The sequence below is a fragment of the Molothrus aeneus genome, chromosome 3 (genome assembly GCF_037042795.1).
Source record: "Molothrus aeneus isolate 106 chromosome 3, BPBGC_Maene_1.0, whole genome shotgun sequence".
NCBI lineage: Eukaryota > Metazoa > Chordata > Aves > Passeriformes > Icteridae > Molothrus > Molothrus aeneus.
The window spans coordinates 64,452,306-64,518,106 of NC_089648.1; the positions used below are offsets into that span (position 1 = coordinate 64,452,306).

The window sequence follows — 65,801 nt, forward strand, 5'->3', positions numbered from 1 at the left end:
GGACATCTGATCCTACAGGACTGCTTTGAGAAGACAGACTCCCTTCTTAGAACTCTCTTCATTTTTGCACTTTTTGTTTTAATGATATCTACCAAACAGGTAACTACAGTTATATATCTTCTCCTGTAATGGGACCTATGGCCTGATATTCCCATCATGTGTAGGGCATATTTTGTGCTTCAGACAGGGTTCCATTAAAATCTGCCCATGGAGTGAAGGACTGCCAGTTCTCTGGCAGTCAGTGGAAAAATCTGAAGGAAGTCTGTATTAAAAACTTAATCTTCCCAGGTTTTAGCCATACCAATGATGCAGACCAGCCATGGGATTCACAAGCTGCTTCTAATGATTAGAATCCAGCCTCCTGTGTTTCATTTGGAATTTTTTTTGTGTTTTAAATATAAGGCACCAGCTGGAAATGCATATTGTCATTTTTTGGTTTGAGTTGTAGGTAGCTGACACCAATTTTTACACTTTCTTACCTCAAGAGCCACCTCCTTTGGTTCCCTCAGTCAGATGTGCAGTTACAGGGCTGCCCCTGTTCCCAGCAAAGTCAGAGATTTGCTGTCATTAGCAATGGCACAGGCAGGTCCTAAGTGCCAGGAGCAGTTAATATTTAACCTTCTTGTGGACTCTGGCTTGGCTTTTCTGTTCCAGCCCACTGGGAGTGTCTGCTCAGGGAAGAAGTTTGGTATCAAATCACCACTGAAAGTCTCCCCTCACCAGAGGATCAGACTCTGCTCTCACAGAATCTCTGAGATGCTGGAGAGAGGTCCAGAGCTAACAGGCCTTCTGAGTGTTGAAATATCCCAGAATGGTCCATACTCTAACCTTCACTGTGGAACAATAGGTTTTTAAACCTGTGATGTTTTATAAGGCTGCCTGTGCTATACCTGCATCTGGCTTTGGCAGTGAGGACAGGCTGATGCAGACAAGCTGGAGTTTGATGTATCAGTGTGTAAAAAGACATTCAGAGGATGCACATGAGGATGGGCACTGGCACTGGTAAGATTCAGGCATGCCTCTTTCATGCCTACACCAGGATTTTGTATCTCTACCACCATTAGGATAGAGAGATGTAGGGCAGGAAGTTTCCTTGCTTATCTGCTGCTAGGGTTGCTAAAAATTTCCTAGGCCAAGGTAGAGAGGCCCAAGGCTTTTAGTGTTAACCATGCTCAGCATTCACTCAGATGTGAACCATGAAGCACCATGGCAGTGACCAGATGTGCTGCCTCTGTCCCTGTCAGCACTAAGCCGCTGTGAAAGGAGGCTGAAGATGTCTGGGGATCTATTTTAACCCAGCTTTGCAGGTTTGTTGGGTTTCTTTTGACAGGGGTGGGGATGAAGGCAAGGTGCAAATTGAGACCAAACTTTCCATTAGGCTAAATCAGCTGTATTAAGATGGGTTTGAATGCCCCCAGAAATGGGCAGATGCTGCCAAGAAGCTTTTGACACTTGTACCATGCTGCAGATGTGCCAAACATGTGGCAGAAATATGCAAAAAGTTCATTATAATACAAGTAGTGTCATCTGCTGCCTAGTCCCCTTGCATTGCTGTGTTCCTTAGCTGCCTCATTAGGTGGGGAGTAGGCCTGATTACTGACTTGTTTGTCAAGTGACAAGCCAGGCTAATTAGTTGTGTGGGCAGAGGATTGGTTTCAAGCTCATCAGGAGGGCATCCTCATCCTTTCCTCAATCATACGCTTCCTGCAGCAGGGTTTGCTGCAGGAGTTTGTTTGTGGGTTCTTCTTCTCTAGAGCTTATGGACAGAAAATCTGGGCTAAATGGGGCACCGAGAGAATCTTTTTTTAGCCTGTCACACTGGAGCCGTGAATTGCAGCAGCGCAACTGGCACTTTTGCAGGGCGTGAGGAACACTTCCTTGTCACCCTGCAGGGTGTGTGGCGGGAGTGGGCGTGCAGCGATAATCGAATCACCGAGTGAAGTGGCAGGCCTGTGTGGCTGATTTACAAATACCAGTGTTCTTTATTTACACAGACATGTAAACAACAGAAGGTAAACAACACCGCCCAGCTCGGTCTAACAAACAGGCTGCTGCTGTTTCACTTCAGGACCTGAGGTGTTTTAGACATTTCACAGAAACTGTATTGACAGCAAACACAGGAAGGCTACGAGGTTACCTTGACTCTTTCTCTCTGCACGGGAATCGCATGCATGGTGCGGCAGCGCGGAGGAATGGCACCGCCTGAGGCTGCAAAACAGGGGTATGCAAGCAACCCACCCAGAGCTGGCCTTAAGTTCGGGTCTGGCCGGAGTCAGCAGTATTTGTGAGCAGTACCACTGCAACCAGTCTGTCCTCTGACAGCACTTTCCACCCAGAGGTCTGAAAGCACTCTGCGAACAGACTGATCAATCTTCGTTGCATCCTTTGCAAATCATCCCATTTATGTACAAGGAAATAAAGAGAGGGCCTTCAAAGAGTGGCTTTCCCAGAGCTCAGGTTTTACTGGTCTCGTTTCCCAACCTTGTGCTTTAAGCATAGCACCATTCTTTCTTCACAGAAGTATATTGCTTCTTGGCATTTTAGGACAAGCTTTTGAATACAAAGAAATGCCCCAAGCACTGGAGGTAGAGGGGCAGTGGACGGTCCCAGTCATGACCAGAAGCTGCTCTGCTCCAAAGCTGCCCCTGCTGAAAGAGGAGCCAGCTACTGTGCGATACATTGCACCCAATCCCAAGCTTTTTCAAGTTTGTCTGAAAACGGAACTAAGGGAAACATTAGCTGCAAAAGAAAAACTGTTCAAAAACAACAGTGCTGATGTGCTGTCTTGCAAATTTAACTGCAACAGTAACCCAAACACACACTGTGTTTCAGTTAGTTGAAATACTTTTAACAGAAATGTTACACTAAATTTGTAAGACAGAAAAATATCTAGTGGAGAAATTAAGAGTTCAGGAAGTTTGCTGCTTTGTGCCAAGGAACAAATTTCCTTAAAGTTTTAGCAGCAGAAAATTGGCTAGGGCTTGAACAGCACTGAGTTCTCAGCTGTAAATTCACATTTTGGTTACACACACACTTCCTAAATAAAAAAATTAAAATAATTTCTCCAGATTAACTGGTATTGGATATATTGTTTGGTTCTGTTTTTTTGGTTTGGTTTCTTTTTTATTTTTTTTTTCCTGTTGTGGAGTGATAACCATGGCTTGAACCCAAAACCAGTTTCAGCCTTTCTACCTGTTTTCTAACATGAATTGCAAGTTCGATGGGCTCAGCTTGTATGCTAGATCAAATTCAAGCATGTGAGAATTGCTGCTAAAAAAGCAGCTGGGAAGTTGTGTTTGAGCACAGTATTTAAATACTCAGCTGACTTCTCTCATGCACATTATGCAGCAAGAAGTTTAACTTCTATCCTCCTAATTAGAACTACAGCCCTATCTTTAGTTATCATAGGAAAGGAGATGAATCAACACAACCATAACATACACCATTTACAGCTGCCAGTACAGCAGCAGGTAAGATAAAGACAGAAAAAGAGGACTGTTTTTCTTAAATAGTCATTCCTGCAATCCTTTCAAACCCCCAGGTGAAAAGGAAACCTAAGAAATTCTCCTTAAATAAAAGCTATGTACAAATTGCACACATTGCAAACGGAGCACTGAGATCAGTTACAGAAAATAAGATGTACAGTCTTCACTGATAACATCTCTCTTGCTATAAACAGTGATAAACAGCATATGCTTTCTTCAGATGTCAGAACCCAGCAAGACAGCAATATTATGTACACAGGGCTTGTTTGCCTTCTGCCTCCAACAGCAGAGCCCCTCCAAACTCTGTTTTCACTTCAGAAAGCTGTGCAGCGACGTTCCTGCGCACCGTGCCGCTGCTGCTCGGCAGATCACAAGAGAGCTGTCATTGCTGTCTGGCTGATGGGCTTTAGGCAGTCTCTGGGCGTGGAGTACCCCTCGCCCCCGAGAGCACTGTGCTGGGGCTTCTGGTAGTCTGTGCTGTAGCTCACGGAGGTCAGAACACCATTAACTTTGGGTTTGTCGTAGTTTATGACACTCTGGGGTGTCTGATAGTCTCCGTTCCTGGTGTCGGTTTTGCAGGAGCTGGAGAAGCTGCCAGCGGTGAGGGAATGTATCTGAGACGAGGCGACGGGAACGTTATAGCCGTTCTCAGGGGGGAAATTACCTTCTCTTGCTATGTGCCGCTCTATGATGGGGGTGGCGTACTCGGGCTCCTGGCTGGTCAGGGGCAGAGCATATTCATGCCTGTTAGCTCTGTGAGGGCAGTGATAGTGATTTTCAAACTCAGAACTCCCCCTTCTTCCCTCCTCTTTGGTGTCCATGGGGCGAAAAGTAGATCCTTTACGTGTTACCGTCCCAGTTCCGATCATGAGAGGCTGCTGATAATCTAAAAGGAAGCATGAAATGCTCAGTAAGGCATAGATTGGTTATCTTATGTATATAATACTTATGCACAGATAGGTATTTTATGTTGAAAAGCTACTCTGTTTTTGTATCAAAAGTGTGGTTTTTGGGGGTGTGAGGAAACCTTTCCCCAACACTGATCCTATAACCTCCTTTAGCGAGCAAGAGTTGCAGAACATAGCAGAAGCTTTTCCACAGAGAAGGTCCAATCTGCCACCTCTTTTTCTACTCTCTCCCTCCCTTTCCCTACCTACCCCCCCAAATAAATTAACATTTCTGGAGTATACTTGAAAGCCCTAAGAAAGAGTGAGGTCAACAAAACATTAACAACAAACTGGAAAAAGGACATTGCATGAAGATCCACAAGCGAGAAGTTCTCCAAAATGAGTGTTCCACTTTTGGAATAATTAAAATGCCCAGAGGATTCATAACGAGCCGGCTTTATTTAAAAGGCATCTCACAGCAGCTGACTGACAAGAAGGATGAAGTTAGGCAAAACGGCAGCCAAGAGAGTCAATGGAAGTGTGAAATGTGCTAAGCCAGCTCAGCACGGCTGCAGGCGTGCCAGGGGGGATGAGCTTGGGGGGAGAAGCGGGAATGGTGCTGCCGGAGGGACTGGGCAGTCACCCAGTCAAGGGGGATGGCAGGGATAGAGCTGGCCTAAGGCCTGAGCAGGAGCAAGGAGTGAGATGGAGGAAACATGGCCACAAGAAGCGCGTGCTTGCACCTCTAGCTAAGGTAGGTGCCAGGCTGTGTGTGAGGAGGTCTGAACGAGAAAGTTTTCTGAAAAAACAAGCAACACTGTTATGAGGAAAGTGAACGTTCTAACTTTCTCGCTTTGGCGCTGGTGACAATCTCGTACAGATACCAAGGGTGGCCTGAACAGCTCTAGTAAATGACACTGCTAAAGTGTGGTGTTTGCACGCAGGCGTGAAGAAGTTAGCTCGGTTTCTGTTCTGGCATCGCGGTTCATCTGACATGAGCGTCGAATTCGATCCCATATGTCCTGTGAATCTTTTTGGCAGTTTCTGGCTGGGTCCCAAACTTCAGCTTGTAGGGTGAAGGTGTTATGATATTTCTCTAAGTAAGTAGTGCAGCTCTCCCCAGCATCGCTGCCACCATCCCCAGAAATCTCTCTCGCTCAGGATGGAGCATCTCGGCTTCCTCCTGGCTGCCTTTGGGAGCCAGCAGGCAGTCTGAAGTGAGGGAATTCCATGTAGCATGAAAACCTATATGCAAACTGTGTGCTCCCTGCAATTAAATTATTAAATGGCACATTTCTAGGTTGCATCCACATTCTTATTTCATGGCTTTTTAATTTCAAGGAGACTGCAAGTGAAATGCTAAGGCTGGGAATATGCCTGAGCCAGGCTGAGAGTTCAGACTTCCCATAAACACAGCAGGAGGGGATGGTGGAGAGAGCAAAGACTTCCCAGACATGGCCAGGGAACCAAAAAAACCATATTATGTGAGCAACCTTTATTCGTTCTTTTTCCTTAAAGCTGCTTTATAGGTCTCTGCATATTTATATTGAAAGTTTCTATAAAGGATTGAAACTGTCTTTGAAAGATATTGAGAGCAGCACCATATGGAATTACAGTAACCATCCATTTGTTTTTTAAATGTATTTCTCTGCCAAACACAATGAAGAAATTCTAAGGAATTTCTAAGGTCTGGGGGCTGGAAACAGGAAACTAATCTTTCTTCAAGAGTGCTGATTACTGATACCATGAAATGGCTGGTCTCACTAGCCTTACCAGACAAACTAGACTAGGCGGGGATAAGATGTGCTAAGAGGATGAATTAAAAAATCATCCCTTTGGGATGCAAATAGTACTGATGCTCCTTCATTGGGATTTGCTCTATCCAAACAGTGACCTGGAGCCAAAGTAGCACAGGAAGAAGTGCTGTGGTTGGCTTACTTCTTCCCTCTCACCTACCTGCCTCCTCTTCAGGAGGCCTGATCTGCCAGATAGTTCAGGAAAGCTGCACAGGGATCTGAGCACAACTTCCAGCTAGGCATGAAATCCCACTATAAACCAAGTAAGTAATTTTTCTATTTGATCAGCAGCAAGGGGCTGATCATTTCTTTGTTCCATTTCCAGAGACACTTGTGTTTAAATAGAAACACAAAAATTAGTCAGCAAAGGGAAGCAATCCTATCCTAGGCACATTCTTGCACTTTATCCATGCCTGAGTGCCCTCCATCAGTATCTTCAGCTGCAACTCTTTCAGAGTCAGGAAATTTTTCCAACAACTCCACAAAAACAAAATTCCAAAACAGTGGGCCTTTCCCTCCCTAATATATTTATAGCTGCTTCACTATACATTTGGGATGAACATAAATAAATCTATTCCTGGGCCTCAGTTTGCATAAGAGCTGAAGCTTGTCACACTGCTGGGCCATCCCTCTGCCTGTTACTGGCTCTGCACACAGAGCAAAAGGGATGGATCCGAGGGGGAGCAGCTGTTACCTGCCATGTCACTGGTGACCAGATCCAGCTTTTGTGGTGTCTCCTTCTCATTATTATAGCTGATGGTAAATTCGGTTGACTGATGTCTGGTAAAGGGCTGCTTGATTTGTTTCCAACAACCTGTGAAAAAGAAATTAAAATAGAAGGCTTATCAGCAAGTTAAATGCTTGGAATCAGAAGACTTACCAGAAAGTTTAATTTTCGGTATACTCATTGCTGTCAATATATTGAAATAGTTTTAAAACATGACTAAAATGGGCTGTTTGTTTAAAAAAAGCCCCCTGAATATGGAGGGTGAAGGAAGAAGTGAATCATCAACTGGGATTTCCAAGTTTATATAAGATTTTTTTGGCAAGAAGGGCTCAAACTCTGTAGGTGCCTACAGTAATGCCTTAACAAAGTATATTGATAAATACCAACTTTAAGTCAGTTGTGTTTAGGCATTGAATATGTGGCAAAAATAATGCTTAAAATTTCTTCTTTTGCAGTGGATTAGTGTGGCTTCTGATTCATTGGTATCTGAGCACCTGCACTCATCAATTAACTTGTTCTCACAACATCCTCGTGAGACAGAAAAGAAAAACTCCTCAGTGTCAGGGACTTGCTGGAGCCTGTGCCAGGAGGTCTGGGGAGAGGTGAGCTTGACTCACAGCTTTGCAAGCCCCAAGCCTGGTTCACAAGAGCTTAGGAGCTTGATTTATGAAGCAGACACACAACAAATGAACTGACTGGGTAAGAGGTTATCTCCAATTTCTTGGGATTTGTCCTCATTAGCAAGTGATAAAGGATTATGATGTGACCTTGAAAAATCATATTAGCAAATATGATGTTAAGTACAAATTAATTTTCTAATGAGGGCGAGCTGCAGTGGGTAACAGCATTCCTTTCACTGACGTCAGCACCTACTGAGGGATGAAATTTTGGAGCTGAGCTATTGCAAAAGACTTGTCAAGAGACATATGAAGTGCTCAGTGGTTTGGGTTTTTTGTGGAAAGCCGAGTTTCAGAAGGATATTCCTCGACAGAACTGGTTGGCCAGGAAAACACCCCAACTGCCAAGCTGATGGGAACCCCACTCTAGAAAATGTTATTGAGCAAGACAAAGAAAATACTTCATCGGGATTTTGCAGTCATCTCCTAAAGCAGTGAGCTCAAGCCAATCCCTCATTCAATACAGTTCACTGTTCTTAGGCTTTATAAATACAGTTCCAGCCAGGAAGGGCAGTGAGAAGAAAATACTAAAGCCATAAAAAATGATTATCCCTTGCTCTCTTAGAGAAAGGCAATCCCCTCTGCTGTGGGGAAAAGAGAAGCAGCGATTTTCTGCAAAATAGGTATTTTGGAAGTGGGAAGGAAAAGGAGGGCACCTGGGAGCACTCTTACATGCTAATTTATGCACTCTGTATAATAGATCTTTTGTTAATTGCCTTTCTGTCATAGAAACCAAATTATATTGTTTCTCAGGGCACTGTGCTAGGATGACACAAGTGGGACTATCATTTGCTGTTTCCCTTGTATGAAGAGGTGAATTTGAATGAGGAAATGTGGATGCTATTTCACAAGCATTAAATGCTTAGCTGCATAAACCCCTTCCTGCTGGCCCAGTGGACAGGACAGGACAAAGTGCATGATTCTCCACTAACCTGATTTCTGAGTACTGGATAATCCATAAGAAAGTCCTTTGGCTTCTCGCCTGTGAGGAGAGGAAAGGGTTTATAAACATCAGTACTTAGAGCATTTCAGCTTCGTGCCTTAGCTCCAGCAGAGCCTTTTTATTTAGTGGCTGAGGACAAGGCTTCACTTTGAGTTCCTGGAGGTTGTTGTTTACTAGAACATCAGGCATGCAAACCAGCACTTTGACATTTTCTTTTTCTCCATCTATGTGCAAGTTGTGAGTGCTGGTGTTCAAATTTCCAGGGCTGGCACTCACAAGTTTGATGTGTCTATGTCTAGATGTTTCACTCTGGGCTATGTTTGGGTCTGCTCTTCTGAATTCTTTGGCTATTTTATAGATTTACTGGGAATCCAGGGCAGAGCTGAGTATCACTGGTGATGAAGCAGCCTCACCAGAGCATTGCTTACACTTCCAAATCCCATCTGCTGACAGAAGCATTTCCTGGTTCAACATGCAAGTGCAGGTTCATAGGAATGTGCATCTAGCAGGAAGCACAGTTAGCAGTGATTGTTCCAGTCCTCAGTCTTGTGAGATGAAATAGCTTCATTTTAGCTGCTTACACCAGTGTATGTGTGACTCCACAGAGCAGAGCTCTGCTGGCAGCCTGCTAGGGTAAGTGCTCTAACTTAAGGGACTGGGAAGCAGAAACACAACAGGAGGGAAATGAAAGAAAATGATCCAGATAGATAGCTCAAATCTTCCTTCCCTTCACTGAATTTTTATTTGGCTTTGGTGTGGTAAGTTTCCTGTCTTTGACTACTTTACACCTCAATGCATGTGGGTATATGTAGGGTGAAGAGAGCAGCTGGTTATGCACAGTTCTGACCTGCTTTACCTTCATTTTTCTCTGACTAGGGGAGGCATACAGTACGAAATATAATTTACAATGTCCATAAATGCACCAGCTCCTCTTGGTTTAATTTATAATTTGCATAGTGGTTCTGTCAGAAGGGCTTCCCCATATGTGCTACAATTTAAACCCTGCAGTGGGTACCCTCAGCACTGAGTTCTACTTTAAAAGAAAGACTGACAAACAGGATCAATTCCCAGCTCCATGGTAAGGAGGCTCTGGAAAGAGGGCATGGAGTTGGACAGGCTAGCTAGATACCCACAAATGCCTCCTTTGACAAAAACCAGTATCTTACTTGCGTAGGGCTGCGCAGATACAAATTCCAGAGAACAAGAACAGAAACAGCACGATGAAGATGGGGACAATTATAGCTGTGAGCTTTAAACCTGCATGAGAAAAAAGAAGGGATAAAAGTTTAAAAGGTAAATTACTCCAAAGATGGTAATTTTTACTACAGCAAAAGGTAAGATAATGTTGCAGGAATGCTTCTTGAAGAGAGCATGAGAATGTACAACTGTAAAACTAAAAGACAATCCTCAGCCATGGTTGGATGCCATGGACCCGTGTGGAACAATGTTGAAACAAAATAGTTGAATATACTTTCTCAAGGGTTACACTTGACTTGGCATCTATTTGCATCCTTACAAAGAGCAGCTCTTTCTTATTACACACTAGATGACTTTTAAAAACCCACTCATACACACTCTGTTTGCAGTTGCTTATAAATCTGCCAAAGGAGACTGCAATTTTACATGCCAAGTATCTGGCTCATGCTGAACTGGCTGAAACATTTCAGTCAAAATAGCTCAAAGATTTCCATGAGGGAACCTAGGGAAAAAATCCTGTTCAGCCACTGTTAAATTCTAACACAACATGCTTTAGAGCAGGGATTTGAAAATTAGAAGTGGGGTGGCTCTTGTGTCAGGAGTGTGCTGTTCCCTGTTTCCACAGACACTTTTCAGCTGTGAGAATAAGGCAGTAGAAGTGTCCACAGGGTATTTACAATTTAGCAGATGAAATCTCAGTGGATTTCATTTTCAGTGAACATGGATATGGTTTAGTCCTACCGCTGCACAGATGAACAGAGCTTTCTTGCTCTTGGCAAGCAGTTTCAGAATTTTTTTTTCTTCCACTGATTGCTTCTTACAACTATTTTTTTTCACAGAGGCATTTCTACAACTATCAGCTACCTAATGGGTAGTAGCATTTGGTACAGTGGGTCTGGCAATTCCTGCCTGGCTATGAGCCCGCCAAACAGTCAGTATAAGCACCAAATTTTGTTTGTTTGCTTTTTAAAGTCTAAGAAGTTAGCTCCACAACATTAAAGGATGAAGACTGCAAATTCAGGGAGTATTACACAAATTAAGGTTGTCTGAGCCCCCATAAACACAGGCATTATGGAAGAGTGTTTAATTAGACAATCAGGCACTGCTGTATGCTGCTTTCAGCTGGGAACTCGCTCTGGAAGGAGTCATGGTTGTGTGGAGGTAAGATAACACTTTAGTGAGACAACTACTTCACATACTAAAAAATTCTAAAATACAGGATGAAAGTGAGGAAGAACTGTACCAAAAATTGCTGCTGAGTGCTCACTGTATTCCCTTGAGCCACCCACCAAGCATGGCAAATCAACCAATATGACAGGGAAACCAAAGCCCAATGTTTAACACATCAAGGAAAATTAAGGCTTTCAATCTCTTTCTGTGCCTTAAGACAAAAAGAACTTATTGCTCCTCCCTCTTCTCTCTGTCATTATTAAAGTCTGAAGGGAAAATAAAAGTTTTGATTTGTGAGAAAGTTTAAAGTTCACTCAGACTGGGCTGAAGACATGATGCATCCTAGAGAAAATGCAGCACTAGGTAGTATTACCCAAGCTAGTTTCTTCGGAGGGGATGGGCTCTGTAACAGTCCTGTCTTCTTTTCCAAGGGAGGTTTCTGTGCTCTGACTCGGTTTCTGCCACATGGAATGCGTGAAGGAGCTGTTGGCTGCAAGAGAGAAGGGGGCATCAGTGGCACTGGGCAGCACAGGGGGCTTCAGAGGCACCATGCACTGCTGAACCCATACCTGGCATTATTCTACAGCCCATCAGCTCCAGCTTCAGGGCTATCCTTTGGTTCCAGGTCTGAGGGATGATCCGCACGTAACGGGCCACGATGGGAGGGATGAAGTTATTGCGCACTACGTCACCAGCGTTGGAGTTGCCTTGGAACACCTGCAGCGAAAGGGGCACACACATTGTCTGCCCTGCTTTAAAAGTCTCTTTCTTCAAAGTGCTCCTGACATCCAACTTCAAAGATTTTCATTCTAAGACTAACACACTGATAACCTGGGATTCAGCCACAAGATTTTAGGAATTGAGAGTTCTGGAAAGAAATAATCTTTTCAGTTGTGCCAGATGATCACATTTTTCTGTTAGCTTGGAGGAGAAAGATTGTCACCGTTTCAATACTGTGTGATTCCCAGCTAATGTATGCTGGTATAATGCTATCATTTTTTATTTAAGAGCAGTGCAGCACCCTTTCTTGGAAACAGCAGATAGAAACATAAAAAGGTAAAACCTGAAGTGAACCATTTCTAGATATTTTAGTAAAATGGTCAGTTTTCTATTAACTACACAGTTGTCACTGCATTTTTATATTATTACCCAGAATCAGCTCAGCCCCTTGTGAAGAACAATCATCCTTGCAATATTAGTTCTTGGAGATGCTTCAGCATGATCTAGGAAAACCTAAAAGTCTGATGAGACAGAGAAGTGAGCTCAGCATATCTTAGATAAATTGCCAGGCCATATAGGATTCTGATGGGACAGGTTCTGTCATGCACCTTAGCTGAAACTAAGATTGTATATAATACTTTCAAAAGATATTTGTATATGACAAGTCACTGTGGGAAACTGCAAGCCTGCATATTTTAATAGTAGCTAAGCCTTTGCAGTTCACCCACTACTAGGCTGATTTGTCACTCTTTGGGCCAGCATCCCCTCAGTTTAACATTTAAAAAATATTAACACCATTAATGTTGGAAATTCCTTGCCATGCAAGCTAAGAAAAGAGCTAGCAGGAAATCTCTTTTCAGCTCTGCCAAGTTTTCAAAAACTGTCATCAGCCCTGAGGACAGTAGAGCCTTCTCCTGAGGCAAGCTGAGATCCCTCAGGAATGATGAGTGGAGGTCTGACTTTGAACACTGTGGGGACAGGGAGGGAGGCTTTTGGGATTTCTTTTGTTTGAAAGAAAACATGAAGTTTTCAGGGGAAAATGTTTTCAAACAAACTCCACCAGCAGCTCTGCCCTTCACTGGAGGGGTTGTTTCATTTGGCAGGGGGAGGTGGATTGACCATCCCAATGCATTTGGAGCTGACCCTCAGCTTTGCTGGTGCCATACCAACAGCATCCCTGGCACAGGCAAACACTGAGCTGAGCTAAGGACTTGCCCCAACAGCTGCTGTACAGCTCCAGTTACAGCACTTTTTTAAAAGAAGGGTGCAGACATACACATGCCTCCCTGTGTGTGTCCCACAGCTCCACCAATCCCTGGATAACTTCCTTGTTTCAACAAGCTCACTATCTACTCCACAGCCATAAATTACACTGGTGAAGACAGCCCAAGTCTAGACAAGTTTGAAACTCCTAATCATTCTTGACAGTGAAAGCTTGCCCTTCAATGTCAAGACAGCATAGGCATTATTGTTTTGTGTTTTCCTACCCTTCCCACTTTCCCTTACCTTTTCTTCATTGCTCAGAATCCCTTTGTAAGTTCTCCATTTTGAGTTGTTATTTTTATAGTTCATTGTAAATGTCTTCACATAAAAGTTGAAATTCGTGGATCCAGAACCAGTGGTCTTAATCCCTTTTAAGAAAATGCAAGAAACATTTTCATTTGCTATGTGCCTGTTTTAAGGGAACATTTGCAAATGCAAACACAGAAGCCAAAACAATTTGGAAAACTTGATCTTCAAGGTGTTAGTTTATTTTTCAAACTGTGTTGAAATTGAGTTTAAAAGTTGGGTGAAGAATGGAAATCTGTTTTAAATTGTGAACTTAGATCAATAGATATTTTAAACAGAGCACAAAAGGCTCAGGGAGCTGGGTCTGTTCAGCCTTGAGATGTCTGAGGGGACCTCATCAGTGTCTGTCAGTATCTAAAAGGAGTGTGCCAAGAGGATGGAGCCAGGCTCTGCTCAGTGTTGCCAAACAACAGCACAAGAGGCAATGAAAGTGATGCACAGGAAGTTCCACCTGAACAAGAGGAAGAACTTCTTTACTGTGGCCAAACACTGGAGCAGGCTGTCCAAAGTGGTTGTGGAGTCTCTCTCACTGGAGATATCCAAGAACTACCTGGACACAATCCTGGGCTATGTGCTCTAGGATAATCCTGCTTGAGGCTGGACCATATGACCCACTGTGGTGCCTTCCAGTTTTACTCATTCTGTGATTCTGTGACTCCAAAATGAAAATTGCTTTTTGATATTATGGTCTGTATTGGCCATCTTTACATCTTTAGCAGCAACTGTAATTTACATTTTTACAATCAAACCAGAAGATGGAAACAGGAATTTCTTTCACCTAGGCCTTGTTTCAAAGGCTGTGACTTTCACGTTTCTTATTGATTTCAGATCATCCACCCAGACTCCACTGCTCCGTGTGTAAGTATTTTGTTCTGTCAGCATGTTTACAGATCAGATATGCATAGCTGAGTTCAATCCTATACCCTCGTAGGAAGACCAGTCTTGCAAATAGTTTCTTGTTTTAAACAGGAAAATTATATTCCTGAGTGCAGAAAGTGCAGAACACTTAATTACATTTAACAAAAGAAACGTTGCATTAGTGCACTATCAGCTTTCCAGCTGCACTCAGTTTCTTCTCCAGCTGAAACCCTCTAATTCCCAGAGAGCGACATACCTGTAATTCTCTTCTTCTCTCCCAGGTCTATCTCCAGCCATTCCCGGCTGCTGCTGTGGTTGGAGGCCCAAGACCATCCTGGGACTTGTAGCCAAGCCTTGTCTGGGGACCACAGGAGTAGTTGCCCAAATTCATTGGTTTCCTCCCAGTAGGAAGATGCAGTAACCTGGCTCTTGGAGAGGAATCCCTCTTCCAGACTGAGAGATTTGTTGCAGCCTAGGAGTCCCCACACAGACAGGCAGAAGGAGTTATTTTGCATTTTCACAGGATATTTTTATATTAGGCTAGCAACATTTGAAGACCACCCACAACAGCAAAGTCAGACATTGCTGAATCTAGTGCTAGCCTGATGCTCTCCATTAGCTGTGGTGTTTACCAGTCAATTTGTAGCGTATGATCCAGTACCAGAGAGCTGCAGTCCCAATCCTTTACCAGTCTAACTCCTACATACATGACACCTTCTGACTACATCTGCTATTTTTGCCATTTAGTTTTTTAATCTCTGCACTTTTGTCTCATTCCTGTGAAGACATATTTTATTTTTAAATTTTTCCTTCTGAAACATAATATTTATGTTTTGAGATTGGCATTAACTAATTCTGCTGTACAAAACATTTCACAGATGAAGGCACTGTACTGAGAAGAATACTTTACTGTAAATATTTCGTGATTCCCACCTGCAATTAGGGTTAGGAAAGTTACTCATTAGAGAAGCTCCTTGATACAGCTGCCAAGATGTGATATCATGAAGATAATATCTGTGGGTAAGCACTACAAACTCCACCAAAGAACCCACAAAGTCTCTGCACATCAAGGTTCTTCAGAGAAAACAGGCCAGTGGAATATGGTTCAATGAAGTTAAAAATAATTCCTTGGCAGATTCAAAGGCCTATACATGCTCTACAGTTTTCAGTAGAATAGTAAATGATTTTATCTCACATGAGTGAAATATAATTCAAATGAACGAATGCGAACTTTCCCCCCCTCTTTGCTGTGTTTTATGGAAATGAACGGCTTGACAGATTAAAAGAGGGTTTTGCATCTTGGAAAGCCATAAACAAAAACGCCTTCTGTATCAGTGCAATATAAATATATTTTCATTTCTCCTATGTTTTCTTTCTCCGCTTATATGATGAAGATGGAAATTACAAATATCTGAAGAAAAACTGCTTTCATTTTCTGTAGCCTAAAGTACATAAAAATGGGATTATCTGATTGTCATTTTTCATATGCTGGCACCAGAAATGTAACAGCAGAATACTATTTCTGTTTCTCATCTATGTGTGTATGACCGCACATATTCTGTGTTTTTTCCTAGCTCACTTCAGATCCCTTCAATTTTTTTATTCACTTGCCAATTTTAAAAAGCTGTTGTCCTAAAATATCCTTCCTAGACACAGCCTGACATTCTCCTGATTATTTTTTAAAACTTTTACAGAAAATATTTAAATAGCTCAAAACAAAGCAATTTTTCTTACCATTTGAAGTAAACGTAAATCGCTTATCTGACAGAGAACCACTGTAAGAAAAGAAAAAGGTAATTCAGCCTCTCATGAGGTGGTCACAGGAGTGCTGAGGTAGAGCTGCACAATCACTGTTTATCCAGTAAAATATCTCTGGCCAGACAGCCACTTTCTCTGCTGGCTGGATACTGACCCCCTTAAGAGCACTCAAGTGCGTCTCTCACTGTGACTGAATTCAGGTCATTTTTTAATGGTTTTGAGCATTTTTTAAAGCTTTAGAGTGACTTCCCATTGCATCACCCTGTTACTCCTGCTGCTTGTGAAAGAGCTACACTTGATGGAGACTAAACCACACCAGCTCTGGCCATTCCTACTTGGGCTACAGGTGTGTCAAAGGATGGAAATGGGATGAAAACTACTCCTTGTTTTAATCTGGGTGGGAACCAGTTCTGTTATAACCACTGCCAACCTCTCCCATCAGGAATGGTTCTTTATGCTCCATTAAACACATCTATGGCTTCCTTTTCTTCCTCCTTCTGACATGGATTGTTTTGCTTCAGGGGAAAATTTCTTGGGCCACTCCACACAGCCCTGCACAATGCAGGACAAGATAAAATCACCACTCTAAGGGAGAGCTGAGTTTTCCTTGGCCTCTCAGGGAGCCGCTTTCTAATTCCCAAGGAGATGCCCCTGAGGTTTCATTCCAGAAGCAATGAATCCAACTGGCTGCCTAATAAAAGAAAAGCCAGGCTTTTAACATGAAATTAGTTTGGATTTCTTGAAAATCTGCCCCCTCCACTGTCACTTCAATTAGCTGCATGCATCCCTGGCCCCTTTTGAAAAGCCTTGGCTAGCGTGACTAAGCAGTAAAACAACTTCTGCACCAAGCATGGAGACAGTTCCCTTTTAGGCTGCTCTTTCTTTGTTTTTGGCCAGGAAAATTTCCCCCAAGCTACTGTCTGCAGCCTCACCACGGTGTTATATGTTTACAGGGCTATATGTTTTGAGAGCACTGCAAATGGGGAATAGGAAAGTAGTCCCATGTCAAGGTCAATAAAAACACTGCCTTTTTTTGTCACTGAGGGAAAACTAATGACTACAGGCAAATGAAGCCCTTCAGAGCTCGGGGTGGGAGCCGATTTATTTGAGCATGTAGGCGGCTGAGTAGCTAGAAGGGGAAACACAAGGCCTCCCTCCCACATCTTCCCCACAGGCAATCCTTGGGGGCAATCAGATGCACTCTGCTCACTTCAAACCAGTTCGACATCACAGCCAAAACAGTTGTTGATTTCTTAGTGAAGGCAAAGCAATTCATTTCAAGGGAAAAGAAGAAAATAAATACCTAAAAACCTACCCAAAACATCAATCACAGTGCTCCTTGAATACTTGTAATGAAAAAAAGTCAACCAGAACCCTTTCAAATAGAGCACTGCAAATTTAGCAAATAGAGGACTGCAAATTTAGAAAATCAAGGTTAGCACTTCTAAGGTCTACAAAGCTATGAAATCTGATAAATTTCTATTGTAATTCACTAAAGAGAACAAGCCAATTCAGTAAGTGGTAATTCATCAGTTTCCTAATGTAACTGTTGGAATTTTGTCACACAGGTTCCACTTTGTCCTCTAAGGGAGGGAATCACTCCATGTTCCTCATTTTTTTTTTCTTTTTTTTGCCAGAGCTGGTCTCAAGCAAACTTCTCCTAAGAATGTAGGTTAACCCCAAATCTTATCTTTCACTGTTGACAAGCACACAGCCTCTTGCATTTTCAAAGGCAAATGATTCCACGTGTGCAGAGGTATAGTCACAGGCCAGGCCATGCTACAGCACCTGTGCATTTGCACTGGGGCATCAGAGCTGCCCAATAAACCCAGTCATTCGGGCTTCATTACAGCATCTGGGGGTGCAGGTCTGCACATGGATCATGGGAAGTGAAAACCTCACACATGCTGGAGCGTAACAAACACACTGAGAGATGGAGTGGGGAGGCCAAGGTCAGCTCTTGCAGGGTGCTGGGTGAGCAAGACATAACTCCATGTTAACAACACAACACTCAACAGCTCGATGCACTCCAGCAGCAGCTTTTGATGAGGTCAATTTCGGCTAAAGTCGCTAAATAATTTAAACCTTTAATACTGAAATCCACTATAAATGAGATTTTAAAAGCTTGAGCAAGCTCTTATTTAAGGGCATCTAAAAAGCTCTTAAGGCACTGCTGCTCAAGCACCAGTTTTTCCGTGCAGGCACTGGCTCATCAGCAGGATTTTCTTTCAGCATGTAGGCACTGCAGAACAGGGAAGCCATGCAGCTTTGTAGATACTGCTTATAAAAGATTTTTTAAAGCACAAAATGCATTGGTTCATTTTCTTAGTAAACAGGCCTACTCTTTCTAGGAGCCCTTTTTCATGCTTTGGAACAAAAGCATTTCCCTACATACTCCAATTTCTGTCTCCTGGGCTCACACCAACAGTTCATCTGCTCTAGAGACTGTCCCAGCTGCCAGGTGTGGCAGAAACGTTCTAGGAAGTGCTGTACTGACACTCCCATTTTTCTCAAACTCTGTGCCCTCTAGTTTGTGGGCAGTGAGCCTGTGGCTTCCTGTAGAACCTGCAGAAAGCTTCTGTTGTCTCCTCAGGGCAATTCTGTCCCTTGGAGATGTGCATCATGCTCGAGGAGTGCCTCTGTCTGTCCCTGTAGGCAGGAGAGCTACAGGGGCTCTGCTCCTCCTCAGGGTTCTCTCTCAGGCCCTCACATTAAATGGGCTAAAGCCCCTAGCACGTGTACACTTGCAGAATTACACACTTCATTCTTTGACCACTGGCTCTTGTACTGGTGAAAAAAATACAAATGGGAATCACAATACCCTTTCATTATAAAATTTTATGTACTACTGCCCAAGTTACTCCACTGGGATTATCAAGGGTCACAAGCATACGAATGTATGTGAACAGTTCTGTAACATCTTTATGTAAGGTACAAAATATTTAATTTAGGGTTTCACTAAGCTGGCACGTGTGATGGAAAGAATTTGTATTATTTGTTTTATGGAGGGGCTTGGTGCCTGACCAGAGCTCTAAGTCCTGCTTTGCTTGAGACAAGTTAATATTAATTTTCTTTGGCAACTAACTTTAAAAAAAAAATGGAAAATATTTAGGCTGTACAGTTCTTTGGCTATGATCTACATACTACCCAGTTTTGTATACTCCAGCACCATTGTATATAAAGCATTTCAGTCTCTGCTGAAGTTTAAGCACAGCAACAGAGCATAAGAATGGCTTTTTTTTAATGAATGAAACCATGATTGTAAAATTGTCAGGAGGGTGTCAGAAATCATGGAGAAAACAGGAAAATAGTATAAAAATTACATATTGCCTTAGCTCTCATAGGTTATGGGATGGAAATTTCCCTTCTTAAAAAAGAAAAAAAAAAAGGCCCCATGTAAAATCCAGATAACATTTGAAAATTAAAAACTGTAAACCAACAGGAATGACAGAAGTAGTTGCTGGAAGGTCTTACTGTGCTGGATAGAGATTAGGGTATTTATTTCTACTTCAACAGCAGTACAATTAAAAGTTAGAAGATAAGCAGTAAATATAACAACCTTGCTACAAATATTCTAAAAGAGAAAAACTCTGAAGATGTCAAAAGCACAATGTTTAAGAAGCTGTTCATTAAATCCCCTATGGCTCAATGGCACTTTTTACTTATTTTTCCTAGCTTTTTTTAAACTTCAACACGAATTTATCATGATTTATTAGCTCATCGATTAAAGCTGTTTGTTGCAGAACATCATACTCTCAAGTATCTGCTAACAAAGCAATTTGTAAATATGTTTTGGAAGGAACAGAAGGGGGGAAAAACATGAAAATACCACCCTACATGGTATAGAGCCACTGAAAACCTGAAACCTCTTCCTATCTCCATTGCCAACACCATTTTAATAAAGCCCTAGAAATGCACCTAACATCTTTTGCTCCCCAAAATGGTGTCCCCGCCCGCTTGTGCAGGTGGTGGCAGTGCCTTGCGCCCGGTGCCAGCCCAGCCCAGCTGTGGTACTCACTCGAGGGAGGGGACGCCGTTGGCGACGGCGCCCTGGTAGCGGCTGATGCCCTTGTGCTGCGTGACGCTGATCTGCCCGCCCAGCTCGTCCGCCACCACGCCCGCGTGGATCGCTGACTTGCACAGCAGAGACGTCTGGAAGGCAGGAGCCCCGGCTCAGGAAATCAATCTGACAAGCTGCTAATGCCTTCCCTCCCAAGCTACCGGTATACAGGTGTTACAGCTCATAAAATCCAGCAGAAGCTCAAGAGGAGTAAGAGGCAGGGGTGGAAGAAAGAAGAGTAATCTTGGAAAAATATATGTCTCCCAAAGTAATTTTTCTTTTCAAATGAAAAAAACAAATGATCTGCTTCTGAGAAGGTACTGTAAGATTGTCACTTCTCAGGAAAAAACAAGTCAAAGGCAAGGCAACGCTTCGTTGGGAAGATAAATCAATAATTCCTTGGTGCTCTTGCCTGAAGACAGACCCATCTATTACTGCACTTTAGGATTTGAATTATGGTGCACATTAGGGGTTTGGCTATGTGTTGAGTAGCTGCTGCTGGGTTTTAAGTGCAGCCCATTTCCATTATCTCAGGTGGGATAGTGCTAGATAGATAGAAAAACACAGGCAGGACAACTCATGTGCCAACTAGGTGGCAATAACAGGGCTAGGGCAAAGCAGGAAAGGGACAGAGAAAGGTACAAAGGAAGCTTTCCTAGGGGCTGCAGGCAGAGGATGGTCAGGTTCACACCGGCCCAGTTTGGGCTGTGCTACTGGACAAGCTGAGGTGCTGGGCTGTCCCCTCCAGGCAGGGGTGGGGAGAGTGGAGGCACAAAGGCAGCACATCTCCAGGGGAGCCCTGCAGGTTCTTCCCATCAGAAAATCCTCCTTAATGGTGGAGGGAGAATTTCTTTTGCAAATTCCTCAGTGTAGATAAAATCTGCATGAGGTCATGCCATGCGCTGCTTTTCTGCCCTAATCATTGGAACCTAATCATTGGAACCAGAATAACTCCAGCTAATGAGAATGTAATGTGGCATTTCTTTGTTTCTTCAGCTCTGCCACTTTCCAGGCTGGAGCCAGCACGCTTGAATAACTGGATGAACAGGTTAAACATGAACACTGACTTTTTGGAAACTCAGTGACTGTGATAGGGTGGGATTTTTCTTCAGTGGTATGATTGGGCTTACTCCTCTGTGAGAGAGGTAAAGATTTCACAGACATGACAGGAGAAGAGTCCAGGGTGAGGGACTCAGAGAGGGCAGAGCTCTGAGCCATATGAACTGCGGATAAATGCAACCACTTCAACTTTTTCAGTTTGAAGAACAAGAAGTTAAAAGAAGCCAGGAGGTTGGTAGTTACCAGTGGGATGTGGTAAGGCAGTGTTTAATATTTATTCCATCTCAGAGCATATGCTAGGAATAGTGCTGGCATGACCTTAAAGAAAGCCCACGTGTTACTGAAATGTATCTTTTTCACATGTGGACACCAAACAAGTAAAGGCTAAAATCATATTATTTTGTACAGAAATATTTTGTACATGGATGAGCACTGCCTCAAGAAGGACAAACACTAGGCAGGCTTTTTCCAGAAAGCCAGAAGCCACAAGTAAGTAGGTATATTTGACAATCAGTGGACTTTGTTCTCACACAATTGATTTGTCTGTTTGAAAAGCGTCTCTGTGTGCTCATATACTGATAACTTAACTTATATACTGATAATAAAAGGTATAGCAAAACAGCCCAGAAGAATTACTAACAAAAGTCAAGCAGCAAAACTTGAAACCTAGTTGTTCTATTCTTGTTTCTTTTGTCTTTATAAATTTGCCCCCATTATCCTGTGTACTTACATCTCTATATCCTTCTCCAATGTTCCCAGAAATGTCACCTGCTATGTCTCTGCAGCCAGCAGGACAGTATCTGCTGTAGTGAGAGAAGAAAGGCTTGTTTAAGGCATGAACTGTAGTGACAGTACACACAAACAAACTCCTATAAAAGAAATGCTCTCAAACCAATAAATATTTTAGCAGTAATTTCTCTAAATTACTGATGCTCTGTTAGTGAGTCTAGGAGCTAGATAAATGGGCCCTTGAGTTCATAGGTGGACTGAACATAGTAGCATACAAAGACCTAGAAAAGCAGTTTAGCAAGGGCATTTATTTCTATTTAGTTCTCTTGTTCTAGAAATGCTACCACACGAGTTTTCAGAGTAAGATAAGCCTATATGCACATCCAGACAGCAGCCAAAAGAGCACAGTTTATTACCATTTCAAACCTATCACAAAGTTCAAGGAACCAAGAAATTATAGCTTGTCCTCAGATAATCTTGTATCAGCTGGGACGTGATCTGCTCCCAAAGGAAGCACTGGAATTTGAGGCTACTTTGAATTTCAAAGTGGAAACTCTTTTTACATATACCATGTAGATGTATGCACTTAATGAGAATTGCTGACAGCTCTGCAACTCCATTCCATCATTTTTCTGGGCCACAGTCTTCCATTCCGCACTAGTGCTTCTCACAACCAGCCATTAGACCATTACTCCAAAAAATTTGCTTCTCCAGAAAACCAAAACACTTTAACATTTTCTAACAATTGAATCAGTTGACAGATACTGCAAAGCAAGCCAGAATGCAGAGCTGCAAACCCTGTTTACCTGAATTCAGCCTTTGTGTAGTGGTTTGCTCGTTCCAAACACGTGATCAGATCTGTGAAAATTTACAAATGTCAATTCCAATTGTAGGATATAAAATTACAGACAAATATTTGCCAGAACATGAAATTACATTTAAAGACCTCTTTGTATAATAATTTAGCAATTTTATTAGACTGGAAGCAATAGCTATGGTTTTCTTTCATTCTTTTCAACTTCCCCTTCTACTCTTATGCTTTACACTTTCTTCAAAGTTGAACAGACCTCCAGAACATTAAATGTGGGAATGAAAACTTTAATCTCTCCTACCCCTCCCTTCTATCACAGTGTGATGGATGCTGGAGCTCAAAACACAGTGCAGCTTCCAGGAGAAGGCAGTATTTTCCCCTCCACTGGCCCTGTATTGCAAATAGTCTAGGTAGGATTTCAGCAGCTATTATACCTGGTTAATGTTACAACTGTTTCTTACACACATGCTATTAAAAATACCATGGCTCATGCTACTCTAGAAATATTTAGGAACAAACTTTTAGGCTAAAGCTCTATTCTGTAAAGATAATAATTAAATAGGGGGAGCCATGCCACTAATCTTCTACTACTTTTGGATATCACCTTACCTGGATGATCACTGCTGGCATAGGACAACAAAAAGCCTCGTCCTGACACGTGGGATCCACTCTCAAAGTGAATAGTTGCCTCATTGCTATCTAGAATGATTTCTTTGGGGACAGGCATCACATTACCACAGTAGGGCCCTAGAGACAGAACAAAGAAGGTTTCAAAGTTTAGATGACGTAATTAGGCTGGGAAAGTCTCGTGATTAGCAGAGAATTTCATAACACACTCATTCTCTTTCAGTATCAACCCAAATGTTGACAAAAGGGTTTTGGCTTCAGTCCTTTATGGGTATGAGCTCTAAAGCTACCCTGACAAGCAGTGGCCAGGATCCAGTTGTCTCTGCATGGCAGCAATTCCAGCATCCACATTTCTCATCACATAAGCCTGAAGAGAAGGATTAATGCCCTTCAACCTTTGAAGTACAGTGTGCTCACAACCAGCAGTAATTCATTAGAGAAAATGACACTACATTCAAAAGCAATCCAAGGGATCTAGGCAGGGTCCCTGAGATAAACCCTTCAAATACACACAGCTCATGCCATTGTGGCACAGCAGCCAGTCAGAAAGGATTAAGATCAGATACTGAGCACCTGGTTTTCAAGGACCTGCATGCCACAAGCCAGATTGTACTCCAAGGCAGTAACATTTCCCTTAGAAAATTTCCTAAGCTTTTTCCATTTAAAACCACATGGTAATACACAGTTCAAGTCTCTAGAGTTTTAAACAAAAAAGAGAGGGAGAGAAAGGGGAAGATGAAGGGAGTGGGACAGGGAGACAACAGCCTTGTGCATACAGTGAATTAGATAAGGGTTTTATAGCTACCAACTGCAGTATCTTGGAACAGTCTTTGGGACACTCCTTTCTTGTGACAGCAGGCATACCCAGGACTCCTAGTAATTACATTTGCTTCTCAGAAAGTCAGTTCCCGAGGGGAGTGTTCCTTGGAGACTGCCACAGTCTTTGCATTTGCCTTCTGTCACCATACCTGGGTGCAAACATTTGTCCCCAGCTGCCCTCAGGCACAGATAATACAGAAAATTCAAAGCAGTTTGGATATACTTGTTCAAATTTATGAGTCTATGTACAATATAAACTGCAAAGAAGAGGTTTTTTTAAGATGGCAAAGAGACTTTTTCCCCAGAGGAAAAAAAATCCAAATGACCCTTTACAAGCCCTCAGCCCATCTGTTCTGCTGAGGTGAATGACAGCTTTTGTGTCCTAAAGCAAGCCTTTGGGATGAAAAACGACCACTTTGATTTTTCCTAGACAACCTCATCTTGGTGATGGTGGCTACTTTAGGGCAACTTGGAACTGACTTCTGAGACACAAGTAATTACATTCACATCATGACACAAATCTGATGAGTGATACCCATCATAACAGGCTCCTAAAATCTTCTTCATTTTGCTTGGTGCTCTGGGTTAGGGAAGGGGCTCTTTTCCAAATACTTCATTTGCCTTGTAACAACTATAAGGTCAGCCTATAGAGTAGCCCAATCAGAGCCAGCTGTCAGCAGAAGGGACAAACAAAAGGAGGAACTCTTGTCCTTTTGGCTTAAAAATCATATGGTGAAGGCAGGCAGGCAGAGAAACAAGCGACGAATGTGACATTTCCCTGGAGTACTCATGTGTTGAAAAATGACTCACGACTTAGTCAGAGAAAACAATGTCTATAAAAAGGGTTAAACAAATTGCTTAGGAAATGAACTTATCAAAAAGACAGCATCTGACACTGTGTCATACCAGTCAACTGCACGAGTGATTTATTTGAGAGGGTCTTTTGTGTCAGGTTGCAGTGGGAGAAGTGCTAACTTAGATATTTTTCTGAGAGAGAGAGAAATGGGGGAAAGACAAGGAGCATTGCACGTCTTCAAAATAAAGCACCTGAGAAAGCTTTAGTCGTTTTCTTCTCTCAAGGACTGTCTTTACATATTTTCTCACAAGTGTTCTTTGGCTTTCTCCCTCGCAGCGATTGGCAGTGACCTATCTACTCTGGAGGTATAATTTAGATGGCTGATTCACACAACCACACATCAGCTGGATCAGGGATGAGTGTCTCTTCCAGTAGCAAGTCTACCTACATTCCAGATAGTTATACAAACAAATCTTACATCATGACAAAACCAATAAAATAAAATATAAAATAATCTAGACACACAGAGCTGTATAATCCAAATTAAAGCAAGAAATTCAGAAGTGATCAGCTTAAGAAACCAACATTCAGTCTAAAGACAAGTTTCCACTATGAAGTAATAAATCGAAAAAGGTTACCAGGCTATGGTTATCTTCTGCCAAGAGCAGTTCTGGCGTACCAAGAAATTCCCATAGGTAGCTCCAAAAAAAGGGAGCCTAGGATTAATTCCTTAAAGGATATAGAAGTAAGAAAGAATATATACTCAAGGGAGGAATATCTTCCAAAGGTTTATAAGTTTTCTGCAAAGATTTGTAATTAAAAAAAAGGGGGGGTGGGCAGGTAGAATTTATTAATACTATGAAACATTCACTTGTTCTTTTGTTGCAAACTGAGGAAGCCTTGCAAAACATTTCAATATATTTCTTCTCAACAATTCAGATAATTGAATTAAACCTTATCAGCACTACACTGTCAGGTCCTCAGACTTGCCTGGGCTGCCCATATGAATACTGTACAACCATAGTGAAGATGAGAGATGACAGAGAAAGCCCCAGTATGAAAATGAAAAACTTGCTTAAAGGGTCCTGTTAATTTTTACTGCAGCATTTGGACTTGACTCTGGATAAATATTTAATTCCTAAACCTGGGACTTAGCCAGAAGTTTTTTAAGATCCCTTTTGAGAACTGCCAGATCACGTTATCAGTTTTTCATCTTCTAATGTTAGTTGTGAGGTGGGCTGTTTTGCATATTCGGCTTGAAAAACGAGTCACGAATGCTGATCTCTCTCAGCTTCCTGTTAAAGTGACTTGGCTGGAGCCCTGCTGGGGTAAGTAGGCAGGATTATTTGGTTTGTTTATAAGAACAAAGGAAAGAGTTTGATTTAATAAACAGATGTGTTACATGTGATGAAGCTGAGTAGGTGTTCTCCATACTTCAATATTACTGTATCTAGATGCCAGGGCCTTTCCTCCTTCCTGTGTCTCATTAAGAAGTTGACCCAACTGTGGTTCCGTCTGTTCACTCCAGATTCCTTTTATACATATTAATAAAAATTCTGCAGGAGAGATATTAGGGGTTTAAGGATTTCAAGTATACTAATTTTAATATTCTCCATAATTAAACTAACTTTTAATGTCTTTCATGCAGAACATTTGATCTGATGGTGTGGTTTAGGTGGCTTAAATAAAACACTTTTGTCTCCAAGCAGTATTAACATCCTGCAAGACACACAGTAAATTGTCTCGTGGATATCCTTTGGCTAGCCCCTCTGGAGACTGAAGAGACTATTTTACACTTTGTTTATTTTTTCAATGTTAGCAATAGCCTACTGCTTTTGTCTTTTTCATAATAGTGTTGGTTTGCAAATCTGATGATCTTTACAGCATTGTCTGGTTTTATGAGGTCTAGTTTACTTCTACTGTCAACCAGGCTCTGGCACAGCTCCTGAGCTTTCCTTGTTGAATTATGTTCCTTTATTTTTTCCACTTCCCTTAAGAAGTACTGTGCCCAGAGGACTCTCTTCTTTCACACCAGCTGGCAATGCCTACATGATGCTTGTTTCTCTAGTTCTTAATACTTTCTGCCTCTTCTGTAAGGGTTTTGCTTCCTTTTAGAAGCAACTATTTCCCTCTTCAGCTATTGAATGGCCAGTTCACTATGCTCATTCTGCTTTCACATTCCTTAACTTCATTTGAAATCTGCAGCTTGACATTTGCAGAGGTCTTTAAGAAACTTGGTTTGGATATTAAATAATTATGTCCTCTGTTCAACAGAGAATCTTCTCCCTTTTTTCAGTCTTTACTTGCAGAGTAAGCCATGGTTGGCAGGCAAGATGCAGCAACAATCCATGGATGTTTCTCTAAACGATTATCACGTCTTAATGCATTTGTTTGGGGAAAACAATGTTTTAAATTGTAGCCTTTTCTCAAATAAGTCAATTTGGAATTACCTCAGTAGCTGGGAAAGGACAGGGGATGAGATGAACAGGGATTACACTTGTTTCACTTCAGAGCTAAAAACTCATGCAGAGTGCAAGTCTTTCACAAATAGTTCACAAAACCAGCAAGGATCTGTTGTATGAAAACACCTTCAGTCTCAAAATCCATCTCCATCCCACATTCACACAAATACTTCGATAAGCAATAACTTTTCCTCTCCCCCTTACCAGGAGAGGTCCTCTTTGCTCCAACCCTGACACACACATGGTGCAGTGGGAACCAGCAGGACCCTGCAAGGACGCAGAAGGTGCTGCTCTGTGTCCTTCCTTGCAGTTTAACACTGCAGATACAAGATGACAGAGCAGTCAGGATGAGACAGCCTGGTTATTCAACATTTAACTCTCTGCAACACAGTCTGATCTCAGGCTGAGTGGTAAGCATTTCTTGTTTCAGGAAAAACAAATACAACTTTCGGTTAAGGTTTCCAAAGGGAAACACTGCAATAAAGGAAAGAAAAAGGCATCTGAATTAGGTTGGGGAAGTAATCACAACTTTAAAATGGAGCATCTGCACCACCTGCACAGGCTGGTCTGCCTGCTTGACCTCAGGTGAGATTGCCTCTTTTAACATAGGTGTGGTTTTAGCCAAATCCAAACACAGAATCACAGCAACAACTAGGAATCATGAGTGAAGAACTGTACTTTAACAAAAAACAGAGGCTAACACTGTATGCAGCTAACAGGAAAAAAGGTCCATTTGATTAAAAAAATGCTGACATTCTTTGTTGCATCAATCCTTCCAAAGCTGAAAACTCAGGATACTGCAACAACTCAGGTGAAACCCATCTGTTAAAAGTGTTTTGACTGTTAAGAAACTGCTCAACTTGATCTTCAGCAAGAACTTGTCTGGGCATTTCTCTGGGTTTCCTGAAATACCAGAAACAATACAGTAATAACAAGTTTCCTTTGAGGGATGAAAAAGAAATCTGGACACACCCTTTATTCAAGCAAGATATTTATTTCAATACATAATAAGGAGCAACTGGTTTGATGAATCCCCTCAAGCCATAATGACAGGTAGGAGGCATCCGAAGGCACTCTGTACCTTTAGCGATGGGATGTGGGGAGAAGAAAGCATTTCCAGTAAATTCTCTATTTCACATTAGTTACCAGCTGTAAATTATGCAAGAACAAGTCAACTGCACTAACTCTCCAAATTATTACTAGTCACTCAGCAGCTCTGACATCCACCCCAGAGGAACACATCAACCTCCTACTGACTGCAAGTGAATGAGGAAGTAAGTAGGCACTTATCTCTTCTTTTGGCTTTCTCTCCAGTCAAGACTGATGATCATCTCGCAAAATTAAGGGAAAAAATACCAAGCCATTAGATGGCGAAGAGATAGAAAAAAGAAAAAAAAGGGGTCAAAAGAGGTACAGAAATTTGATAGAGACATTAAAAGAAGCAGACTAAAAGCAGTTCCTGTCAAACTTTTGAAACATCTATGATCCACCTTCATAAGTAGTGCAAATTTTGTTCTTGAGAACTACAGGGCTGACATGGTTAATCTTGTTTTCACATATCCCTTTAACTAATTAAAAAATCAGAAGCTCTACTTCAGAGCTCAGTATTTTTAATATGCTCAGATAATGCAATTAACTCAAGAAGAAAAGCATTTCGGTAAAGGCTGCACCTTGTCTGCACTGTGAGATTATGCTCATATTAATTTTCTGTGGGACAAAAAACACCATATTTTAATCCAGTCAAAAACTGTGCCTTTGAAACAGACCACGATCATCTATTTATTTCTCACAGAGACAACCTGTGCAAAGCTGTGCTAATATTTAAATGTTTTTCAGACAAAGGTGACTCAGTTTCACCAAAATGGGTGTTAGACTCCCTTTGCTGACTGATGATTAATATTTTCACAGCTACGTCTGAACACAGAGCTAACAGCTTGAAAGAAAAGGCTTGCTACAGGTTCCTTTCTCCAGTGAGCACTAAAGAAAATAATTTGCAGAGTAATAACTCAGAGATATACTGTCAAGACCCTGTATGACCCCAGTTTCAGAGCTTCATTAAGATTATTTAACTATCATCTTTTAATTGCAATATTGGAGAAATATAAATTCAATAGCTGCTTTCACAGGTCCATCAAAGCTGAGAAGTACCAAAGGTGAGAAGAACTGTAGTGTCACATTTGTGTTTTAGTTGGGACTGAGAAAGGCTTCAGTAGATCAGCACACACAACAACTGCATGCTTTTCTAGGAATGAATCATACTCTTCTATCCATCTGCAGAATTCAAGGAATGTCCAGAACTTCTATAAAATCTGCAGGTAGGTGCTCTAATCTCTAGTCACCACCTTACTGAAGTAGCATCAATATTCCTGCTAACATAAATCAATTAATTCCTTCATTTGTATTTAACAGATTCCCTTTGCTGCAAGGAACATAAATACCCCAAAGACAAATTGAGTTACTCCTTGCTGTATTGCAAGAATCCCTGCAGATGGTTATAATGATGAATGAATCACAGTTATATGTAAAGACCGGAAGAAATCTGAAAGGAAAACAATACTTTATCGTCTGGAGCCTTCTTCACACTAATTTAATATTTGTACACATAATCTAGTATTTTTTCTCTGACCAATTTTCCAAGCTTTAGAATATACTCCTCAACAGATGTTTTTATTCATACTGACATTCATGCTGTTGTTTTCTGTAGAGCTGAAGAAATCAGCATGATATTTAAAACATATTTCCCTTTAGACCTTATTGTCTTGTAATTGCAAACCTCCCAAATAAAGAGCAAAGGTTGCTCAGACTAATTTGAAACATGAGCAGCATTCACATTCACATTCACATTCGCATTCACATGCAGTTTTCACCCATTTTGGTGAAACTGAATCATCTTTCATACTTTGCTTTTTAGGTTTTCCTTTTTAAAGCTAGGTCAAATACAGAAAACACACCAAGATTAGTTTTTAATTGCTCAGATGTTTTCAGTGCTTGCAAAATATTTTCAAGTCTCCATCATCCCATGAAAGAATTTTGATGTCTAAGGTCAGTATCTCCTCAGCCAGAGGGAGGAGGTTGACCTGACTGTAGATGTTCATGAAGAGGGAAGGGTTGCAAAGAGGAGATCTGAGTTCAGAAACAGCTGTCTAAAAGGACACTTAACAGACTGAATGGATGTAGCAGTGCTTATTCACAAGGCTTCTTTCACTTGAATAAATGCATATTGAAACCCAAAGCTATAGCAAGAGTTGAAAAAAATGACTTAGAGAAGATTTAATCTCATCTAAGAATTCACGTGTCTTTTAAAACATAAGCAACATCATGAATTTACGCCTATAGAACTATTTCCACATCCATTCTGCATGGATTTGCCTGAACGTAGAATGGACACTCTGTAGGTATGCTGGTGGGAAAGTCTACAGTGAGCTGCAGACCACAAAAAAACATTACAGATGGTAAGTCTGCCTAAACTGTAAAACTGGTTTAATCAGATATGACCAAAATCTGCTAATTGTGCAGTTCACTACTGAGAATGTAAATTACAGTCCACATGCATCAGACGTTACTAATCAGATCTGAAAATGGGTGTGGGAATACTTTAAAAAAAATTAATTATGTGGACTTGATTGCATAATACACAGCTACTCTGTGCTTATAGGCTGAATAGCTGCAGTATAAATGATGTGAAGATGCCTTCAGGCTGATCTGTAAGGAGCCAGAATTTCAATCAATATCCAAGCTTCATTTTTCACTTCAAAAAACAATATGTTGATTTATCCCTGTTTCCGAGAAGATTTAGATTAGAAATGTCAAGAGAGTATCAATAAAAATTATTCAGAGATATGCTAATGCAATAATAACCACCTATTTCTTATTGCCAAGTACAGACAGACTGCTTCAGGTGAGCACAACTCATTACTTAGTTACAAAATAGATCACAAAACTACAGAATGGCTTGGGTTGTAAGGGATCTTAATGAGCATCTAATTCCAACCCTCCCTGACATGGGCAGGAATCTTCCACTAGATTTGGTTGGTCAGGTCCTCATCCAACCTAGCCTTGAACACTTCCAAGGATGGAGCTCCACACCTTCACTGGGCAACCTGTTCCAGTGCCTCACCCCTTCTGACTTCTCAGTGAAGAAAGAAATAAATAATACTAAAAAATTCCAGCACACATGAACAGAGATGCTCCTTATGCCTCAAATCAAGCTCTGTGCAGGCTCAGATATCAGCATGTCACTGCCCACTCTTACTGAAGGTTGTTTCAAAATGTAATACCTCCCCCATGAGAACAATAATTACCTTTACCTTCCTTTGTGAGCAAGCCTTTAATACCTGACTTGATCTTCTCTTACCAGATGAGTGATAAACCCATCATACTGATAAATGAAAGGCAATCAACCCTCCTTACTACTAAGATATCCTATGAGATCTCATCTTTGGAGAACCACATACTTTTCTGAGCCAAGCAGTGAGGTGGAAAATGTGCAGAAGCTCTGTGCAGCTCATATCTTCATCACATTTTTCCCTTGAATCCATTCTGCTTGTTAAGTCCAGGACAGTACATTTAGCCTCAGCTGACTGAAGGGCTACACAGCCCACTCCCAGCAGGCAAAATTTTATGAAATGTCAATTCATTACTTTATTCTTACATTGCAGAACTCCTTGCAGCTTTGAATTTAAACTGGATTTCTGAAAAAGGGTGCATGACTTGAAAATCAGTTTGACTCTTCCAGAAAGTGCAGATCAAAAGTTTCTGTGACAACTGGTTGGGAAAACCATTTTGAGGAAGGCCTCATGTTCTCCCTGGGGAGAATCCTGTTGCCGTTATGATTGTTTTAAGTGCACAGCTGTAGCAGATTATTTGCTTATCTTCCTGTGCAAATCTGTTACAAGAGCCCAGTCTGGCTGTATGCATTTAATATCTGCAAGTATTAAAGCTTGTACATAAGTAAGGTGGCTAACAGCTAGCAATAGTAAAGGTTATCTCCTCTCTGAGCCACGGACTGCCTAGGAATAGAGACACACAAGATCACTGACTCCAAAATTTCTCATCTTTGTCTAGTTTGTGAGGAAGCTCTTCCCCTGCACAAGGAGGGAGCAGGGCTGATACAGATCTACAGACTTGCTGTACCAACACTGTGATGGTCCAGCTCTGCAGGTGTGAAGGCAGAGCCCTCAGGAGTGCTGTGCCCGAGCCCTGGCAGCCCCTCTGCAGCACAGCAGGGCAGCACCATACACGGTGGGACAGTGGCTTCCCACACAGAGAATGAAACACCTGAATACAGAAAGGAGGAGGAGAGCACAAAGGCTGACATTTCTTGCATTTTGCTAAGCTGTCTTTTACCCACACTTTCACCAGTTCATTCACTGACCATGGCCTTGTCTCTCACATACCATGCAATGTTGAAGAGCTCTGGATGGTAAGGTAGCTGGACTCGCATTTCTGGGATTCAATATCCAGGTCTCCGATTTTCAAGATCAGGCGTTTTCCTGGAGGCACTTGGATTTTCTTCTCACAAAGAGTGTAGTTAGGGTACGTCCCAGGATAGTTCTTGGATGCCAGCGTCCCACTGTCCTGATACATCACTGTGTGCCCACATCCATCCCCTGCAGTAGGAGAACAGAAAGGAAGAGAAACAGAATGTATTCCTCAATAAAAAAAAGTAAGAAAATACTTGCTACATAATCATGTCTCATGCACTTTTCCCTTTTAAATAAGTATTTTGTAATACTCCACCTCACTTCTGCTATTGTTGGAGCATAGGTAGCTGAAATAAACATAGTCACATTTCTCTTGTAAAGCAGAAGAAAGAAGGGTTGGAAATACCCATGAACTAGGGTGTATTTGGCAGTAAGGTACAGACAGTATCTCTCTGGCTTTCTGCTTTGTAGCCAAACCCTACTAAATCCCTGAAGATGCAATTCCACATGTAAAGAGCAGGATCCTTCCTTAAGTAATTTTCTCCTAGTTATCAGTCTGCATTTTATTCCCACAGCAAGAGCCATCTCAGAGAGGGTAACTGAGTCATACATGAAGGCACAGACATGACTTAACTCCCTACTATCACACACCTGACACATCTTATTTTCCTCTTGTTTTTCTTGTGTCACTTGCACAATACTAACAGCACAGGGTGAAGGCATAAGAGGAACTTCCAAGGTGAGGTGTGCACTGTCAATGGTACACAATGGCTACTTTGGAGCAGCATTCCCAGAAAAAGCATGAGCTGCTGCCTCTTTGCTCAAGAGGTGAGGGTAGGGGTCCTCAAAGTGTGTCTTCATGGCACTGTAAGGAGCCAGCTCAGCTTTGGAATCTTTCCTTGGTGGAGAGGCATCTGAGGAGCAGCTGCAGCAGGTCAGAGGACAACAGGAAAAGGCACATGGAAATACACGGGGGATGTGTGGACTGACATGGAAAACAGGAAGCATCCATAGAGGGGAAAGGAAGCAGGTATCAGATAAGAGACCTTGACTACTAAAGGAAGCAATTTTTACTGAACTATTTAAAAGCATACTAGTAATTTAAAGTTTGTATTCTAAAGCTTAAGCCATTTTGTTCTGCTCAATCTTCCAAATAATGGAAATATTTGTGGCAGTGGACTAGTGTCACATACATACAGGCAGTCCTCAGTTTCAGGTCATTTAGGGCATAGGCACACTTTCCATAGAGTCTTGCATTCTGCTATCCTTTATCTTGGCACAACTGAAGCTAATCCAAGAAGTGTTAACAAAATAAAGAATCCTGCAGGAGATGGGAATTCATAATGTTCACTTTAACTACTCAAAATTTTCCTTTTGGGGATATTTTGGTTAAATGGTTTTGGTCTGTGCCATTTTAATTACTATCTAAATTTCCTTCCAAAATGATTAGAAACAACAACTTAAGGTTTGATAGGATTTTTTAAAAAGGAAAAACTCGGAATGAAGTGTTGAAAAAGAAGTGTTGCCATACCAAGAAGTGGGGGGGAAGTGGCATGCTGTGCTAAGATAAGCTCCAAGCTATCAAACTTTGACTTGCTACCATATAATTACACTGCCATTTCATCCAACTCACTCAACTGCTCTTTCACAAGTAATCACATTTATTTTGAAGCTTTGGCATTACTACTAGCTTTGTTGCCTAGTATTTATTTTTGTCATAGGTTCATGCTGGAAATAGAGGTGAATAGGAGATATAGATCCAAAATCATATCACCATAAAACATATTCAATATGTTTTTTTTCAGATCTCCTTTTTCACATGCTTTGAAAAGCATCTGCTGTTCAGGGTTTTTAACCAAGCACTGTTGACTTTAGGATGCCTAGGAAAATACTCAAGATGAAAGGCAAGCTGGCTTCATGAGCAAATCACCTCCTAACGGAAACTTTTGGCAACATGACTGAAGATATAAAGAACAATATGGTAGATGAGCTGCCAACTTTCTAAAGAGAAAGGGATCCATAGAGGTCTAGGCAGTGTAAAACCAGATCACTTCCAGCAGGACACAGGACAACCTTGATGCCTGTGTAGCCAACTGCTGCACAGTATAAAAAGAACTGCCCACGGCCTTTAACTTAAACTGCATGTTTCTAACTGTGAGAATTTATTTTAGCTGGAATAAAGAAACTACAATATTGAGTTTTGTTTGCAACATATCCTTATTAGGGAAGAAAAGGAAAAACAACGGTAAAGTTCCGGAACCACATGGGGATGAACTCCTTAAAATGGAAAGTCACAGACTTCATCTTACTGGGCTATGTTCTGGCCTCTGTCACCTTTGTACAATGCTAAGGATCTACTGTGGTGCAAAATGCTGCTCAAAAAACTGTGAAGACCTTGCTATCATGACAAGACCCTGACAACTGTCCAGGTCACAGAGCCTTGTATTTCTGCAGAAAGTGTACAGGCAAAGCCATGCATGAGAGACCTCAGCTTGCCATCCTCCTCTGTTGAGGTTATACAAGGTCTTGTTCCCAGGGAAACTCCTTTTTTTTTTTTTTTTTTTTTTTGTTAAATCTGTCTTTGAGAGAGAGCATTAACACCAGAACATCTTTTGAGCTAAGAAAGCATAAATGCTATTTTCTGACTTTTCACTGGTGGAGCATGGCCATCCAAACACTCCAAATCTCAGAAGAGGAAGGCTCAGCATCAGCCTATCAGCCTGCACCTATAACATCCCTTGCTGCCTCAGTTCTGCCTGCCTGCCATGAAGCAAAAGCTAATGATAAAAGCTTGTTTGTCACAAGTACCAAAGTAATGTCCAAAAAGTCAGACCAACTCTTAGTAACTACTGCTTCTTACAGAGAAAGCTGACTGCAGCTCTGAATTCTGAGTTTCTCAGGAAGATTAAGATTTTTTTCTTTGCTCTGGTACACTGAAATTTGCTGGCACACCCAATAGAAGGAGTCAGAAGGTATAGAGGGAAAGTAGAATAAAGCTCAGGATCTGACAAGTCAAAGAGCGAATTAATGACTAAATATTAGTTAAAACCCCACAAATATAACATCACTATATAACAAGGGCTCAGAAAAGGAGGCAAGTTGTAAGGAATTCAAGCATATCCCTAGTCACACTATCAAATGTAAAATGTGCAAAATACTGCCATTAGTTTTGCTCTTATTATTTCCCACAGAAAATTTTGATTTTCAGTAGAAATGTATTGGCCAAACTTAAAATACAGTGAGCTGAAAACACAACTCCTTGTCCTTATGAAAACTATGGCTTAAACACCTGATGTCACACTCTTTCCTATAGGCACAGCTCTTCTGGATGGAAATATGTTTATTTAACCAGTCAGTTTGACACAGACTTTCTTGCTGACAATAAATTTTCACTTATCATTACTTCTGAGAACTGTTTTCTATCACCCCATTTGGCAAGAAGCTATCAGCCTTGCCTCAGACATCCAGGTTTCATCACTTCTCACTGGACAGGAGCATAGCAACACAAACAAGGTACTAAACAACCAGAGAATCTAAACCTACTCAAATTTAATAAAATCTCTCCCCAGCATGAGGAGTTATTGAAAACACATCAAACATGCTTTGTAGAACAGGTTCCCATCGGCACTTGAATCCAGACCAAGATCATGATCTCTGAACCGTGGGCGACCACCTGCTGGCCTAGCTGCAGGTTGTACCAGAGATCACACAGCACTGGAATTAAGGCTGTTTACCAGAGATAAAAATAATCTCCCATGGCAGATGATGGAAACAACTCCCCAAGAAGAAAGAACCACAGCTGGCACCTTCTGCCACAGCAGCAGGCACACCACTCACACCTTGCCCTCTCTCACAGGGTGCTCGCCAAGAGCAGGGCATGTCTGTAACCCCAAACCTGGGACCCCACCAGAAGACACCAGCACATGTGGCTGTGGAGAGGGCAAAAGAGACACCAAGGGGCTGGCAGATATCCCCATGCTCAGACACAGATGTAATGGATGCACGTGGGACAAGGTGAAGAAGTAGCTTCAAGTAGCTGTGTCTGGGCTGGGTCTGACCGTGGCTACTGGCCCACAGGCAGGAGGGCCCCCTCCAGCATCCAACCTGCCCAGGAAGGACAGAGGTGATGAAATCAATGCCCACAAACAAGCTCTGGCCCCATCCTGTAAGCTGGACACAGCCCCTGACAGGTACTGGGGCTTTAGCAAAATGGTGGTGGTGCCAGAAGCAGCAAGAGATCCCTGAAGATGATGCTGGTTCCTTCAGGTACCCTTCGGTCACCCAGAACCACCTGACTGGACTGACCATCTCCTTCCATCCCTTCCTAGCTCCAGCACACAATCTGAGCCATGGTGTCTCACTCTCCTGCTCCCTGGGCTTTTCCACCCCTTGGCTTGCACACACGTGTGGATGCACACAGTGCCTTCATGCAACCACCCAGCACATTCCTTTTTGTGACAGGCAAAAGGCTACAGTTTTTCAAATAAGTGCTCTACGAAGTTTTCATGCGCTGCACCTTTCAGAAACATGTTGATTTGGCCAACTACAAAACAGTTACAGTGTATGATATCAAAACATTTTCAAAAGCATTGCTACAATATCCTGGCAGCAAACAGCTGCCTTTTTCATCCTTCTGATTCACCCTCATGCAGCAATTCATAGCAGCCTTGGACTCACTCCAGTGCTAAATACATGTTATACCTAGGCGTGATCACACACCCAGCCCGCGGCTCCCTGCCCTCTTCCATTCCATCGCAGGAGCCCCGTGGGGCCCCAGCTTTTCCCACCTGCTCTCCCTGGTTACAGACTACTGCTGCCTGACATCCCTTGGCTGCCCGCTCTTTCCACCGGGATGAAGACCCCCAAAGTAACTTTATTTCCCTCCTGGCCTCCTCTCGCCCAGTTTGAGATCCTTTGAAGGTCACCTTCATGGTGGTGCTTGGGAGAAGGCAAGTTCCTCTTCTCCACATGGAGGACAGGGAAGAGAGCTGTTGGGAGTTCATGGCCTGTCCTTCTCCCTTCTCCACGCCTTCGTTTGAGAGGAGAGCAGAAAACTGCATTTGAATACCTAAACTCTGAATCCAGCCCAAAAAATCAGCATTTTCTGAAGAGCCACTGCAGCAAATGGGCACAGTCAAAGGGGGCAGAATGCCATGGAGTCAAAACTATGGCTCTGAGAGCTCTGATGAGAAGCCCCACAAGGAGAAAAGAGATTTGTCCCATCTTCCACATTGCTTTCACTGAAGTAATAACTCCAGCTTATTAAAAGCTACAATAATAACTGAGCCAAGGAGTTTTGCATCTTGAAATGAGATTTGAGTTATGCATAAGAACAGATAAGTATCCAAGAAGGAAATCAACTCCTTCCAGTCAAACCTGTGCCCTCTCTGCTCACGTGGGGATAGGAGAAAAGAGAAAAAAATCCAAGTTTTCTTGCCAGATGCCATCCAAATCCACTGCAGTGGTCTGAAAACACTTTGGTTTTCATACAGCAACTCTAACCTTCGTCACTAACAGAACCATGCATGCTGCAAACATAAATGGGTTCACATCTTCACTGCTTTCTGAGGTGATGGACTAAAATGCAGAGTTAAGTGCTTCATCTCTAACCTCTCCACTGCCAAACCTGGGTCAAGAGCATCAGCTATTTGCTGTGCCATTACAACAGAAGAGACATCTCCACAAAACCAGGACCTAAACCCTTCCCTTCCACAGAGAATGGTGAGATGTCAGAGCTTTGTGCTTTTCCTGGCAGTGAGTACTTTTCCTGTTGCCCTCAAACAAAGGGCAACACCACAGCCCTGATGCATTGCTGGGCAGGTGAGAACCCCAGTCCTCCTTCCCAGCAGTGCTGGGGCCCAGAGCCACAGGCACCTCGGGGGAGGTAGAGGGAGAAATGGCCACACATTTGGGAATTTCACAAACCCCTGGATTCAGGGCAGATGACATTTACACCAGCCAAGCAACTGGCTGAGCCCTGCTTCAAAAGTATATAAATCTACAGGAGGATTTTTTTGGCAGTCCAGCTTTATGTTCTTTACAATATTTTGTGGATACAGAAAAAACTATTTTCAAATAATGAAAGAAGCCACTAAAAATTAAGGCAAGTCTATAATGAAAAAAAACCCAAAGTGACTGTCATCCTCCATGGCCTTCAAATTAGTATTAATATATTTTTAAGGGAAAAAGTCTCCCACATCACAGTATGCCCTATTGCAAAAGGAAAAACAAATAGCACATAAATATTTTCTTTGAGTTGCATTTTAATTTAACTCCATTAAGAAGTCAAGAAACATTTTATCCTCTGTGCTGCAGCAGTTCCTGAGGACACTTATTTTGCTGCCCAAGCTAACCAAGTGGTGGCTGGCAGGAGGGCTAAGAGCAGGAAGGGAAGGTAGAGCAGCAGAAGAAACAAAGGAACACTGTGGAGTGCTGATTTTATTGCCCAAATTATTTACTTACCAGCTTCAAAGGGATGCAAAAGGAGAAGGAGGCCAAACAAACCACAGCATGTTTTCCCCTCCTCTTCACAGACATTATTTACTGTAATGTCCCTCTTAAAGTAGAAATGAGAAAGAAGCAAATGACCTCCAATGGGTTCTGTGGTGGTTCAATAAATCACAAATTCCCACCACGTGCCCAGCTGCAGTCACTCCCACAGCCATTCAGGCTGCAGCTGGGAACTGGCTTTCCTCGGGATGTCCCCTGCAGCCAGCCTCATGAGATGCTCTGCCTCAAACTTTGCAAAGTTATGTGGTAACAAGTTGGATTGCCATCATCAGGTAAAGAAAAAAAAATCCCTGACAACCCTTTTGAACTCTTATCTAGCAATGTAGCTTACATCCATATGACCATTTTTCAAAGTTTGAATTTTTTAGCCATTTCAGCACAGCCATCTGGGAGTAGCCAGGGAAATGCTTTCAGCTACATGGCAGTGACTTTGCAGGATTGCTACAACTAACCTGAGCGGCCTTTACTACCCCAGAAACGTCTCATCTTTGCAGAACTTCTCAAAGACAAATACATACCAAGGTCTGAGATTTTATTTATTTAGCTGCTAAAAGGTCAAAAGAAAGCAGATATCGCCTTATAAGCAACTTCTTCTATCAACACAAAGCCATGTCCACCAAGCCAGAACTTTAGACTCAGCATGCAGGTTTGAAACCTGAACAAGTAGTAAAGTCTTTCTTACACTAACACAAATGTGAATCACGATCTGGTTCCACTGCAATCTGTGAAAGACAGACAGTACCAGAGTACATGTCAAAAATAAGCATGTTTTAGTCACTGCTTCCAGGACTTAGGCACTATACCCAAATGTAGCCCGCCAGAGAAGCGAGCTTCAGTACTGGAATTTGCTTTTTAGCACTCTAAATACAGCACTCTTGAGCTTGTGGGTGTGAGAAAACTTCTATGCCTTTTTAACTGCTGAAACAAAAGAGATTTGTAATTTATTTATTTATTGCATGGCTTCATTTAAATATTTTTCAATGCTTTCCTTTATGAAGGTGGCATATTGCTGTGACTGACCACCTCAACATCTTATTGTTGTGCAGGTTTGGACAGACATGAGAATGGAGCTACACGTATATAGAAATTTCAGAGAAATCTCAGAGCCCCATTTTTGCAAAAGGGAAACTGATTTTTTGTTTTCTAAATAAATAAATTATTACTATGAGATACACATCCATATTACACACCTCAAGTGCAGAGAAGGCACCGAGTCCATTGCCAAGCACTTCTTGTACCTCCATGCTCAGAAAGAACTGTGAAGGACTATAAATAAATGGGAAGATGGCCACATTCCCCCATCAGCCGCCTGTGCAGAGTAACTCAGGACCCTGGTGATGGTTCAGAGCTATGAAGGCTGTGAGGAGCAAATATCCCACAGACAGCAGTTTCTTCCCTGCCCCTCTGCCTACAGCATCCCAGGAATGTGCCAATAACACAGGGCTGGAGCTCCCTCCCGCCCTGTGCTGGGCTCTCCCTAGGCTGGGGGGACATTTTGCCATCAGGGCATCTCCTCCAGTTCTGCTGACTTGAGGCAAACATGAAGTTGGAATTTTGGATTTTTATTAAGGGCTTTTCAGGCAAAGTAGGAAATGCTAATCTTAACTAAGAGTCATATCATATGTATGCAAATTGTTTGCTCTACTTTCTCCATCTGTTTTCTTCCCAGGTTTTTCTCTGCACTATGCTTTACTGAAGATTAACTTACAGTATATTGCACCAAATTTGGACTGTGTGGGAAACATATGCTGCAAGCTCAAGGCCAGACTCGAATATTGGGTTGCACAGGAATAGGAATATTCACAGCAGTGCTAAGGACTGACAAACCCACAGGGACAGGAAATTCAGAGACACCAGGGTAAGGAGAGGCTGAAGCAGAGCTGTTCCAGTTACAGTAGCAGGTGGGAAGGCAAGATATCAAAACAGTTTTAATTTGGGCAAGAGGAAATGGCTGAACATGATAGAATGAAACCACACACTCCCCTCATTTTAATATACAATTACCTTGTTAGCATGATACATGTTGAGCAAGACAGACAGTTATCAATAATGGAGGATGGTCTTTTTTTCTAGAAATCAAACTTGTCCTGACTTACTTGAAAAATCACACATCCACCTTTTATGCCTGTACGCCCAGGTGGAATATGTAATTTGTTAATAAGAAAGGACAAGAGAAAGGATGCTACTTTTCTCAAAGTGAATTATACAAACACCCCACTATCCCCAAGGTGTAAATCAACAAGTATCTCAAGAGAAAGCAAATTGGTTTGTGATGGAAACAATAATTGTCACTGACCAGCACAAAAAAAAAAAAAAAAATGTCATGTCTTTTGACTCGGTGAACCCAGTGTCTAAGAAACTATTTCCTCCATGGTTACTGCAAACTAACAACAAATGGTTTTTTGCAACTCCAGTAGAAATGGAAACAAAATTTTACTGAACTAAGATGAAGAAACAATCAAAGAACTACTCTAGCCTGATGCACCGAAAGCAAGAAATGCCTTTTATCAGTATAGTCCCACAACCAGCCTGCTTAATACTCATCCTCAAGGTACTAAACAAAATGGTACATGCAGAAGCTCCATAAGCTTTTGTGATCTTCCCAATTCATTGTGGTTACATATAATTGCTGTGAAAGATGTTTTAAATTTAAAAATAAAAAAATAAAAAAGAAAGAAAGGAAAGCAGCTACATCATTCCATAAGTACTACAGTGTTGGCTGTGGCACCACATGTGACCCACAGCATCATTTCTGTGCTTTCTGTGACACATCAATGAGACTGCATAAAAGGTATTTACTTATGGATGTGGAAAACCGCAGAGTATATGTATATTTTTTGCCACCCTGTGTACACCACTTATACTGAAACTCCATAATTCCATTCTGACCAGATTTTTTTGATTAGCAGCAGTATTAAACAATCACATTCTCAACTTTTGGAACAGGATATGTAGAAAGATCTGAATGATTTTTCACTCAACCCAAGAGTGAATGTCTCGGTGTAACTGCTTCGTTTGATACAGTTTTAGTTTGCTTTCCACCTACAAAACACAGCAACTAAGTTTCATCTAAAAAAATAGTGGCTTAATTTTCAAAACACAAGCATTAGCCAGGACCATGAGTTTAAACATGTCTCTTCTGTCTGTGCTCAAATTCTAGATCAGTAAGTGCCGATTCCTTGGGTTTGAAAATGTTAACATGACCACTCAAAAAGCCTTCAGTAGCTCAGAGGCATTTGAACTTCAATTCCCCTGCAGCATGCTGACATAAGAAACATGGGCTAATACAAAGCCCAGCCTTTGGGAGGAAGCTGACACAACAGGGAAGGCAGCAGCTCAAATGTGAGCCATGAACCTCGCTGCTAAAACATCCCAGCAGAGGGAGACCCACAGGATAACTGAATTTATTTTACAAGTTAAAATAGATTTTTGCAGACCCAGAGGACAAAGTGTGGACTTTTTGTTGTTGTTGCTATGAGTTCATTTTACAAGTGAGGCATTGCTGACTATTAAGATCAAAACAACATACCAACACAGAACTGGTGTGGCACCAGAGCAAAACACGAGTGAATTTCAGGCAGAAGCCACACATCTCCTTTCTTCACAGTTAGTGCAGCTGCAACAACAAGGCTCAGGCACATAACAAAGCCATTCTGTTTGGGTGGGTGAAGAAATCCACCTATGTTTCCAGCTTTTTGAAGTCTCTGCTGCTACTCCATGAAGAAAAGTTTTGTTTGATTTCTGACAGGACACACACAGGCCTTTGTATAGATGAGGGATCACATCCAGAATTCCCCATGTGTTTTTGTAATTTGAAATAAAACAAACAAACAAAATTTTTATTCAGTGGACAGGAACATCTGGAAGATGACATCAACATGACTTCAACTTTAATGTCAAAGCATTAGACTGAAATCCAATCTTGTGGAACAATTTGTGGTGGAAATGCCAAAAACTCAAACATCAAGGAATAAAACTGTGATGGATATGAGGTTTCTGCAGCAACTGAAGGAAGAAACAATGTTTTAGAGCTTAACTAAATGCCTGATGAACACTAATGTAATTACAGATGTAGCTCAGGCTGAGATGCATGATACTAAATATAAAAATGAACACCCTGGTCCTGTAGGAGGCCTGGGCACTGGGTTTCTAGCCTTGTCCTGCTCTGCTTTCCCCGTTTATTCTCCTGTCCCTGTTATGGTTGCCTGGAAAACACCTTCACTGAAGCTCTTTGGAGATGGGCAAATGCTGCACAGCATGGATGTCCTCATCCTTCTCTGTGCCTGTGTGGGGGAGCAGAATGGAGCTGCCATCAGACAGCAGTCCTGTCCCATCAGGGAAAAAGAAATAACAAATATGGTCCCAGTGGGACTGGAAATCTCGCTCAAAGAGGATGAGAAAGTACCACCACCACCAAACTAAGCCTTCATGTCTTGGAAGGAAACTCCTGAGAGGCAAGTCCTGGCTCTGTCAAAAGAAGAGCCAGGGAGAGAGGCAATGAAAGACCAAAATGCTTCCTCTCCTCAAAACACTCAGCTCCCAGGCCTAATTATACAGCATCAACAATCCTAACCAAAACTACTGGCAGCCTCTCTCTATGTACGAGCATACAGCCAACCTCAAAATTGTGGCTTTAGCACTCACACAATATTCACAGGCCAAAATCAGTTTAATTAGATAATTTGTAATTTCTTTTGAAAGCAAAAATGAAGGTATCTGTATACTCTTAAAACTAGTCAAACCACTATCCTTTTTTTATTTAAGCATCAGTATTAGCTTGTCCCAGTTTGAAGTTTCCCACTCCCAGTTGTAACACTTATTAAACCTTTTGGGGAAGTTGTGTGCTCATTCTTATGCATTGCTATTAATATTTTTTATTGCAGTTAGTTGGGATCCAACACCATTCCACTGAACCCAGTCAGAAGGATTTTATTTTGATTTTGTCTGGCTTGTTTTATTCTTAGCAGATGGTGCAAACCCATATGTTGATGAGTACATGCCACAGGAGAGCATCTGATCCGATACAGCCAGCCCCAAACTACAGTGATGTCTGTGCTGAGGACTTCAGTGCCTGCCACCACACAGGACCACACTTCTCAGCATGGTGTGAGAGCTCAGATGGGCTTTCAAAACTATACCAGTCCTGGTATCTAAGATACTTTTGAAAAGGTACCTCAGGCATCTCTATACAGTAGCATGACTGTCCTCAAAATTGGTATTTTTTCAAGCTAATTTTTACTGTGCTACCCACGTAACTCAGGTGGACTAAAGGTGACACTTATATGTGATAAATATAAATGAATATATTTTTGCATATGCAAATCAACAAATAATTTTCATGAAATGTGACTCAACGGCCATGCAGGTAACAACTTTCCCAAAGCATCTTTTTCTCCCCGCATTGTCAGAGACTCCTGCTGCCCTCCCCGTCTTTGATTTTGTTTGAAATACATCCCCTGATAACCTAAAGAGAAGTACTTATGAAGAGCTTAGAGCTATTTATAGCAAAGTCTGTGTGACTGAAAACATTGCAGTTTTCTTGTGGTGGGTACTTGCATTGCTTATGAACTGCAACTGGAAAACTGTTGCCTCCCTCTTTAGCAATTCTAGTCAGCATTCCCAAGGCAAGAGAGAGAGAGCCAAGGAAGGAAACAGACATAAGGACAAAACGCAAACAAACTGAAAATTTACCAATCACTTATATTCAGAAACTGAAGCGGGGGGCGGGGGTTTGGGTACAAGAAAGACTCATCTCGATCTGCATTTCAAACTGCTGGAAATGGGCATACAAAGTGGATTAGCATGATCACACCAGTACTCTTCAGCAAGGGTTTTGTGCAAGCCCCTGAGAACAGGCATAATCTCTGGTAATTACTGGATACACTGTTGTCACATTGAATAACAGCCTTTCCTCAAAACATACAAAAGTCTACTCCCCATCGATCCTTCCAACTGGGTGTTGGGTGCCACTGTCAACAGACCCAGGAACACAGCAAGCAAAGCTCACTCCTGGATGCTGATCTGCAAATCCCACATGAACTAGTTTCATAGCTGTGTTTTATTTGAAGTGAAAATAAATGAGGTACAGCAAGAGCAGTGGCTTAAATCTTGTACTTAATAGATTAAAATCCCCATTCCTCTTATACCTTCCTACAAACAAACAAGCTTCAGGTCAGTTTTAAGTCCTACTGGCCAGAATTGTGATAGAAAATGAGTCAAAACTCTGGAAGGCTCAGATTCAACTCTGATTTCTGCTGCTTACATGGGTCAAGGTCTTGCTCAACAACACCAGAAGAAAAAACAAGGAATGGTGAAAGACAAAGATAATGTGTTCAGGTTTGGTTCCCTTCTGCCTTGGGATTTAACCACTGGGGGAGATTTTTAGAAGAGATATCAGGATATGGGATGGCTGTATGAGGTTGGCAGACAAGGAAAAAGGTATATTTTTTACTTGTCAGTAAAGAACTGGCAACTGAAACCCCAAAAGATTGGTGTATCGCAGAATAAAAAGAGAAAAGAATCACCTTTTATTATAAATCCCAAAGTTATATGTTACTCATGGACAGTCATAGATGTAGTATTTGTTCCCAGGTGAGACCTACTAAGCCTATAAATACTTTTTTAATTAAAATAGTTTCCCTTGATGCTCAGCCTTTCTTATCATCATTTTATGGGCAACAAAATTCCACATACATAGACGCCTCGGACAGCACACACATTTAACATATTTTCAAGAACAGAAAGAGTGCTGACACCTGGACTCTACACAGCCACACTTAGATACAAGCCATTCTCTGAAATAACCAAGCCACAGTGAAAAAATAGGTCTTTCCTTAATTTGAAACCAAAGTAAAAGAACAGAAGCTATAACAGCCCTTTCATCCTTGTTCTGTAGCACCCCTCAAGAAAAAGTTTAGAGAAGGCTAAAGTCAGCTCATGAGAAGTCAGAAAAACATAATGCTTCATTTTTTAAAAAGGATATTTCAAAATCAATATACTTAAACCAGTGCATCTTTCTTTGAACCAGCTGGTGGGAAACACCAGTGGTGATGAGATACAGAATTATCTGAAACTCGAGCCTGATTCACTCTGGCACTTCTCCTGCTCCATTACAACTCCTAAATCAAGTCAAGAAGCTTGTGTAACAGGAAGTTTGTATCCACTTATCTCCTTTCTCCACTGGTGTGACTTTAGAACACTTAGCCCTTAATTTATAGGGTAATAGTAATAAACAAACACAGAAGAACTTCAACCCGTGGAGAAATGAAGTGTGTGGGGGGAATCAACATCTTTCCTGCTTTCTAGACACTGGAGAGATTATCTGGTAATCTGAGTTTGGTCCAAAGAGAACCAGGCAGAATAGTACTTGTGTTTCCATTCTGTTGATTTGATAGTAGAAACATTTTTAACACGAATGAAACAAAAGTGCTTTTACCAACTAATTTGGGAATATGGACAAGATGGGACATTCATACGTACTACAATGTTACTGTATGCACAAAACCCCCCTGAAATCCCAGCAGACTTACTATTACTCACTTGCACCCCAAATGACTTTCTTCTCCCTGGTGCCATTGAGTGAAGAATTAGCATTGGTGAAAGAGAAAACAAACAAAAAAAAAACCTCCCCTCAACACACTGATGAAAAGAGGGGATTAAGAGAATGTTTTTTTTCCTTGCTACATATGTTTCCTGGAACATATCAAATTGGAATCCCAGCACACGGAGAACAGAACAGCAAAGCTACCAAGAAGCTGGCAAGTGGCAACACGACTTATACCAACTTCTCCCTTTTCTGGAGAGCCGTATCAGAAACCTCTGTTAATAGGAGGTTATGGGAAGAACAGGTATAAATCAGCCGAAGTACTTTCTGCCAGCGCCTGTATACAATGCCAATGCCTGTATACAGCTAATGCACAGCGCTGGGCTCTGGAACTTGCAGCCAACTCGGAACACTAATACGGGATTTCTAAGATATCTGAATGCACTGTCAAGCTTATTACGATGCTTAGTTTCCAGTACTAGCTATTTTATCGGTAGCTGCCAGTGAAGTCTTCTAAGACGGATGCATCAGGCCACGCAATGCAACAGCCAAGAGGCTGCAAGTCCGCGGGCAGAGATGTCAACTGTACTGGTAATTTACACAGGAATCTTAACAACACAGGGCAAAGAGAATGGTACCCGCACTCTATTTGCGACAAACTGCGCTGCCACAAAAAGGGCCCTAACATCCCCTCGAGATTCCTACGAAACTTTGTCCGGACGCGAGTACGGGCATTACACTTTCTCCCCGAGGCGGCGGGAGAGCAGAGCTGCCCGTTCGCGGCTGCGGGACGGGGGCTGCCGGCCCCGGCGCCGCCGGAGCAGACGCGGAGCTGCCGCTGACCCAGCGCCGCCCGCCGCGCCCGGGGCTCCCGCCGGGGCTGAGGAGGCGCGGCCACAGCCGGGCGCCCAGGTGGCCTCCCCCGGCACGCAACTTTCTCGAGACTTTTTCGCCACTTATCTGACTTATTATGAAAGAAGAAGAAGAAAAAAAGTCCTAATTAACAAATATCAAGAAAGTCGTAGTATACATTTACGGTAAGGCTGGTTACCACTTTAATCTCGCAGCTACTCAGACACAGGGATAAACCCGGCGAGGATTAACCAGGTCAGCTATATACAGCCCTGAGAGCAGCTCAGGCTACGCTCCCGCAGAGCAGGAGGCGAGGACGGCGGGGGCAGCCCGCCGCACCCCTCCGCTCGCCCCCAGCTCCCCGGGGCCGCGCCTGCCGAGCCTCCCCGCCCGGCCCCGCACTCACCCAGCGTCTCCGCCCGCAGCCAGAGCGGGGCCGAGGCTCCGAGAAGCAGCGAGAGCAGCAGCGAGGGGGCGGCCCGCGCCCCCCCGGCCGGGCCCATGGCTCCGGCTCTCGGCGGGGCGGGCAAGGCACAACTTCCCCACTTCCCTCCTGCTCCTTTCTCTTCCTCTCCTCTTCCTCCTCCTTCTTCTCCTTCTGGTTGGGGCGGCTCCGGAGCCAGCCCGCGCTCCCGCGGAGCGGGGCGGCCGCCTCCCGGCATCCTTCCCCCCGCAGGTGTTTCTGCGGAGGCGGAGAAGGGGCCGTGCGGGGCTGCCGCTGGCCCCGTGCCCCGCCGGTGGCCGGGCTGCAGCGCTGCCGCCTCCCGCCTCCCCGGCCTGGGGCTGGGGGTGGAGAGAGGAAACGGGAGAAGGGGAAGCGCCACAATTCCCATTGGGCTGCCGCTCGGGGTATCTCCTCCTCCTGCCGTGGACCGAGGGGCCGGCGCGGCCCCGCCGCCCCCTCCCCTCGCCGAGCGCTGTTCTCCCGCCCACCGCCGCTCCGGGTGCTGCACCGGGGTCGCGGCGTTTCCCCAAAGCATTGCAGCCCCCGGCATCGCCTGCGAGCCCCCGAAGCTGGCCAGTCACGTACATGCCCACACACATATATACACGCGCTCGTATATGCGAGTATGTTCTTGAGGAAACAGGATTATTTTGCCGTTCGCAGGCTGATTCCCAGGCGTCGCTCCCGCTGCCGCGGCGGGAAGGGGCGCGGGGAAGCCGCAGGGTGTGTGCGAGGGAGGACACGAGTGGGGCCGGACTCTCCCGCTTGCCCCGTCCGGCCCCTTCAGCACAGCTGGGGTCGTGATCGGGCTTCCCGGTGCTGAGGAAGTGTCTCCACGCAGGTTTGCAAGCCGTGTGGTTAGCCTGTGCCAGCGTTGTCTGTTTCAGTTCTGGGCGGAATTAAATAGGAGTTTTCTAAAGTATGCTGTGGGCATCTCTCTCTCTGTCCAGCTTGACTGTCCGGCTCTGAAGAAACCTGTGGCACAGGGAGGGTTGCAGATGCACGACAGGGAACACAGTGCCAGCAGCTGCAGGAGACCCGAATGTTAAGCAGGCCCTAGTGGTTTGCCTTTCAGAAATACCCCGGAGAATGGAAGATGGGCTGTCTGAATCTCTACAGTCTTTTTGGGGATGGGTTGCTGTGAGGCAGGTGAATTCACACTGCTGGCAGGTCAGGAACACTGTGCTGCTGTGCTAAAATGAAGTACAGAATTAACTTATATGTCGGAGACAACATTGCTAGATTTTATATTATGTTAGAAAAAGTCGAGTTTGGTAAACCTTTATTCTAATTGAGCTCTTGTTTTGTAAGTGTTAATGTCTGTTTTTTAACTTTTCAGACACCATATGTGATCAGGCATATTTTTTGCCATGTACCCAGTACATTATATTCCTGGTATATGTATTTAACACACGTTGTTAGTATTTGAGACTTACCCTTCTTTTCAAAGAGAGTTTAAAATCTAGACTAAAATGTTAGAGATGATATAAGGCAGAGGGAGTGTTTGTTAGTGCAGCAGTTTGGTGGTCAGACTAATCCTCCCCGGATTTTGCCAACAAATGCCAGCATCCTTCTGGTTGCAGGGGTTGGGATGGGTCACTCTCTTCAAGACTGAAGGCTGAGAGACTTTTAAAGAGGAGCAGTGTGTCCATGTGAATAAAAGTGGCCTGTTCTGGTACTTGTCTCACAGATTGTCAAGAGCAAATCCATACAAATGAGAGTGATTATGGAGACAAAGGGGCAAGAAAGTCAAACTCTGCAACAGCCTCAAGACTAGATTTAGAGACCCCACAGAAGTGGTGAAAATATTGTGGTCACAAAAAATAATTTTTCCAATACAAATTCTGGTCCAAAACCTACAAACAAGACTGAATGGAATAAATGGAAACATGAGGGAGAGAGATGGATAGGATAATACATGTTGCAAATACATATATCAATAATATGTTGCAAAACATTTATCACCTTTGAAAGAGTGGTAGCTGTTGAAAAGTGATATAACAACATATGAGCATGCATTGTTTTGTATTAGTCTCAGCAGGCCATCAAAACCAGTCAGTCCTGCATGGGTTGGTACTGGGAATTATACTGATTTGTATTCCATCAACTGAGATCTAGAATATATTCTCTAGTAATAGTGCCAGTTTCTAGTTCTATTTGTTAAGAGTTATCATAAATATGGACAGAACAGTCCTGCAGGTCAATCCCAACTAACCTTAAAGAAGCAGTACTGTGATAAACCAGCTTTGGTGATCTTGGGCAATTTAATGTGCAGAACATTTTGCCATGGAGCTTGCAGATAATGTCACTAGTGCTGATCTCTCCACAGAACTTGGAAGCTTGGTAATTGGTAGAGGCAAGTTAGGAGCCTTGGAAGGCCAAAACAGTTTTTGCCGGTCACACAGCTCTAGAGGCTTGGAAGAAGGGGGAAGGTAGGTTGGCAGATACCATGAAAGGAGGCTTTCTTCATCTCCTGGGCGCTGGAGGCTTGGCAGTGCCCTCTGAGACAGAGAGATAATGATTCAATTCACAGTTATTTTTATTTCAATGATTTGTAGTGAAATGATAAGTCATGCTCTTGAGACTGGGGCTGTAAAATGTCTGGGAGTGGTATTTGTTTTCCGCTCACGGCCAGTGAGGAGAGCACTGGTGGAGGGAAAGTGTGCAGGCTGCCTTCTCAATCTCACCCCTCTGGCTCAGCCGGGGCTGGTCCCTTGTCCAAGGCCACGTGTTTCCTGCTGCAAACCTGCAGTGCTCAGGGGGAAGCCCTGCTCCTCTCGACGGTGTTGGGAGCACAGCTTTCCTATTGACTGCAGCAGGATAATAATAATGCAATCAGTTGAAGTAGCTTCTGTATTATTTATTTTGCTATTAAATTCTCATTACTATGCCCTCTCTCTGTCAGTTTTCAATATGCTGTAGGCAAAGAACTTACTGTCATCTTCCAAGATTAAATAATCATTAAGATGAATGAAATAGTCTATAGCTCTCAAAGTTGTTATTCACAAGGAGGACTTGTGTAACCCTTGTCATCTTGCTATACTGGTTCATGTGTGCTTTTCCAAATTTCCCTTCATAAGGAGGAGAGTTAAAACCAGCTTTTAAATAAATATAGTTTTAAAGGCATATGCTTTAAGGCAGAAGATTAGTTCAGAAAGAAGGCATACATTGAGCCTCACTAATATGTTGTCACACGGTGGGAGTTTCACAACAGGAAAACTCCCTGCCAAACCACTTCTGACAGCTTTTTGCAACTGATTTTGGTCACTAACACTGACTTAATTTGGAAGAGATCTGATTCACCCAAACACATTGCTACTTTTTAGCATGAGCATATGCCTTTCCTTTACAGGTAGTTTTCCAAGGGTATGAGTTAGGAGTATTTTGTGTGTTTGTTGCAAATGGTATTAACTGAGTCACCCGCAGCTAGATAATAATGTGTCTTATTTCATTGTATGGATACCTTTACTGTGCAGCCACCTGCAAATGAGCCATTGAGTTTTTACTCCACAGACCTTTGACCCCAGGATGAACAAACAGCGAGCAAGGACTTCAGAACAAAATCAGCTCAAAACACTTCAGAAGGTGGATGGTCAGTACTAGGACATACCCAGGTTTCATTTGTAGACTTGTACAGTCTCTAGCTTCATGGATTCACTTTCTTGACCTATACTTTTTATATACTGTTGCATAATGGCATATAATACACAGAGAAAGAGCTGCTTCTAAGCTGATGTAAATCATCCGATGAGTCCTTGTGTTCCTTGTGTGATGTTAAACTGGCAGTTCTCTGGGGCAAGAGGCAGGGGAAAAGGGAAAAACACACTGCAGAGCTCTACTAAGCTTATCTTGCAAGCTTGACACTGTATATATTCTTCCTTTCAAAAGCATCTTGTTCTGTACAGGTTCTAGGGGAAAAATAATAGAAACCAAACAATTTATACAAAGAGGTTTAAGTTTCATCTTAATGGAGCAGTCTTGCTTTTGTGCAGCTAACAGGAAAGTTCCTGCTCTTAGTAAGTGGAAAGCTTTTCCTTTGCATAGAAGAAGGGGGAGGAATTGAAAACACAATGAGGTGGAGAGGACCCGAGGTTACAAATTACAAAACAGCAAGAACAATTCTAGACATTGAGAGGTATGTTAATCTCTTCATTAGCAGAAGGATAGCTTGCAGATTGAGAGGCCTTTTAGCAGTCTTTATATAAGGGCCAAGTTTTGCATTTTCACAGGGGCAAAAGCAAATGGTACAGTGGATTTACAGGATAAAGCTGAGAACAAAATGCTGTGGTTGCCGATCTCCGTGTTTTCAGGGACTGTGTTCTGCCAGAAGTGTATGTGTTAGTTATATAAAAAATTCAGAAAATAAAACACGTAAGGTAAAATCATTAAATGCATCTAGATGCAGCATTTGTATAAACTGCATGAGGAATCCTCTCTGTTAAAAATGATCAGACTACAGCAAAATGAACGGTGCCACAAGGCTGTGGCATGCCTTAGAAAGTTAGCAAATTCCTTGAGATATACATGAATTATTTTGTGTATGTAGAGTGGAACACGGACACAATGCTGTATGCTTTGTTTTTATCATTGGAATCTAAGGCCTTGCCCATGGAGCAGCATGGACGTTTCAGCCTGTAAAACACCACCCTCCACTAAGGCCTGCATACCATTAAGCCATGAGGAGTTGGACTGACCGCCAGGACTCCTCTGGATATTCACCTAGCTACTGTTGCAAAAAATTTCGCAATTTACTCATTGGAATTAGAAAAAAAATCTACTCATTTGTAGTTGGCTGTGGGGCTGTGCCCTCCCTCTCAGAGCCAGCCTGGGTTCTAGTGGAGTTCATGTTAGCAGCTTCCCTCCTTGCTTAATGTAAGCATCCCTCTGCAGGTGTGAAAATGCCCAGGAGGGAAGGAGTCAGTAAAATAACATTTCCACTTTTCAAGTAGTTCTGAGCAAGTAGCTAAGAGGATATCGTGACCGAACGCTTCCTCAGTATTTTAAGGCAAACGTGAGGCAAGAATCAGACAGAACAAAACAAAAAAAAAATCTTCAGATAGAAGAAACAGTTTAACTTACACTAGCACAGGTCATTGCCTGCATCCATATGGATGACTCTAGTGTCATTATGTAATTACACTGGTAGCAAAATCCCCAGGGGGAGAGACCATAAATATTCTTAGACCTTAAGAACACGGAAAAAGAAATAACAGGCAATAAATTCCGGGAGAGAAAACTAAACCGCAGCAGGCTTCAAGACTTTTGTCTTAACCATCGGGCTTGTCTGAGTGGGGGTGATAGCAGGGCTCTTCCCAGCACTGGTAGGGAATGTCTATGGGATAATTGGATGCTAAGAGATAAGCAGCCTCATTCACTGCAACAGCAGCAGTTGGGTGTAACTCTAATGAGAGTCATATAGGGGATGAATGTGCACTTTTCATCACTTTAATTGCTGTAACCTATCCAATCATGTCACCTATTATGATGTAATTATGAGATCAAGTTGAAGACTAATCATTTGTCCCACTGCCACATATTTTGCAGTTTCTCACAGCTGCTTGGTCGACATAGGTCATAATTTTTCATACTTTGAAGGAAAAAGAAATAAAGTTGCTAATCATCTGGATTTTGAAGACAATCAACCAAATATGCTATGCTGCTGTCAAGAAATATGGGGCAGAACGTTCCTTTTCATTTAAACATATTGTTTTAGGGTTGCCTTGAAAAATATTATGATCTAGAGATTCATGATACTTTTTGTCAAAACAGAGCCCACTGTTTTATAATTTGCTAGTTTGGCAACATCCTTGGTCATGGTCAGTGACAAAGCTCTGATGGTTTTTATTGGTGTTTTAGAGAGGTTTTGTGATGCTCCAAGTCCTCATACTTTTAAAAAATGTCAAATTTTGCCCATTAATACATCGGTAATTTTTAACAGTAACATGTTTGGAATTTTCAAGAGGGAGTTCACAGCTGAATTTGCACAGTCTGCATTTTTTTTCCATGGGAAGCAAGCAGTCTTAATCATTTACTCATGTTTATGAGGTTGCATCCAAGTAGGAGCTAAGAAATTACTTGAGCAAAATATGAGGCAATCCAGTGGTCACTTCCAGGAATGACCAATTATGTTTGAATCACATGTCTTTTAAATAAAGTTAGCAATTGATCTAGTTATAATCTTTCCCAAAAGGTGTGGAGTAATGGGAGATGAATGCAAATAAGCAGGACTTGATAATTTCTAATATAGAGAGTGTGCCACTTATGCACACTGGAGAGGGCAGTTTATGTGCTGGTTTATTGATCATGATACTTGTGTCTGTATAACTAAAAGAGCTGAAAACAAATATAAGTTTGAGCTGAGTGACTACTTGGTTTAAAAGTAGTCATCCAGTTTACTCCAGATCTAGCTTGTCTTCCTAATTTCAAGGGTTATCATGCCATGTTGCAGTTTTCCTGCAGTGTATGATATGAACTCAGTCTCAGGAGTTGAAAAGTAAGACCCTCTTTCTCTTCAGTTCATTTGTTCCAAGAGAGAGGGATGGGAATCATGCTTATTAATTTAGCAATTATGATGTGTGGGAATGTGGTCCCTCCCCCCTCCCTGTGCTCTGCACAGGCCCTGTGGAAGTCTGCACAGCAGTAAGCCAGTTATGCAGAGTGGAAGCACAGGTCATAAATCTGCAATAATCATTATGTAGGGAGAAAAAGCTTCTTGTGCAACTTTTCTGCATAGCATTGGGCCACTACGCCAATGAATCACAAGGTCAAATTCTTGTAATTCATACTGACACAGCTGTGGATCACAACTGTATATATAGTTTAAGGATTCATTGTGAATTCCTTTTGAAGCCAGGCTATTTATTGAATGTAAAAGCCTGATCAAATGTAATCTGTCTCTGTAAAAAACTTCTTGCCTTTTTGCAAATAATTAGAAAAATGTGAGTTTGAGTGAGTATTTTCTCCTATTTTAATTACTTTAATTACATTAATGTACTATTGTGCCTGTTTATGAAATACAAAAACTTAGACCCTGCTTTAGGTTCCTTGTCAGAGATGACTGCACAACAGAAAGTAAATATATCATATTGGTGAACCCTCAAATCTGTTTTGAACATTCTTTCTTCATAAGAGAATAAAAAAACCCCAATAATTCGTATTTGTTGCCACCTAAAGTTAGGTTTGTGTGGACACAATATAATTTCTCAGATATTCCTTCCCAAAGCAAGAACGTTTAGCTTTCTTTTGTCTTTTTCTTTTCATTAAAGATACTGTATTCTTAGTTATGACAGACAATCATGCTGGTAGTTGTTCTTTGCCCTGGGGTTCATAAATGGTCCTAAAGGCCTTTTTCCAAATGTTGTAGACATAGTTGAGCTCAAGTTAGGTCTGCCTCCAAGATTTAAATTCAGCCTGTATTTTAATTTTTTGCTCTATATCCAGTATGGCATTTGTCCACTAAAATCAGTTGTTCTTAGCCTCCTTCCCTTGAGCATGATGAAGGTTTATGTGCAGGGTGGTGGGGTTGGGCTGACTGTCCATGTGGATTCAGCCCAGGCATGCACCTCCTGGGGCTGCTTGCCTGCACAGGTGAGAGATATAAGGGCCAGGGCCAGGCATCCACTGTGTGAGCAGCTCTGCTGCCTGGGCATGTTGAGTTCCCACAATAACATTTATCTATTTCATACACATTTGTCCTCAATAGCTTAAAAAGTTTGCGTGAACCCTTCATGGCTTCATTCTCCAGTGGATGAACAGAGCACCTGGGAACAAGGAAACCTTCATTTGTCATGAGCAGCCGGGGCAGAGAACAACTGTTTGTGGCCAAAGTCCCTGTAAGAACCTCCACCACCCAGCCACAGTTCCTCACGTGCACAAAGAATCAGACAGCTTCACAGAGGAGATGCTTTGGGACAGTTTGGGTTAGTCTGGCACAAAAGGATTCAGGATGCACACCCAGAATGCCAAATGGTGAGCAGGGTGTTGGTGAAGTCAGCCACAGCTAAGACTGTTATTGACTGCTCCAACCAGGCCAAACCTAACCCTGGTAATAATTACCTGCTCAGGCTCTCCAGTTACCTCTGCTCTCAGAGAAGATCTGAGTCCCTGCAGTTTCTGGCTTTCTCGTGCAGCACCCTGCTCATGGGGGATTTACAAGGACTCAGCACCTTTTCAGGAGTTACCATAATCTTTTAGGCTCAGACTTCTGCTGTGTACATTTGAATATTGTACCATTTATAGGTATTTGACTTCCTGTTTAAATAAAGATGAGCATGGTATATTAATCAATAATTGGGATTCATGTTAGCATGTGGAACTGTTTTCTAGCTGACTTTGTAGCTTTTACTTAGAAAAGAGAGCGATCAAATGGGTTTTGATTAGTTCTCATAGCATTATCTGATTCCTCTCCTATACTCCCACCAATATGCTCCTGTTACCAGGGGTCTAGAGAGGCAAATCCTATCCTCTAAATGAGCAGGAGCAGGAAGCCCAGCTGCTCTTCAGCCTGCCTCTCAGTTACCAACCACTCCAGAGCACATGTAGGTAGTTTCACATTGGCTTCTGCTGGTTGCAGCCTGGATTTGGTGGACCATGAACTTTCACTTACTTCCTTGCATCTTATGCCCAGTATTTTTTATTGATGTTCTTTGTTCTACGTTACTGTCCCAGGATTTTTGTTGTTGTTGTTGCTGCTGCTTTGATCTGTAGAATTACATTAATGCAATAAAATAGCAAACACTGAAGCAAAGGAAACTGTAGGGGGATAGAACATAAGTAAATAAAGGTAGGATAGAAAGTAATCTTACCCCCTAAAGAGTTGCAGCTGAGCCAATTATTAAGGATTAGGAGCAGGCCTGATTTTAACAGGCCACACCTGTAGCCAATCAGAAGAGTGTTATAAAAGAGTGGATTGGTTGGCTGAGGGGAGCTGGAGTCAGTCAGCTGCTGTGAGGATAAGGAAGAGTCAGTGCCTGGAGGAGCTGCCTATGAGAACTATCAAGAAGGTATGAAACTCTAGCAATATGGAGCCCTTGCAATGTAATTCCAATAGAACTCTTGCACTATAATGACAACAGGAAACAAAAACAGCATGATAGAGATACCATAGTCATAGAAAATAATAACATTTGCAGACAGCCATTCTACCAAGTAAAGGCTAACTTGTTGCTACATAAGGAAAATATTTATAGCTGTTTTGTTTTATTAGTATTATAAAGACACATTTATATACAATTCCTCATATGTATTACATTTATCTGAAAAATTTGTGTGAAAGTGCAGTGAACTATTTTTACTGGTATACAGACATTGGAGTAGATCTACCTGGGCACTCTGTGCGCCTGGAATCTCCACTAAATGAAACATCACTGCTTAGTAGTCCTGTTTGGGCAGAGTCTCATTGTTCAGATTAGTTCTTGGGCCTAATCTAAAGTACCTTGACATTACTGGGGGAGCCTCTCTTGATAGCAAATGTGTTTTGGTCCCATGCTTTCTAGATTCTAGTGCTGTAACATTTCAAGATGTTGCTGTATGCATAGTTCTTCATTCTGCTCAACTTCTGCAACTTGCAGAGCAATGGAATACTGCATGTGTCTGCACCTAATTTAAATTGCTGTTAGGATGGTTATTCCCCAGTACACTGGACTGAGAACACAAATGCCCAGGGAGGCTGAAGGATATGGTCTTTACTTAACCTGTGCATTATTGTGAAAGGGCACATTAACCTTTTTTCAGAGAATAGTCTTTCTGTGGTTTGTGCTTTAGTAGAAATCCAAAACATGGCTGGAAAATAAATTTTAAAAATATAAAAAACAAAACCAAAAACAAACCAAACAAACAATCCAAAAAACCAACTAAAAAAAAAAACACCAAAAAAACCACCTCCCACCCCAACCTAGCCAAAAGAATCTTCTCAGAAATAATTGCTTTAGTTACTGTTTTAAAATTATTCATTCTCTTATATCCATTTTGATACAGAGGTTTTTCTCTTTTTAGTGCATCCCTTTCTTTGAGCTCCACTGAGTCCTTTCAGCCTTAGAAAAGGCAAATTATTGTGCTTGTGCGTGTAAATAATACTGGAAAAATAATGTACTTTTCATAAACCAGTTTAGATCTTTAATCTTGGGAGCATAAACACATGAACCTGTATGACATCCCTTGTTTAATGTTTGTCCTGTCTTAGCCTGCTTTGCATTGAGGTAGTGTTTGTCATTACAGCTTAAGCATGTAATTGTACTGCAAATCTTTTAGGAGTCCAGATGTGCTCACAATTAAAGGCCACCTCTTACTATTTGTGTTATCATAATGCACAGAGAGGTCACTGTTCTGTTGTGCAAGATCACACTCAAACATGTCATGAGCAGCAGACCCTGCTCCCCAGGCTTCCCTCTATTAAGGGACAATGATGTATCAGACCTAAATTTAGTTAACAATAGCAGCTGTTAGAGTGAAGGCTCAGACCCACTGGGTCAAAGGGTTCCTTTCTTTGCCTCACTTCCCCTCTTCCTGGAGCTCACCTGATGTTGTGTTGAGCTAATTCAATTTGCTGAGGTAGCAGAACGTTCTCTTGACAAGGTGGATGGCTTTCCGCTGTGCTGGGGACCTGAATTAACTCAGGAGAGGATCAAAACAGTGCCAGAGCTGGTGCAAGGGGGAGGGAAGGACTGCACTGCTAGGGCAGGAAAGGAGAGGAAAGCAGGTCTGGGACCATGCCAGGGAATGCCAGAGCTGATGTCCTTCACAGGTGATAAATCCTCTCGGCATGGGATGCACCCTCACTGGCAGCGTGCGGGTGTAGCTCTGTGTGCCCTCCTTGCTCCGGCATCTGCCTGGCTTCTCAGTAAAGACAACTTCCTGAGGAAGGAAACTTCCCGCAGCCTGAAGGAAATTTCCTCAGCAAAAGAAAATAAAAAAGCTGGTTTAACACCCAAACCATCATCTTGCTGTGATTCTGACAGCATGGCTGTGTCAGCTTGGGGGTCAGCACATATGGCTGTGGGCAGATAATACTCAGGCTGTTTAAAAGCATTGCAATTAATTTAAAATCAATACATCTAAATTCAAGTGACTGCTGCTGCAGTCAATGGAGTTGGCAGACTCAAATCAGTGGCGTTTTGAGATTCTTGAATGATCCCTGTGGCTCTCAGCTACTGGTCCAGAAGGGCAGGGGTTCCCTTGCTCTGGGATGACACCTGCCCTGAGGGCACACCTGGGATGGGCTTCCCCATTCCCCCAGGGACCCATGCCCTGGAGCCATCAGCCCCTGCCCCAGGGGTGCAAAGTCAGGGCCACTCTCCATCCCTGGGCAGCATCCCAGCTTTGGCCTCTCTGTCCCCAGGAAGGTGCTGGATGATGGCCCCTGGCTGCCCTGCTCTTGGCTGGGGGTGGGATGGGCTCTGCCCTGGGAACACCCTACCATGGTACCTGATAAAAACAGGAGCAAGCTCCCAGACTAAAGTGAATTCAGCTTTTATGATAAGAAAAAGAAAGGCCTAAAGCATGGCAGCCCACAGGCTGAGCAGGAGCATTCCTGTTGAGGATGCTGCAGCACCGGCGCTGGGTCTTCTCAGCAGCGGTGTCCCTGATGTTCCAGATGGAGCAGCCCAAATTCAGTGGGTCGGAAGCCCCTTTTTATCCTGCTTTTTGTCCCTTTGAATTGTTTTCTTTTTGGATCCTTCATTTGCATGAAGGTTTAAGGTGCTTGATCGGCCCATTACAGTTCTGTCCAGGCTGGCTCGTTTTTGCTTGGGGGGTGCTGCACTTTGCTTAGGTGTGTTATGCTTATAACTGCCCTTTTAACCCCTTTTACAATATAATAACCAAACTAACAGTACATGCTTAACCATCTATCAACTATTTTACATCAGTTTCTAACCTATTTTTGACAGTACCTAAACACTGCTAGTCCTGGGTGAACATCTGGTGCTCCCTGCAAGAGAGAGGGTGTCACTGGGGACCTGTGTTTGGGGAATGGGACCAAGGCCCATGTTCCCCATAGCAGGGGATTGGGTGCATGGAGCGGTGTGGCCGGTGGAAAGTTACGCCCAGGCTAGAAATGACCAGCCCGTCTCCAGCCAAGGGGGCGCTTCCCCAACACGAAGTCGAGTAATGCGCCTAAGGCAATAACCTGCCTTGTGGACGTAGGCCGCTATGATACTCCGAGCCGCAGGATTGAAGAGGCGTCTCTCAGTTTCTTCGGGGCAAACGGGTTTATTGGATATGGGGGAAACCGGGAGTGAAGGAGAAGAGAGCTGAGAGCCCCGAAGTGGGGAAAAACCCCGGATTTTAAAGGGGATGGGAGGGGTGAAGGATGACAAATCAGGAGAGGGAAGGGAAAAGATACATCGGGGATTGACACAACAACAGAACCAATCGTGGATAACTGAGGGAGGGGCCCCGGTCCCTGAGCCAATCATCCGACACCCTGGCCAGAAGCTTCTGGAAAAGGAGGCAGGGGTGCCGGGTGACAGGCAGGCAGCCAGGGGTGGGGAACAAAAATGATACATTTGATAACCATGGTAACTGGGGAGGGGTTTAGGGATTGACAGATAACTGGGAATAGGGCAGGACCTTTAATATGAACAATGGGGGAACAGAACAAACACAACACAAACCACAACAGGTGCACAGTGGAGGAGTTCAGCAGGGGCTGGCCCTCATCAGGTTGATCTGAATCTGGGGGCTGTGGAACCCTGCTCAGGCCTTTCCCTGCACCCAGAAGGGCAAGGAGCAGACTTGTCTAAAGTCAAGGCAGCTGTTGGTGTTCCAGAGGGGTTTGTAACCCTTGGAGGATAAAGCCTGAAGCTGACTGGGCTGCCTGTGGTGTTGGTGCATGTTAGCAAGTTGAGACAAAGTGTTGTCTTGCCCACAGCATTTACTGTAGCAGTTATTGGAGGTGGAAATGATGTGCTGGATTAACATCCCCAGGATTTTTCCTGATGGTAGATCTCAGCTAATTATGGTCTTCCCAGGGAATGTTTCCCTCTGCTTCAGAAAAGAAGGGATTAGATATATCTCCAACTGTTTGCAACAAGCCTGTGTTTTAGAGAACATCCTTAATTTTTTTCCCCTCCTGTGAGGAGGCTTGCTCTTGCTTGCATGGAGAAAAGGATCTGCTTGTTCCTGTGCACCAGTGTCAGTGCCTGTACCCAGGGGTGCTGATCAGTCAAGAAGAGGAGGGTGGGAATTTATGGGGGGAGAAGAACTGGGACTCTAGATACCTACCAAAAGGTCAGTGAGAAGTGCATCCAAATAACAGTCCAGCAACACACTTTCTCAGGCTGGTGATTGAAATGGTCAAATCCAGCCCCAGTTAATTCCTGTCTCCACAATGGGCACTGTTGCTTCTCAATCTGTAAGGAGCTCAAGGCAGATGGGCTCTCTCCTGGATTGCTGGATAAGCAATTTCTTTTTATGGAACTACTGGGAGATGAAATGTTCAGGTATTTGGGAATGCCATGGAAACCAGGAGGTGTTAGAGGTAGAGACTTTTATGGGAGATGTTTATTCAAACTGCACACCTGACTGTTCTGAAGATCTCTACAAAGATTGAAGATTGTGTAATCTGCACTACTGCTTCTGCACCTTTTGTCTTTTTCTCCTAATCTAGATTTTATATCTTCTTACACACTCATCTAGTGCTCAGAACAGTAAGTCACTCCCTCTGTGGTATACAATCTTCTTTCCTTCTGTTTCCCTCTAAAACCCTTTGCACATCTTTTTCATGCAATCCTCTTCAGACATCCTGCATCAGGCCATGTTACACTCACACTGTGCACTGCCTGCTATTTGTGTATGTTAAAATTTAGTTTTCTTCAAATTTCAGATAGCACATTTGATCAGTAATAATCAGGAGATAACTAATAGATAACACAGTTGAACAAATCACTAAATAGCTTTGCAAGTACTTTGCCAGCTCACCCTCTTTAAAGAAATACAAAAAAGTGCAAGCTTTACCTACTTAACAGCAAGGTTTTTATTGTTGCTTTGTGCTCACTCTCTCCTAATGGTGTGTATGATGATTACACAAACATAGTTTAATAAACTCTAATATATTATTTTTCTTTTTAGATTTGAATTTTTTAGCAATGTATTTATAAATCCATGTTACCCTTTAGCATTCCTTATCTTTTCTATCCTGGCCTAGCTTTTACATCTCTTCCTGTTAATCTCCACGGCTCAAATTTGCCTAGTCTGAAATCCATCATTGTGCATCGTTTAATGAGACATTTCTCCAGTCATCATTACTGCAGATCAATAGAAGCAAATCCCTGTCTCCTGACTGGTTTAGCTAAGGATCTCATGCATGACTGTCTTTCCAATTTGATCCAGTTTAACAGTCTGTTTCTCCCCCCTCCCCAACCCCACTTTTCTAATCTGCAGAGATAGATATAAATCTTGAGCCAGACTCCAGGGGGTTTCTCTTGTACGGCCTTCCCTCTGTTTGTGTACAGCACTCCCTGACCGACTGGCTGCTCTTGCCAGACAAACAGCTGTCTTGGCAGTTGCACTAACAAATGAAAGGGGAAGGAGGGAGGCCAGGGCAGTGGAGGGAACCTTTTCGCCCTAAGGGTCCTTGTTCATTTACTTTACTAAGAAATTCAAAATCTAATGGGGACCCATTGCTGGAGGGAAAACGCGAATAATCTGTGATCTTTGGAAAAGAGTGTAAATCCATTATCACTTAGTACTTCACATCAGCATATCTTTTCACGATGACCTCCCCGAGACAAAGATAGAAACTGATAAGTAAAAGCTGAGATTTTCCTTTTCATTGCTCTGCCCTGTAGGCTGGTTGAGGGATTGACGGCTTTTCCTTTCTCACCTCTCCCAGCTTTCCTTCTCATCAAGATAAGGACTCATGAACGGTGGTCTATCTTCAAAGAATTTTTGGTGCTGTGTGACTGGACGCAAACAGCCCAGTAAGGCATAAACATCTGCGGGCCTTTGAGTGCCCCTGCCTGCCTCCTCAGCCATCCCGTGTCCAGTTTTTGTTGTCCTGCCGATTCCTGCTGTGTGCTGCTGTTTTGTGAAACTGTGCACAGATGTGTTCAAGAGGCAGCACAAAGGCAATTGTTTCATTTGATGAGATTTTAGGTGCCTGACTCAAACGTGGGAGGTGATTTAAAATTAGATTGCTGGAGTGGGTATTACCTTGAATTTTTTGGCCAAACTTTGTGGTTGAGGTTGCTGTCACAAGGGCAGGAATGATGGCACAACTCCAGGTCTGGATCAGCTGGGAGCTGACCGTTTGAGAGCTTTTGTCCTGTACTATTAAAATAAGCTGAAGTTGCCATCCGTTTATGTTAATGTGTTGGTCTGTAACCTTTTGGCAGCCCAGAAGGTGTTTCCCAGCTGATCTTTCTGGCTGTATGTGCAACAGCCTGTGGCTGTGCACTGGGGTGAATGCTGGAGGCTGCCAACCCACCTTGAGCCAATAATTTTAATCTTTTGCTCTAAGTGCAGCAAAGCACTAAAGCTCTGTGTCTTTGATCCTTGAAATGCTTATATTATACCATTCATGTGTACATATGCACAGGCTTGTGCATGTCCATGCCCAGGAAAGCTTTGTTTTTTTGGATCATGATGATTTCAGGTATAAGGAAGCTGTTACCTTATTGGCAGTAATAAGGTACTTGTTTTTCCTCAAGGTATGATAGCCCTTTACTCATTGCTATCAGGGCTGACCATTTGTCTGTACATAGTTCTATTTTTCTTACAAGAGACTCAAAAGAACTTGAAAGATGAATCCATAGTTTGAAAAGAGCTCTGATAAGTACTTCTGTCCAGGTAGGGAATTGTGATCAAGTTTTCTTTTCTCTATTTTTCTCTTAATTCTCAAAATTGTCCCTTGCAGATATAGTGGTCTGTACTTGTGCTGCTCTTTGTGATAAAGGAAATGATATTCTGTAAGGAGATCTGTAATATAAAGGACTAGGTTATTAATGATATCTCACAAAATTTGGTCCCCTAGTACCACATGAAGGTGCAGTGCAATGGAAGTGATGTACTTAAAAATTACACTTATTGCTTTGTTATTTACAGATATTGCAAACAGTCCTTTTAAAGTTCAGCTTCTAAAGTCCATACAATGCTCTCTTCTTGTAGAATTCCTGAAATTCAGGTTAAAAATCTAAAGACTCAGGTGACTGTTACTATTTGTTCTCCCAATGTGTTCAAAGGAAGGTAAACAAGAAAGGAGATATTGCAGTGGTTTTTTTTTCTTTGAAAGTCGTGTTTTATAGGATGTTACAGTGACACCTGGTGGAAAATGGTGCTGGAAGTTTAAGAAAAATTTCTGCACCATTTGAGTAGTTCTTTTGAATGGTGTCTTTAATATTACTATTTTATTAACTAACTGTAATTGTTAGAGCCCATTTGTGCGAGGCATGTGTGCACTACCCCTGTATGAGTGTGCAAAGACACACACTCATAGACTGACAAGAGTAATCCTCATCAGTAACAGCCAAGCTTTCTGGTTACAAAGTGTTCATTATGTGTATTTGATAGTAACCAAGTTTCCTTGTCTGAAAAGCCAAATACTGTATTGTTATGGTGCTGTGGACTTTTTCTTCCGACTAAGATGCACTTTGATTATATTCCTCACCAAGAGTTAACCTGGTTCTTAACCTGGTGGTATCATCGTCCCTGGAAGCATTCAAGAAACCCATGGACATGGCATTTAATGCTGTAGTTTAGTTGGCATAGTGGTGTACAGTCAAAGGTTGGACTCAGTGATCTTGGAAGTCTTTTCTAACTATAATGATTGTATGATTCTGTGCTTCTCATCTCCCAGTGCTTCTCCCTATACATCCTGATAAAACGCCCTAGATATCCTAACAAAGAGTTCCTTTAAAAAAACCCAAAACAAATTAAAAAAAAAAGTTGACTATTTAAATGCTATTAAAAGATTTTTTAAAAAAGTTTGAACTTAGGCTTATCCTTTTACCTGCCCTGCATCTAAGTTAGTAATTTAAATCCATGCCAGACAACACTCTTAATCCTGAGTGACCACATAGATCAATTGTTGAAGTCTGATTTTGATCCACATCAGCACTAGCACAAATAATATCCAGGAACAGTTTGGGATATAGTACATCTAAGAGCCACTGACCATAGGTATTTCAGCTATGCCTATCCTCTCTTGGATGAATGAGAGATTTTTAATGTGTGGATGTGGGTATGTTGTCCCCATGCCACTTGCTGAGGTATTGATGTGGGTACATTGAACTTACTGTTACAGACCTAAAAGTCCTAGAGACTGAATCCTGAAGGTCCGAAATGTCCTTACTGTCCAAAGCCAAAGTTCTTTGCTTCAGGAAGAAATTGCAGCCTCCATCTGCCTGTCACCAGCTTCCTCTTCAGTGTTGCTGGTCACGTGAGCTCTGATGAAACTTCTTCAGCCAAGATGAGCTGGATTAGCAGAGACCTCTATTTAAGCAGTCAGACTAAACTGGCTTATTTTGGCTGGATCTAAGGAGCTCCTTCTTGAACAGCTTTGCTCATGGGCTGGAGTGGGGGCAGCATCCTTCTGGAGTGGAGAAGTGACAAGCAAATTGGGCAGTAATTCCCCCACACCTGCATAGCTGAAAGCAAATCTCACCCTAGATGACCCTTACTCTCATCTGGAAGCTGCCTTGAGTAATAAAGACTGAGACAATGCACAAGGAAACCCCCAATACTTCCCAGGGCAACTGAAAAAAAAGGAAAGGAAGGAATCTGGTCCTAAAAGCCTTTCCTTCCTTGGACCATGTTGAGCCACGTGCTTCCCAATATTCATTGTCTGTCTCCATCCTGGCTTTTCCTTTCCTCCTGCCTTAGTACATTTACTCCTTTCACTGCATGGGCAGAACAGCACAGGGGATTCTACTTCAGCCTGAGC

At 42.6% G+C, this 65,801-nt stretch overlaps 1 protein-coding gene across 2 annotated transcripts; it reads right to left on the reverse strand.

Annotated features, from left to right (window-relative positions):
• Positions 1 to 1,959: 1,959 nt before the first annotated feature.
• On the reverse strand, positions 1,960 to 48,311 carry DCBLD1 (discoidin, CUB and LCCL domain containing 1). 2 transcript variants are annotated; one of them, XM_066545786.1, is made up of 15 exons: positions 47,885 to 48,311; positions 32,547 to 32,759; positions 23,056 to 23,193; positions 22,442 to 22,493; positions 21,637 to 21,709; positions 19,806 to 19,939; positions 15,764 to 15,804; positions 14,286 to 14,501; positions 13,109 to 13,233; positions 11,452 to 11,599; positions 11,256 to 11,372; positions 9,682 to 9,772; positions 8,505 to 8,554; positions 6,863 to 6,982; positions 1,960 to 4,371 (listed from the first exon to the last, which is right to left on the reverse strand). In XM_066545786.1, exons 1-15 carry the CDS (start codon positions 48,309 to 48,311, stop codon positions 3,854 to 3,856), a joined length of 2,463 nt encoding a protein of 820 aa, XP_066401883.1. In that variant the 3' UTR covers positions 1,960 to 3,853. The 2 variants fall into 2 exon arrangements, with proteins under 2 accessions (XP_066401883.1, XP_066401884.1); XM_066545787.1 differs by having other exon boundaries at positions 4,246 to 4,371; positions 9,686 to 9,772; positions 47,885 to 48,209.
• Between the last annotated feature and the right edge of the window lie 17,490 nt (positions 48,312 to 65,801).

What these genes read in the sequence shown, in the direction of transcription:
- DCBLD1 (XM_066545786.1), bottom strand. Translation starts at nt 48,311, where the DNA reads ATGGGAATTGTGGCGCTTCCCCTTCTCCCGTTTCCTCTCTCCACCCCC. An exon ending in GCTGCGGGCGGAGACGCTGG is followed by an intron (nt 32,760 to 47,884) that starts GTGAGTGCGGGG and finishes CTCCTACTGCAG; the next exon opens with GGGATGGATGTGGGCACACA. An exon ending in CTCCGAAGAAACTAGCTTGG is followed by an intron (nt 9,773 to 11,255) that starts GTAATACTACCT and finishes TTTCTCATGCAG; the next exon opens with GTTTAAAGCTCACAGCTATA.